This window comes from Canis lupus, chromosome 3 (assembly GCF_011100685.1).
Source record: "Canis lupus familiaris isolate Mischka breed German Shepherd chromosome 3, alternate assembly UU_Cfam_GSD_1.0, whole genome shotgun sequence".
Lineage (NCBI taxonomy): Eukaryota > Metazoa > Chordata > Mammalia > Carnivora > Canidae > Canis > Canis lupus.
This window is the reverse complement of record NC_049224.1, coordinates 79,744,109-79,816,197: the sequence shown is the minus strand read 5'-3', so window position 1 is coordinate 79,816,197 and position 72,089 is coordinate 79,744,109.

The following is a 72,089-nucleotide window of genomic DNA, read 5'->3' as shown; positions in this document are numbered from 1 at the left end:
TTTTGTTTCTTCTAGTTTCAGATTAAGTTCATTTACATTTTGTGTTCCACTAATGTGCATTCATTTCAGTCCTTTGCGTAGTTCAGTAGCAATGAATAGAAGCAATACAGTAATATATACACTAACTTGTAAAATATTTTTTTTTATTTTTGCAAGGCATCATGTGATCACTAAATGAGTACTTACTAGTTAGATTTCATTAGACAATATTTATTCTTTTGTCTGCTTGAATATGCTCTTTTTCTGAGATAAATACTCTATGCATAAAATCCCTTCCTCTAACTATTCAATTGGTCCCCTGAAACCTGAGGGGAGAGAAAAAAAATAACTGTTCTAGGCTGTAAATAGGCTGTAAATGTCACCCAGTTCCAAAGGTTTGGTTTTTTTTATTTTATTTTTAAAAGATTTTATTAATTTATTTTGAAGGATATAGAGGGAATGGAGGAGGGGGCAAAGGCAGAGAGAGAGAGAGAGAGAATCTCAAGCCGACTCCACATTGAGTATGGAGTCTAACAGCCTGCTTGATCACAGGACCCCAAGATCATGACCTGAGCTAAAATCAAGAGTCTGGTGTTTAACCAACTGAGCCACCCAGGCACTCCCCACCACCACCACCGAAGGTTTTCAAATAAAAACCTACATGTATTATAACTCTGTTTAAAATATGTTTTAAGCACATTAGAGAAGAAGTTGTGGGTTTTTTTTCCCCTTAAGTTCTTAATAATAGAAAAAGGAATTTTAGATGAAAAAATAGGTATGGATTGAAGTTTTGAAGCAACATCTTTAGTTAATCAGAATGTCAGAAATGATTTATGAATCTATGACTTTATATGTGCCTTTATTTTTTTATCTTTAAGACTGAGGTATAATTAAGCAGCCATGAGACTAGGTGTTGACCATTTGTACAGAAGAACGAAATGTACTATGAAAATTCACACATACTATGAAAATATTGAGAGTGAATCCATTGTTTAAGGGCCAGAAATAAAATGAATAAATCCTGAACAGCTTTTTTTTTTAATATTTTATTTATTTATTCATGAGAGGTACAGAGAGAGGCAGAGACATAGGCAGAGGGAGAGGCAGGCTCCCTGTAGGGAGCCTGATGTGGGTCTTGATCTCAGGACTCCAGGATCACGACCTGAGCCAAAGGAGTGGCTTTTTTTTTTTTTTTAATTCATGGTGTCTTATTATGAATAGCAGATTGTTCTACAATTATAACTAATGTAATATATCTCTGTACTTTAATTAGGAAACAGAGCATCCTTAAACACAAATACACATACACACACCTTTGAATGAAGAATTAAAAAACACAATTCTAATCCTGTTTCTGTCATTTACCTGGTTTGAGAACTTTGTTAAACAAACAAACAAAAATCAACAAAAACTAAAAACTAAGGAGCAAACCAATTTAGGCCTTAATTATCTCATTTTTAAAATAATGAAGTATTAAGCTCTTATATTAAAAATTCCTTTCAAATTCAAAATTTGTTACTGCCAAGAAGGAACTTCCAGAGTAGACAGGATATGAAAATAAAAAGCCTGAATTTTTTTTCTCCTTCCACCTTCCAATCTCCTACCAGAGTCTTCTATTGGTTGAAACTTCTTAGGGTGGGAAAATTTTTGTATACCTTTTAAGTCTCTCCCAGATGGACTAAAAATTAAATGGACATGAGACAAATTAATAGGAGAAAATAAAATTTTATTATATAGGTAGTTTTTTTCTCCTCCAAAGATACAAGAGGCTTCCCAACAGTTAGGCAGCGGAGGCTTATATGCCATCCTGAGCTAAGCATGATAGAGTGGGTTTCTGGAACTTTACCAGATGGAAGACAATTTGAAGGAAGATGGGAAGAATAAATATTTAGTAAAAAATGTGAGTTTTTTTTTTTTTTTTTTTTTTTTTAATTTTGTCATGCCACACAATAGGACCAGGAGAGGAATTTCAACAAACAGACTTTGCTTAAGTCCTTCCTGTCTACCACCCTTAGTTCATATTATAGTATAGTTGTCTGTGATGATAACTATCTTCCTGGAGCAAGTCCTCTATCTAAGTTCTTTTGAAAGGTCAAAGTTCATCCTGAGTCTTTTGGTCATTCATTATTTTCAGTTCAAAATAATCTCTATGCCAGAGTGGCACATTTTGGGGTAGCCTGCCCTTGGTTCTCACAGCACCAACTTGCAGTGAGCTACAGAGTAGCTGGTAATGCTATATAGAGGGGTCAAACTCTCTGGATGCAAAGTAAGTATTTAAAATATAATTGATAAATCTGGGGTGGGGGAGAAAAAGTGAACCAAATGATGAAACACCTGTATAATTGGCAAAACCACAGTCTTAGTAAATCCCACTCTCTACCTATTCCTCACTTGCTTTATGCACCTGAATTTGGCTGTAGGCAAACCTTAAAAAATCACAATAAATAGAAGCATTTAGGGATCCCTGGGTGGCGCAGCGGTTTGGCGCCTGCCTTTGGCCCAGGGCGCGATCCTGGAGACCCGGGATCGAATCCCACATCGGGCTCCCGGTGCATGGAGCCTGCTTCTCCCTCTGCCTGTGTCTCTGCCTCTCTCTCTCTCTCTCTATGTGACTATCATAAATAAATAAAATTTAAAAAAAAAAAAAGAAGCATTTAAGTGTATAAGGGCTATCTTCATATGAACCCTTATTGTGGAAGAAAATCATGCTATACTCTTTTTAATCCATCACTTCACCTATATGCCTAAAAGTCTTTTCCAGACTTTCTTTCTCACATTTTCAATACCTCCTCTCCCATCTTCCTTCTTATCTGATGACTTTGCTTCATGATTCTGTGAAAAAGATGGCAGTGTTTAGAAAATAATTTCTATAGTTATCTACCACTTTATTAATCTTTCAGTACCTGCTGCCACCTACTACGCCTTATCCCTTAACTGCCTTAACTTGGTGACCCATCATATCACTATCTATAGCCAATCTTCATGCTTATGGGTTAGATCTCATCTGATCATGTATACTCAAAACCTTTGCTCCAGAAATTCTCCCTTTTCTCCTTATACATTAGCAAACATTTACTCCCCAGTGAATCATTATAAAAACATTATTTTTTCATTTAATAGTTATGTGAGCTTTCAGCAGGATTTGATATAGCCACTCATTCTATGTGTAGCAAAGAATTTGGCTTTGCCCAAAGAGAAGTCTGGCCTTTGTCCCTTGCTCCTGGGAGATAATCTTTAAACCCTTAGAGTTTCCTGAGTGATAAGAATGTCTTTATTTTTCTCGATGGGCCTCTGGGACTACACCTGATAATTTATGCTAATAAGGTGATTAGTGGGGGGTCCCATAATATCAGCTGAATCTCCAGGGAATGGGAGACTGGAGACTGAGTTCAACCATGTGGAAAAACAAACAATCAATCATTCTTACAAAGATTCACCAATAAAAAGTCTTGGACACTGAAGCTCTGTGAGCTTCCCTGGTTGGAAATACTCTTTGTATATTGTTACACATCAGTGTCAGGAAAGCAAGGTGTCCTGAAGACAATGGGAATTTCACATCTGGAAACCTCCTAGACACTGCCAAGTGCACATCTTTCCTTGACCGATTTTAGTGTATACCTTCTCTGTAATAAAGCATGACTGTATGTAATAGCTTTCAGTAAGTTCTATGAATCCCTGTAATGAATTATCATAACCGAGGATGTTTTGGGGATGCCCTGATTTAAAATTAGTGTTAGAAGTGAGGACAGTGTTTATGGACTGTTCCTTTAGACTTTGCATTTTGGCTAATTCTGGGCACACTTCTTTGACAATACTTTCTTCGCTTTACATCCAGGACACCAGGTTTTGATCATTTTCCTCCCATTGCATTGGTCACTCCATTCCAGTCTCCTTTTCAGTTTTTTCCTCCTCTTCTTTACAGTCTCATATTGTAGTGCTCTCAGGCTAATTATTTTTCTTCCTCTCCCCCTTTTCATGTATAATATCTCCTTTATAATGTGATCCAGTCTCAAGAGCTTAAATATCGTCTATTTGCCAATGTACTAATTATTTATCTTCAGTCTGTCCTCTCTTCTTAAACCTAGACTGATATATGTCATGGCTTAATTAGCACATCTACCTAGATATCTGACAGAGCTTGAACTTTAACACATCCATATGAATATCAGAGATCTTCTTCCCTAGCTATACTTCAGCACCCAAACTGCTTATGCTATGATCTTCTTCAATGAAGTGGATAATAAGCCAATATTTGAGTTACTCTAGTAAAAAATATGGAGCATGAAATTATATTGAACTCTTCTTATTCTTTCATGTGAAAATTGTCAGAAGAGACTTCATCCTCAAAAACATTCAGGATCTGATAGTTTTGTTGTGTTTTGTTTTGTTTTTTTCTACATTCAGTGCTACCAATTTGCCATCTCTTTTCTTGGTTACTCTGAAAATAGAGACTTTTCAATGGGTACTTTCCTTACTGCACCAGAGTAATTTTTTGAAAGAAAAATCTTTTGCCTGTTTTCAGTTTTTTGTCAAACGTCAACTTTTCCTAACTCATCTTTTTAATCTACTTAAAAATGTCACTGTTTCCCAGGGCTGTGAATGTTCCTCATCCTTGATGACATTACATCATTGATTACACTGATTATATCTTCTAAAGCACTTATCTTGTAAAATATTATGTGATTTATTTGTAGCTTATTGTCTGTATCTCCCATTAGAATTCCAGCTCTGCGTTGTAAAGGTCCTTGCCTAGTTAGCTTTTGATAAATTCCATGTATAAATATAATCAAAGTCAACGTTCTCTTGTCATGGTCACAAGCCTGAAAATTCAAGTTTATTATTTACTGTCCTCTACCTTAGAATATCTGCTTCCACTAGCTCAATGTGACTTTGAGTGAAGACAATCCCTCTTAACTGCTCATTTTTGACCTCAGGTTTTTATCTTTTTTAAATTTCTGTTTTCTTTTCCTTTTCATTCTCTTTTTTTTAAACAGCACTGTCAAGTTCCAAATTATGGGAATAAATCTGCACTGTAAGATTCAAGAATACCTTCTTTAGAAAAATCTAAATTTGTCCCTTCTATTTCTGCACACGGATATATCTCAGCCTAATTTTATCTCTCTCTTTCTCTCTCTCTGTCTCAGGAATTTGCTTTTAAAAGCAAAAAGAAAATAGTAAATTCCAACATTCTGAATTTTCCTAACATTTGCCTCGGTGTTCTAGCTTTATTTGCATTTGGTCTGCCCTCTTGGGCTAGCAGATATGTGAGAATTTACTAGTGTGTATTAATATGTGTGGTTTCTTCTCCTCCGGTTTATATTCAAAAATTGCACATCCCACCCACAGAAATTAAACATTGTCATGTGATTTTCTGTTTTTCATGAAAATTAAGTGAATTTGACTTAAGTCACATCTACGGGTAGAAGAGCTATTGAATAATACCCATTTCTCCTTTTCTGTATCAAGATGGAATTACTCTCAAATCTATCTGGCATAGAATGTGGAAAACAGTTGCTTAGAACAGCATATGAACTCTGCTCTAGTAATAAATATTTATTGTATTGAAGCACTGAAATTTTGGTGTTTCTGTTTTGTAACATAACTTAGTCAATCTCTATTGAAACAGTTGGGAACAATTTAACTAAATATTTTGCCAAGACATTAAGGGTTTCTAGCTTTCGAAACTGTAACTTTTATCCTCACTCACCCCCTTCTATAGGAAAGACAATAAAAACATTTTAGATTCTGTCTTCGTAGCGCAAACTAGTTATTTATATCTATATTTATATTTGTTTTGGATTAATTTTTTAAAAATACCTCCTTTCACTCTCTAATATTTCGAATGGGACAACAAATTATACAATCACCTATAATAGAAGATAAAACTCCTGTTGTCAGGAGTTTTTAATTGTATCAGAAAAGAATATGTCCCCAATCTCTTAAGGGTATTTCCCACAAGATAAAAAATCTTTGATGATATCCTGTTGGCAAAATCTTAACTAAATTACCCCCACCAAGATGCAATGAGCTGAGAATCACACTTTTTTTTTTTCTAACTGAGCACATATCCAGGTGTTCTATTGATAGATAAGGATAGGAGAACAGATGTTGACAGGAATGTATACTTCTCAACTTCAAAAATCGATAGACCTAATTTGATGACAATTGTTTTTATCCGACTTGTAGATGTATTATTTATATATGTCTAAAATCACTTATGGGTCTTGTCTTTCAATGTAAAATTCAAAAGCCTTCTTTGATTAGACTAAATGTTCCTTGACATTATGAAATACATTCTTTGCTCCAGCATGTTTGTATATGTCCAAGAACAAGTTCATATAGATTTACTTATTAAGATAAAAAGTAGGCATGTAGGCATTTTACCAAGACATTATTAGAAAATTTAAATTTAGTGCAACCAATATTTTTGAGAATCTCATAAATGTGCAAAACATCTTCATACAGACTGTGGAAAATATAAAACAAAAAGCTTGTGCCTTGCTTATTGCTTCCTATTTTCTTCTTTACAGAGAAGCCTCTAAATTCCTGGAAATGTAAATGTCTGGGAAAGGCAAAACTTTTGGAGTGGGAAAATGCTGTTAGAAGTTAAGGTCAACATTTTCCCTCAATGTGCACATCATATTTTATAGATTAGTTTTACATTTTAATGAAAAATGCATAATAATTGCTTAGCTCTCGATAAATATCTATTATATTTCTAGGATGATCTTTACTTTTGTTTAACCAAAGTTCAGAAATCTATTAGCAAAATAAGTAGATTTTATTTTGTTGTAAGAGACGCCTCTAATTCAACAATCTTCTAGTTGCATTCTTTATTTGCAACGAATCCACTAAAAATACAATAATTTGTATAAGCAGGAGAGTAAATTGTTAGAAATTCTTGCTTCAAAGTACATTTAAAGATAGCCTATTGTGCACATTTTCAAATCTTTGGACTAAGAAAACAGCTAGTGTCGTATTTGAGTAGGGGGCAGATATTACCTTAAATGACTTAAGTGCTGAAGGAGCCAATTGTGGATTTATATAGACTACATGGTTTCATTTCTAAACCCTGTCCTTTGTGAACTTGTCCACAGACTGACTGACTTTACTCTGTACCACCTGTATAAAACTTAGCTTTTCGTCTTGATTGAGAAAGGGTTATTGATTGAGTAATAAAATTATAAAAATGCGAAGGTGCATAAAAAATCCAGCATGAAGTAAGACTTTAATAAATACTTGCTATTATTATTATATCAATAACCTAGAAAAAGATCATTATAATTAATGCAAATTCTATTAGGAAACATGCATAAACTCTTGAACATTATCTGCAAACTCACTGAAATAGCTTTGTCCTACTAAGCAGACATATGAGGGCACTCACTTATGCAAGCAATGGTAATTAACCAAGCATTCCAATTCTATTATAGAGCCTTACATCCTTCATCAGAAATACTGGAGGAGGATATGCTCTCTTGATTTCTGAAAAAAGGCATTCATCCCATGCTTACTTCAGAAGATTGATTGGGTGTGGATGCTTCATTTCCTTTAGAAGAGATCAAATTAGCAATTAACTCATTCACAGGTAGAAACAGCCTAAGCTTAGTGAAGCTTTATAAGGTCTTACCTGGTGAAAAATTAGTAATTGCCACAATAATAGATGAGGCTAAATAAAGGAATTGCCCTGAAGCAGGAAAAGCATGATTATAAATATGTACTTTTAACAAAAATTAGGATGGTGTTGTTGTTTTGTAAGTTTTAAAATTATGTTTGAAAGTACATTTGCTTCTAAGGTTTAATTCTAACATATAATTAAACACATATAGGAAGGAAATTGTCATTTCAGTCTATTAATGTTGAAAGAATTAGCAGCTTTTATTGTCATGTGATAAGAAAATTGCACTGTAAATTTCACTATTAGTCAAAACTGTCAAATATTAAAAAAAAAAAAAAGAAAGAGAAGAAAAAAGAAAATAAGAAAAGAAAGCTTCTGAAGTTGACACAAACTAAATAGGAGTGAATTGCTCCGTGGTAAAAATTTGAGGCAAGTATGTATTTATAAGATGAAATAATTATTTCAATTTAAAATACTCAAGCTATCTTTTGTGATAATTTAACTAATTTTTATTTCTCATTGGCATCTTATGTTTATTGTTCCTTGTTATGGATTGAATGTTTGTGTCTTTCCAAAATTCATTGAGTTGAATTCCTACCCCTAGTGTGATACTAGGAGGTGGAGCATTTTGGAAGTAATTGGGATTAAATGAGGTCAGAAAGCTGGAGCTCTCAGGAATGGGATTAAGTGTCCCTTATAAGAGTCACAAAAGAATTTGCTTCCTGTCTCTGCTCTCCACCCTGGAAGATTACAAGAAGTTGACTATCTGCAGCTCCAAAGAGGGGCCTCCCCAGAAACCATCATGCTGACACCCTGGTCTGAGATCCCAGCCTCCAGAACCACAAGAAATAAATTTCTGTTGTCTGTAAACCACATATTCTGTGGTTGTTGTTATAGGAGTGACACTGAATAAAACTAAGACTTCTCCTTTATATGCTTAGCTTCTTTTCCCCTAATCCCCATGGAGTGAAGTCAGTCCAGTCAATTAAGTTCCTAACCACATTTCTTGACCACGAGATTCCTTCATTGTCTCCTATACTTGGCATATTTTTTTTCTTTTTGTGTTATAAATCCTCTGATTTCCTTTATCTCTTCTTAGTATTTCTATTGTAGGATTAATTACACTATTCTAATGAAGCTTTCCTAATTTTTTAAGCCTTCAAAGTCTGTTACATGATATAAAGCTGTAAAATCAAATAACTTCCTGCTGGCCTCTGCTATCCATTTCTCTAGGTTGAATAATGTTCTCAGTGGGATAAAAAGGTAAGCATTCAAGTAGGTCAGGGATTTCCTTACAAATAGCATTGCCACTCTATTGCTCCACTATAGAAAATAACAAGAGCATGTTTTTATCTGATTGTGAAGCCTTTGGCATCTTCTGTACACTTTCAAGGCTGCAGGCCACAGTGGAATAGGTTGAATTAATCTCTTTAGGTTTAAGCTTATTTATCAAAAAGGAAGAAGGCTGTATGCTAAAGTCTTAGGTCAAGCCCTCTGCTTGCACTACTCCTTCCACCTTCATAGAACTGAAATGTGACTTAATAACGTCTTTACACATTGAATACTGCTTCGCAGCTGCCTTATGATGGCAAAGCACAGTAAGACATTGTGTAAATGTTGAGAGATATAATATTATTAATCCAGATATGAATCCAGGAGCAAGAGTAGAAAGATTTAACAGTCTTTTGGGAATTCAGTGAATAACGAAGTGTAAATTTTGTTCAGTCTTTTAAAAAACATATGTACACATATCATACATATATGCTCACTACATATAAATTCAGATTTCAGGTAGTATCATAATCCAAAATTCTTAGAGTAGATATAAGATATTCTAACCAAAATATTCCTTGAAAAAATATGAAATGATGTCAAATGATATGCTGTCTTTGAAGTCCCTGAGTTCCCATCTATTTTCTTAGGTAGTTAATTTTCTTTTTTTTTTTTAAGATTTTATTTATTTATATGGGCGGGGGAGAACAGGAGCAAGTGGAGGGGGTTGGGGCAGAGGGAGAGGGAGAAGGCGGCTTCTCACTGAGCAGAGAGCCTGCCTCAGAACTCCATCCCAGGGCTCTGAGATCATGACCTGAACCAAAGCAGCCACTCAACAGACTGAGCCATCCAGGCACCTAATTTTTTTTTTTTTAATTTTCTAAGTGTACGCAGTAGAAATGAATGGCACGCTTGTCAGAACCCTGATAAATTAGTTGGATGTGGCTTTAGACAAATTTACCACGTGTGCAAAATTAATCCTTCTCGAGCTACTATCTTTTAAGAATCTCTCAAGTCTCAAGTCACGACATCCCTCTCTCATCCCTAAAGCCAAGTCCAAATCATCTCTTTCTCTATTTCTACCATTTACTTTCTCTTCATCTATGTCTTTCTGCAAACATTTACTGAAAACCCACTGGGGTTAGTCTCTAAATACAAAAATGATAAATATAACTCCTGCCTTCCTAAAAAATAAAAAAAAAAAACTGGGTAATAAGATATATATTAACATGAAAGATTTTTTTCAACATGTAAATGTCATCATTTCTTAAGTACTAAATGCCTTTGGATGATAGGGAAATGAACAACAAAATTTACCAAAATGGTATGTGAACGTAAGAAATTATTCACAGAAAGAAGAGCAATTTTAAGTATCATTTGGAATGAACTATGAAGCTTGTTAAAATTCAAATTTTCTAAACCCAGCTCCAGAGATTTTTGAAAATGTAGATAGATTTCAATAATCTGCATGTTTAACATATAATAGAGATCAATAATAGTAATAATAATAATAATGGCTAACTCACAATTGAATGCTTATTAATAATGAATGGCACTCTGACTAATCTATGGACCATAAACTGAGGGACCGATTTAAGCTTTGTTATCATTTTAGGGTGAGTATGATAGTTATTGTGGAAAAGAACTCTCCAGTAGAAACACTAGCGAAGAACATGTAGAAAAGTATTGTATGAGCAGACTGTTTTCAAAATGGTAAGTAACTGTCACCCTTATTCTCAGTCAATAGCAAGGACTGATTCTCCTAGATTGTATTAGTGTTATCTGGTCAGTTCTGCTTTGGGTTGCAGTGACTGGAGCTCCACAGTCTTTATTTTAAAAACCCATTTAAGAGGCAGCAGCTACGTAAGGGAAGCTCTAAACTCTTACAATAATTCTCTGAAGCTCAAGGGATAAGCACAATTACATCTTTGTAATTAGTGAGCTACCATCATACTGGCCAAGACAAGTTAAACTGTGAAGGCCAATATTAGTTGGGTGCTATATGTGTCAAGGTCAGTCAGGAGTGAGAATCTACACTGGTTATTCAATGACAATTTAATAAAGACTTGATGAAATATAAAAATGTTAACTAGATAACAAAAAGATATTATGCCTACACAAAGAGAATAAAAAGAGGAGTTTCAAATAGCTAAAATCTATAAACATAAATGAGAGTCCCTGTTATGGACTAAACTGTGTTCCTCAAAATTAATTGGTTGAAGCCTATCCCCAGTTAGACTATATTTGGAGATAGGGCCTTTAAGAAGGGAGTTAAGGTTAGATGAATTTGTGAGAGGCCCTAATTCAATATAACTGGTGTCATTAAAGTAGAGGAAGAGACACTAGGGGTGTTCATGCACCGAGTAAAGGCTATGTAAGAACATAGCAAGGAGGTGGCCATCTGCAAGCCAAGGAGAGAGGAGTTAGGAGAAATCCATCATTTCAGCACCTTGACCTTGGATTTCTAGCCTTTAGAACTGTGAGCAGCAAATATGTATCTGTTGCTTAAACCCAATGGAGGGATCCCTGGGTGGCGCAGCGGTTTGGCGCCTGCCTTTGGCCCAGGGCGCGATCCTGGAGACCCGGGATCGAATCCCACGTCAGGCTCCCGGTGCATGGAGCCTGCTTCTCCCTCTGCCTATGTCTCTGCTTCTCTCTCTCTCTCTGTGCGACTATCATAAATAAAATAAAAAAAATTAAAAAAAAAAATAAATAAACCCAATGGAGCTGAAATTCAGATTTCTGGGGAGGTCCTGTTCATCTGAATTCCAAGGAACAGTTTCTTGAGCATGTGATACATTATTTCTGAGGCTAGGTAAAATTTTGATAATATAAGAAACATTTCACATTGGGGGGGCACCTGGGTGGCTCAGTCAGTTAAGCGTCTGCCTTTGGCTTAGGTCATGATCTTAGGGTTCTGGGATTGAGCCCCGTGTCAGGCTTCCTTTTCAGTGGGGAGACTGCTTCTCTGTCTGCCTCTTCCTGCTACTCATGCTCTCTTTCTCTCATTCTCATCCCTTTCTCTCTCTTTCAAATAAATAAATAAATAAATAAATAAATAAATAAATAAATAAATAGATATAATCTTTAACAAAAGAAACATTTCACATTCTATAAAGTCAAATAACATCAAAATTATTCCACGATTTTTTTTGAAGTTGTACAAGTGTTAGCTCCCTTCAATGCATGGATTTATTTTATCTTTTTAAAATATTTTATTTATTTATTCATGAGGGACACAGAGAGAGGCAGAGACACAGGCAGAGGGAGAAGCAGGCTCCATACCGGGAGCCAGATGGGGAACTTGATCCTGGGACTCCAGGATCGCGCCCTGGGCCCAAGCCAGGTGCTAAACTGCTGAGCCACCCAGGGATCCCAGAATGCATGGATTTATTTGAAAATTACACTCAGTAACTATTTAATTTTAGAAACAGATTTGTGGTCTTATTTTGCCCAAAGAAACTAAGTTGATTGATATAAAATAAATAAATAAATAAATAAAATAAAGTAGGGAAAAATAAGAGTATTAGTATGATTCATTGTTTTATGTAGGAACAACTAATACTTCAAATATTATTAATTAAAACAATAATTGGACATATCTTCCTTCTTAATATAATAAGACAATATTATAATAAATTTACAGAAATGCAAATTAAGTAAAATGGAAATGGAATGCTAAATGTTTTTAAAATTTAGGCAAAGAATTTTACTGATGATAAATACATCCAGCCTAAAGTAATAATAGGACCCAGTGGGAAAATTTGAAGGAAGCCACTAGAGCACTCGCTGCTCTCTAATTGTGAAATCCTACCAATAAATTGGAAAGCTACAAAAATAACAATAGTTTACATCTAAGAAGTCTGAAAAAGAAGTCATACAAATAGTGTCCAAATATAATGTGAACAGTTGTAAATGTTTGAACATTTGTAAAAACACAGTTTAAAAATTTTATTACTGTAGAAACTTTACAATCACCATTACCTATGACATATTACAGTACATGGTTAAGTGTCTGAGGAAAGCTTTATTCTATATGTTCAAAAGAACACAGCAAATGACTCCAAGGGCTGTAAATCATGAGGTTAACTGGAGTGGATTATAAAGAGTTTAAATATGTTGCACTAAATCATTTACAAAAGTAAGCTGAGATTAAACATTAGGCAACTGCTTTTAAAAGTCCTTTGCCAACCAAAGATTTATTCTTAGGTTAATTTTTATCTCCAACCCACTGACACTTCACTAGCTAGTGTCCTGATTCCCTAACTCCCTTTTTGTTACTCTCTTCTCTCCTCACTGTCCCAGAAAGAAACACAAATTTACCTGTTTTTTGTTCTACAAAGCTTTTGTAAGCTCTCTGTTGTTTTCCTGCCCACATCCAAATTCTGCATGAAGTAAGTTATCATAATATATTTTACAACAAACCTAATTCCCTTGCTTAAAGAAATGATGGTGCCAAACAGTGGTATGCTGGAATCAGATCATACAGATTACATGGATGTCTTCCCAACTCCACAGTCAGTGATGCCACTCTGGCAGCTTTATATCAATATCAGTATACATTGAAGTGTGAGGGGGCCAGAGGAGGAGTAGATAATGGAAATAAAAAAAACAGGACTTTCTATTTCTTCTGGAGGATCAGTTGTTCAATATATATTAGCATTGCACTAGAGCTATTTGTTGTTACTAAATGATATTACCAATGATGATAGGATACTTAACATTTAAAGATTTATTATGGAGCAAAAGTCTAAATATTTTATAAGTCTTAAATCAATTAATACCCAGAATAATCATCTGGAGTATGTACTAGAATTATCCTTATTACAAAATGATGATACTGAGGTCAGAGATGTTGGATTTCATTCAAGGTAATTCTTCTGAAGAAGCATTATGAAACTTTGCCTTACCCAAAGTCTGCACATGAGCTTGGATATTGGAAAGGTAAAGTCTGGAAGTCATAAGACCTGAGTATAAGCTCCTCTATTCCATCCTTGCCCTTTGACCTTGGGTAGTTTGTTTTCAGTCTAAGTTTCTCCAATTAAAACCATAGAGTAATAAGACTTATCTTGTAGGATTGTTTGGGCAATCGTTTTGTAAAATTATAAAGTGCTTCATTATGTAATGCATCTGAAGATTTTAGTGAAAATTTAAGTAAACTAAAATTTAAGGTAAAAAACTTTGCTAAAATCGGAGCACCTGGGTGGCGCAGTCCTTTAAGCATCCAACTCTTAGTTTTGGCTCAGGTCGTGATCTTCAGAGTTGTGAGATGGAGCCCTCATTGGGTTCTGTGCTTAGGGCAGAGTCTGCTTGAGATTCTCTCCCTCTCCCTCTACCCTTCCTGCTTGTACTCTCTCTCTTTCTAAAATAAATAAATAAATCTTTAAAAACTTTTTTGCCAAAAAAAATATTTTTGCTAAAATTTAAGGGAATTCATATATAAATACACACACACACACACACACACACACACACATATATGCTTTTGGTTCTGTTTCAGTGGAGAACAGTAATACATTCCCTGAATAATGACCCATTATAATTATGAATTATAACCCATGAACTACTTACAACCAGGCTACTTAACAACCAGTTATCAGAAAAAGCAAATTCCATACATCCCCATACTCCCTCACTTTGTCCTATAACTATGTCCCCTCATCACCATCTCATGGCAGACAATCTCTTCTTTATTTGTCCTGTCCATGTTCCTTTGCAGTGTTTTCAATAAATTTCTTTTTTGTTCTACTTTGGATGAATTCTTTCACCACTCACACCACTGGCCCCCACCCAATCGAGATACCCCAGAAATTAGTTGGTAAGATAACTCAATACTCCACCTCAATTGTTGGTCTGGTCTGGTTTGAGACTCTGTGGACATAGCCACAGAGACACTGAAAAGCGCTCTTAATCCTCTTGATAATTACCACAAATTTGTTGTTTTCTTTTTTCTCTTCTGTTTCTGAGCATGTCAGTGAAACCTCAGTTTAAGAGTGATATAAATAGACTAATTAAAAGAACTCTGGTAACTAGAAGAATTTCAAAGGAAGTAAGAAGATGCAATAAATTCTGAAGCTAATTAGAGGAAAGATTTCTGAAAAAAGTATATCAGAAAGATGTATAAATCAAGTTTGTTGACACATGGTCTAGAATGAAATATTTTGATCTCATAATAATGTAAACAAGGACTTAATGCATTTTTTTGGCCTTTTTTTACTGGCAATAGAGAGAAATTTAAAAAAGAATTTAGGTAAAAAGTGACGTAGTGAAGAGATTTTTATTAAGCTTTTCCAAAAGCCCACGAAATGACAAAAACATTGGATAACATTGGGACAAATTTATTTATTATAAAAGTAGGTATAGGGATCCCTGGGTGGCGCAGCGGTTTGGCGCCTGCCTTTGGCCCAGGGCGCGATCCTGGAGACCCGGGATCGAATCCCACGTCGGGCTCCCGGTGCATGGAGCCTGCTTCTCCCTCTGCCTGTGTCTCTGCCTCTCTCTCTCTCTCTGTGACTATCATGAATAAATAAATAAAATCTTTAAAAAAAAAAAAAAAAAAAAAAAAAAAAAAGTAGGTATAAAACAACCACAGTCTCCAGACTGTGAATTGTATATAATGCAGTATACAGAGTTCATGTATAAGGATACTTAGATTCTGTATCTACTTCTTTAGATTTAACACAACACATATATCTCTGCAAAGGTAGATTATAGGTCCTTGACAAAAATCACAAAATAAACTATTAATGGAGGAAAATGAGTTTATGACAGGGATGAATGAGGAAGAATTCCTTAGTATCCCAAATTATTCAATCTGAATGTGCAGGAGAACTATCTATAATTTTTGCTATGTGATTTCCGATAGATTATATATGGCCACCTCTAAAGGACTTTCAGCATGGCCATGAGATTTGCTTTAACTATTGAAATGCTAGTAGGTGGGACATTAGCAGATGCTTTAAATGTGGCTTGGTGATTGCCTTTGTTTTTGTCATAGCATCTCCTCTGCCACACAGGGGACCTTTTAACTCAATTCAGGCTCTGATACATCACCCCAGGACACTCTTTGCACCAAACCCCCTTACTCCATCCCATTTGGGGCAACCTTCTCACTCAGTCAGACTGACAATATTCTACATTGCTCACTCTTCACCCAACTTTCTTTTACCCAACACTTCAGTCGAGCCACCTACCTTCTTCCATCCTGTGCTTCTTTACTCTCTTCAGGTTATATTCCCCACCAGCCAGTCAGTTTTCCCCTTTGTAGATGACTCCCAGTTAGCCTCTACCACCATTGTCAGGTCTACCACAATATCGTTTTCTGCAGTTTGATGAGACACAAAACTGATAAAACTAGTCCCACACATGATTTTTACAGTTCCATTTTCTAGAAGGAAAGAGAAAAGACTAAAAGAGCATGGAAGGGCTGGGGAAAAAAAAAAAAAAAACAACAACTAGGTTTGGAGCAATATTGGGACATTATTATACATTTTAAAATATGGCATTTGCCTTAGAATAAAGAGCTCAAGACCAAAGTGTGTCCGGACACCAGTCAGAAATTGAATAGAAGAGGCATGATGGTCCTTGATAAGGTGAATGTAAAGAAAGTTTGTTGGGGCTGGTCTCTGGATACATTTTCAGGGTTGAGCCAACAGGATTAGCTGATGGGTTTTGAAAGGAAAAAAACAAAGATGACACCAAAAAAATTTTATCACCTTAAGAACCTGGGTGTTTAGAATTACTATTTATTAACATATCAGCCACTGAGGTAAACTACTGTGAGAAATGCCAAGAGCTTAGTCTTGAATATATTGTCTTTCAAGTGTATTAGACATTCAAAGGGAGCCATTGATTTTAGAAAGACATTTGCATGGTTGAAAATTCAGGAAGTATGCCAGAGTTTAAATTATACGTTAAAAGTAAAATTGCCTTTACTTAAATCCCATGTGAAAATATAGATTTGTCCCTGTAATAAAAGAAAATGAATAAATAAGATAAGAAAAAATTAGAATAGTAACTATGAAAAATTGTGAGGAAAAAAAAACATGCAAAGAGCTACCAGAAAAATATTCCAAGCCTGCTGATTTTCTAGGTAAATTTTCTCAAATTTCAATAAAGAAATAATTCCGATACTATTGAAAATATTCCAGAGCATAAAAACATCAGAAAAGATTCCATTTTTTTGATTCAAGCTTTTATATAAATCCAAAACTTGTAAAATGCAGCACAAAGTTAAAAAACTGAACTATAGGTTCAGTTTACTAGTGAATACAACACAAATATTTGGCAACTTGGATTCAATGATTTTATGTATAAAATCCCATAATTCAAAGTTTTTTATTAATTCACCTTAACCATGAATCAAAAACAAACAAAAAAAATCAATGAACTTTAAAATGATAAAACATTCTCTGGTGTTTAATTAGGAATCAATGCTGACTTTCATTTAATGAAACAAGAACAGATGGATTCTTATTTAGCACATGGATATACATAGATATATTATATGGATATAGATATATAAATATTCAAATGTCAGCTGCATTCTAAATGGAGAATTACTAAGCTTTTTCCATCAAAGTGTAGGACGGTACAAGGATATCTATGCTGATCTTTATTATTTAACATTTTAGTGGGAGCACTAGTCAAGATTTAGATATGAAAAGTAAATATAATGTAAATATTACACAGGAAAAAAGCAAAATTATTGTTATTTTCACATGATAAGATTGAATATCTAAAATATATAAAAGAATCAATAAAACACATTTTAAAATATGAAAATTCAGTATTTGAATAAGAACATCTTTGACTTCTCATAATTTTTAAAACTGTATAAAAACTGAGAAAGGAGACAAATCTCAGTATTACTAGAAAAAAATGTAAAATACTCAGGAATAAATTTACTTAAATAAGTGTGGGGCATAAATTTACTAAAATAAGTGTGGGGCATAAAATAAGTGTGGGGCATAAATGGAGATAAATTTACAACTCTACTGGATAGGAAAAAGACTTGAATTCAGAAGTCGTAAAGAACAAGATTAACAAATCTGACTACATAAAATATGATCTTCATAGAAAGCAGATAGCATACTGCAAAAGGTGAATTATAAACTGGTAATATATTTTCAGTTCATATGACAAAGTGCTAATTTCATAAATACACAAAATGCTTTTAAGATTAATACATCAGTAGAAAAAATAAGAAAAGAATATAAGTAAAGAGTTCATAGAATACAATATACAAATACCCATACTCAAGAAAATACAAGGTAACACAACAATAAATTGCTATTTGTACTTAAATTAGTGAAGCTTGATACTAGAACATTTGGGAAACATTTTGATGCCTGGAACTATAAATCTATAAGATTTTTAGAAAATATTTTGGTGACATTTATCAAAATAAACATGAATAAATAAGCAATCCCTTTATATTAATGAATTTTACAGATAATCTCACATAAATTCATAAATATATATGCTCTCTAGATAAATTTCACTGAATATTGCTTGTAATGGCAAAAACAACAGGAAGTAACATGACTATCTACTATAACATTGTTTAATTAAACTATAGTAGACTCATAAAACAATACAAAATGCACCCATTAAGAAGTTATATCAATGTATGGTCTGAATGAAGAAGTTATATCAATGTATAGTCTAGTTATTAGCCCTGTAATAATGGTGATTTTGTGGTTTTAATAATGTACTTGTTCAGATATTGGTTTTGCAAGATGCTATCCTTGGGGAAAGTGTACACTAAAATTCTCTGTGCTATCTTTGAATCATTATAATAATGTACAATAAAAATTTTAAAAATCCAGGTGGTCTGATATGGAAGGATGAGCTATATAATTTAAAGTATAAATACAAATGTTTTATGCAGAAAATAGAGACAAATCCACAAGTGACTGGAGATTCTATGCATATTAACATGTACATGGAATAGAGTACAAGAAAAATGAAACTATACGTAGAGAATCAAATGATTGTTATTGAAATAAAAAATACCTTAGCAGATTAAGAATTTAGTGAATAGGCTTCATGCCAGATTAGTCATAGCTGAAAGATGATTAGTAAACTGAATGATAGATTAGAAAAAAAATGATGATTGAAACATATTGAGAAAATGACGAAAACAAATTCAAAAGTTACCATAAATATATATGACACACAGTTAAAACGTGGGGAATTGGAGAGTTATGTATCATGATCAGTGAAAGGTAACACGTGAGAAAGAGAGGAAGAGAGGGATATGGGGGAGCGAGAGAAAGAGAGAATCAAAGCTATATTTTAAAAGTTAATGGACAAAAGTATTAAAATTGATCACAGAGATCAAATCACAGAATAAAAGAAGTATATAAACCACAAGCATAAAAATACAAAGAAAAATGCACCCAGGAAAATAATAGAAAAATTGCTGATAATCAGAGACAAGGAAAACTTTAAAAGAAACCAAAAGTCAAATTGTATTTTCAACAAATCAGCCATAAGGCTGGCAGCTTTAATGGAAAACAGAATTAATGGAAAAGACACAGTAAATAAAAATTTGCAATTTTGAGAAGAATACCCATTGAATTAGAATTCTGTAACCCCCCAAAAAAAAGTCCACTAAAATTGATATCAAAATAAACATTTATTTATACAAATGTTGAAAGAAATCATCTTTAATAAACATTTAAAATAATAAAGTAAAATTTCAATCAAAATGAGTATAATGATCTTGGATGAAAGTATGGAGCTATAAGAAAGAACAAAGAGCAATACAGAGTAAAAGGGTATGAATAAATCTCAATAAATATTGGTGCAATAATAACAATAACTTACAGAGTTTAAATATACCCATAATTTAAACACATGAGTACTATATTATAAAAGGAAAGAATAGTAAATTGAATTTTAATGTTCCATGTGACTTCATCCTAGAAGTTGTAAAATAATAATTAAAATCACACTTAATTAATTAAGAATCTTCTCAGTTTTAGAGTATCCACAGGCAGAATAACATATTTTATTTATTTGTTTGTTTGTTTATTTATTTATTTATTTATTTATTTATTTATTTATTTTAACTCCATTTTTTTTTTAATTTTTATTTATTTATGATAGTCACACAGAGAGAAAGAGAGAGGCAGAGACAGGCAGAGGGAGAAGCAGGCTCCATGCACCGGGAGCCCGATGTAGGATTCGATCCCAGGTCTCCAGGATTGTGCCCTGGGCCAAAGGCAGGTGCTAAACCTCTGCACCACCCAGGGATCCCTATTTATTTATTTTTGGCTGGGTACAGTATACTTTATTGATGATATATGACAAGGTAGGGCTCCCCAAGCCCCTCCCCTTCCTCGGGGTCTAGGATGTAAATTGGAGGTCAGGAGATTCTCAGTGTGTTGGGGGATTAAGTTGGGGCAGGGACTCCCCAGCAGCTGAGAGCTTCTCTCTTCCTCTTGTTCTTGCTGGGGCTGGTGGTCCAGGAAGCTTTTACCCCTTGGAGGCCATGTGGACCATGAGGTCCACCACCCGGTTGCTGTAGCCAAATTCATTGTCATACCAGGAAATGAGCTTGACGAAGTGGTGACTGAGGGCAACGGCAGCCCCGGCATCGAAGGTCGAAAGGTGGGTGTCACTGTTGAAGTCACAGGAGACAACCTGGTCTTCAGTGTAGCCCAGGATGCCCTTGAGGGGGCTCTCCGATGCCTGCTTCACCACCTTCTTGATGTCGTCATATTTCAGCTTTCTCCAGGCGGCAGTTCAGATCCACAACCAACACGTTGGGGGTGGAGACAGGGAAGGCCATGCCAGTGAGCTTCCTATTCAGCTCAGGGATGACCTTGCCCACAGCCTTGGTGACACCAGTGGAAGCAGGGATGATGTTCTGGGCAGCCCCTCAGCAGTCAGGCCACAGCTTCCCAGAGGGGCCGTCCATGGTCTTCTGGATGGCAGTGATGGCATGGACGGTGGTCATGAGGCCCTCCACGATGCCAAGTGGTCATGGATGACTTTGGCTAGAGGAGCCAAGCAGTTGGTGGTGCAGGAGGCATTGCTGACAACCTTGAGGGAGTTGACCTACTTCTCGTGGTTCACGCCCATCACAAACAAGGGGGCATCAGCAGAAGGATCAGAGATGAGGACCCTTTTGGCCCCGCCCTTCAAGTGAGCCCAGCCCTCTCCATGGTAGTGAAGACCCCAGTGGACTCCACAACATACTCAGCACCAGCATCACCCTATTTGATGTTGGCGGGATCTGCTTCTGGAAGATGGAGATGGACTTCCCATTGATGACAAGTTTCCTGTTCTCAGCCTTGACTGTGCCGTGGAATTTGCCTTGGGTAGAATCATACTAGAACATGTACACCATGTAGTTGAGATCAATGAAGGGGTCATCGATGGCGACAATATCCACTTTGCTAGAGTTAAAAGCAGCCCTGGTGACCAGACGCCCAATACGGCCAAATCCGTTCACTCCGACCTTCACCATCGTGTCTTGGGGACTTCGCTGGCACTGCACCAGAAGATGCGGCTATCTGTCAAATGGGGAGGAGCAGAGAGCCAGAATAGCATATTTTAAAAAGTACATATTTAAAAAATTAATAAAGTAAAATTAATAGAGTAGAAACTGATAGAATGAAAAAAATCGGAATATAAATACTTTAATCCATAAGAATGAGAGAAACAAAGGACTTAAAACAGATTTGAAAAATTTCTAGTATGTAATATAAATGGAATCAGATTCTTCAATTGAATGATGAAATTTTCAGATTGAGAAGTAGAGGAGATAATGCATTGCCAATGAGAGATACAATCATCATATGGTTTCACTTATACGTGGAATATAAGAAATAGTGAAGGGAATTTTAAGGGAAAGGAAGGGAACTGAGTGGGAAAAATTAGAGGGAGACAAACTATAAGAGACTCCTAACTCTAGGAAACAAAGGGTTGTGGAAGGGGAAAGGGTGGGGAATGGAGTAACTGTGTGATGGGCACTAAGGAGGGCACTTGATGGGATGAGTGCTGGGTGTTAAAGTATATGTTGGCTAATTGAATTTAAATAAAAATTAAAAAAATAAAAAATAAAATAAATAAAGGTTACTTCCAAAATAAAAGAGAGAGAGAGAAAGAGAGACTAAAATTAAAATTACAGGAAAGATGAACTATAACCAATAGGAAAACTATATCATATAAACACTAATCAAAAGAAGGCGGGTATAGCTATGTGTATATTCAAAGTAAATTCAAAGTCAAAACGTTAGCCAGAAATAAAGAATGACCTTTCAGAATACTTTTTTTTTAAAGCACTAATCCATCAGGAAGATATAACATTTTGATAGCTATATGAATCTAACATCCATTCAAAATAAAAGCTCCTAGGAAACTATAGATAAAAGAGAATTTAAATAATATGAAAAAAAGTATTTCTAAAATCTACAGTAGCCATTCTACTTAATAGCACATTATTGAAAAGTTTTTCTCAGAATTGTCAATGAATCAAGGATGTACTTTACCACTCTCATTTTCAACTTTTTGCCCAATGGTCTAACATATACTAAGACCATTTTTTTTCTCATTTCCTGTTAAACAGTGAAGAAAAAAATCAATTACTAGCAGTTTATAGATATAGATTTTGAAGGTAAAAAATACATCTTCTGGAAGAGGACATAGGAAAATTTTATTAACTTGGGGGTAGACAAGATTTCCTAAAGCCCATAAAACACTAATCATAAATTAAGAGGTTGATTAATGGGCCCAACAGAATTAGAAAGTTCTGTTTACCAGAATACAAAATTAGGACAATGTAAAGATAAACCCCTCCCCTGAGTAGAAGATATCTGCATTAGTTATAAGCAAAATAAAAACTACAATTCAATTTTTTAAATGGCCAACACAATAAGTATATGTACAAAAGACTTACGGACATTATAAAGAACAATGGCCAGATTAGGAAATATCAAGTATCTGATAAAAGTAAGAGATGTTTTCCTATGTCATAAAGGCTTCTTGTGTCAAAAATATTATATTGCTTGACTCTATTTGTTTCTTGATGATATTCCATATAACCACTACTTAGGTTAAGATAATTTTAGCTTCCTTTAAGGTTGGGGTAGAGATATTGACTTTCCTTTTTCTTTCTTAGCTCTAAAAATTATACCAACAATATTTCATTCACATCTTTTGCATTTTAGGGTGGTCTCAAATATTTTCAATTTGTCCTAATGATGTGATTAACTTTCTCTGATTTAAGGAGTGGTCATATAGAAAGATATACATTCTTGATTCATGAAAGTACAGCCCCAACCATCTTTCCCTGAAAATGAGAATAATTTAGATTTGCCAATGCATTTTTTTCTTTGAAATTCTAAATATTGCCAAAGTGTAGTGGCAGCAAAAATGCCACTGATCCTGCAGTACTGTTTCTATGTATCTATTTTGGTTTTCTCTTGCTCAGACATTTAGTTGCACCTGTTTTATGTATGATGAATCTAAATCCCGAGTGAGCCTTCATGGTCACACAAGATGGTCAAGATAATTGGCAGTAGTACATTTTGTGTGGGTTTTGGTGAGGATAAATGGATATCTATTCAAAAAATTACATTTTTAAAAGTTTGTATAGGCTGGCTGACCTCATAGCATAATCTAATTTTATTTTAATTTTGTTAACAAATGAAAATTAGTTGATTATAAGGATGTTCATGTATTAATATTAAACTATCTTATTAAATGAACTTATAGTAGATTAATTTTAAATAAATGTGTTTTATATTTTCAATATTCAATGGTTAAAATGTAAAATTAGACAAAGAAATAGTCAATGAGCCATAAGTAGTATCACCTATATTAAATGCATAGATACATATTTTCTTTTCTTTTCTTTTCTTTTTTAAATATTTTATTTATTTATTCATGATAGATGTGGAGAGAGAGAGAGAGAAGCAGAGACACAAGCAGAGGGAAGAGCAGGTTCCATGCAGGGAGCCTGACGTGGGACTTAATCCTGGGACTCCAGGATCCTGCCCTGGGTGGAAGGCAGGTGCTTAAAGTGCTGAGCCACCCAGGCTGCCCTAGATACATATTTTTGATATAACTGAATTATATCCGGCTAATGCTTACAAAAGGAAAAGCAATCAGCAAATTAACTATTATATTGCTGTTGGGCCTCTCTAAGGCTAACAAATTTTTCCAGCTATGCAGAGAATGTCCTTGAATTTTACAAGTCTGAATTTATTACCAGGGAACTCAGTTAAGCAAACACATTTTTATCTGTTGACATTTAATCAAGCCAGAAGTTTTTATTTATACAAAGCATTACATATATTTGAAATGGTTTCCTTCTCTCAAAGAAATTAACTACACTTGTGCTCTTTAGGCATAATATAATTAGACATACAGACATTTCAGATATGTGAAATGAAGGAGAAAGAAGAAAGAGGATACATCCCAGTATGAATCAAATGTTTAATATGTGACCACGACTGTGTTAAGTATGCATCTTTTAACTCAATATTTAAAGACAAGACTTGAAACTGTAAAATTCCCAGAAGAAAATGTAGGCAGAATGCTCCTTGGCATTAGTCTTGGCAACATTTTGTTTTTTTTAACATGACACAACACAAGCAACAAAAGCAAAAATCAAGAGAAACTACATCAAACTAAAAAAACCTCTGCATGCACAGCAAAAAAATAATCAACAAAATAAAAAGTCAACCAATGAAATGGGAGAAAATATTTGAAAACTATGTATTTGATAAGGGGTCAATATCCAAAGCCTATAGAGAATACACATACCTCAATTACAAAAAATCTCAAACAATCTGATTTAAAAAATAGGAAGATCTGAATAGACTTTGTTTTTCCAAAGAAGACAGACCAAGACCAACAGTATGTGAAAAGATACCAAACAACACTAATCATCAGGGAAATGGAAATCAAAAGCACAATTAGATATGATCTCACACCTCTTAAAATGAATATCAAGAAGATAAGAGGTAACAAGCATTAGTGAGGATGTGGAGAAAAGAAAATGTTCATAAACTATTAGTGGAAATGTAAATTGGTTTGGCCATTACAGAAAACATAATGGAGATTCCTCAAAAAATGAAAAATAGAACTACTGCATGATCCAGCAATAGTTCCAATACTTTTTTTTTTAAGATTTTATTTATTTATTCATGAGAGACACAGAGAGAGAAGCAGAGACATAGGAAGAGGGAGAAGCAGGCTCCCTTCAAGGAGCCCAATGTGGGACTTATTGTGGGGATCCCAAGATCATGTCCCGAGCCAAAGGCAGATCCTCAGCCACTGAGCCACCCAGGGCCCAGATCCAGTAATCCTATGTCTGAGTATATATGTAAAGAAAATTAAAATGCAATATTAAAAACGAAAACAAAAAAAAAATTCAGTGTCACGTCCATTGCAACATTTTTCACAAGAACCAAAATGTAGAAATAACCTAAGTTTCTGTCAACAGATGAATGGATAAAACTGGATAGACAAATTATATATTAGTATATATAGAATATATATGTAATGAAATACTATTCAGCCGTGAAAAAAAAGAAAATCCTACCATTTATAACAACATGAATGGACCTAATGGAAGTCATTACACTAAGTGATGTAAGTTGGAGAAAGACAAATACCATATTATATCAATCATAAGTAAAATGTAATAAAGCTAAACTCTTAGAAACAGAAAGCAGAATGGCAGTTACCAAGAGTTTGGGGATGATGTTGGGCAAAGGGTCTATTCTTGCAAGAAGAAGATGAATAAGTTATGGAGATCTAACACATAACATTGTGATTATAATTGATAATACTGAATTATATATAGCTATTCCTCCGAAATATTATGGGTTTGATTCCAGACCACCAAAACAAAGTGAACTTCATAATAAGGGAGTCAAATGACATTTTTTTGTTTCCCACTACATATGAAAGTTATGTTTACACTATACTGTAGTCTAGGAAGTATGTCTAAAAAATGTATATGCCTTATGAAATAGATTATTGCTAAAAACTGCTATCATTTGAACTTTCAGCAAATTTTAATACTTTTGCTGGTAGATGGTCTTGCCTCGATGTTAATAGCTTCTGACTCACCAGAGTGGTGGTTGCCAAAGGTTGGGGTGGCTATGGCTATTTCTTAATGCAAAGTAACAAAACAATGAAGTCTACCATATTGAATGACTCTTCCTTTCACAAATGATTTCTCTGTAGCACAGGCTGCTGTTTGGTAACATTTTACCCATGGTTGAACTTCTTTCATAATTGGAATCAATCATCTCAAACTCTGCTGCTATGTGATCAGTAGTGTTTATGTAATATTCTAAATCCTTTGTTGTTATTTCAACAATCTTCACCACATCTTCATCAGGAGTAGCTTTCCTCTTAGTAAACCACTCTCTTTGCTCATTTATAAGAAGCAGCTCCTCACCCGTTCCAATTTTATCACAAGTTGGCGGTAATTCAGTCTCATCTTCAGGCTCTCCATCTCATTCTAGAGTGTGTGTTTCCATCACATCTGCAGCTACGTCCTCCACTAAAGTCTTGAACTCCTCAAAGTCATTTTGAGGGTTGTAGCCAACTTCCTCCAAATTCCTATTAATGTTGACCTCTTCCCATGAATCATGGATGTTCTTAATGACCTCTAGAATCTGGAATTATTTCCAGAAGTCTTTCAATTGAGTTTGCCCAGATGCATTAGAGGAGTCACTATGGCAGTTGTAGCCCTACAAAATGTATTTTTTAAATGATAAGATTTGAAAGTGGAAATGACTCCTTGATCCATGGGCTGCAGAATGGATGATGTGAAGAAGGCATGAAAAAACCCTCAATATCATTGTACATCACCATCAGAGCTCTTGAGTGACCAGGTACATTGCCAAAGGGCAGTAAAATTTTGAAAGAATTTTTTTTTTCCTGAGCATTAGGTCTCAATAGTGAGTTTAAATATTCAGTAAACCATGATGTAAACAGATGTGCTGTCATCCAGGCTTTGTTGTTCCATTTACCGAGCACAGGCAGGGTAGATTCAGCAACCTTCTAAGGGGCCTAGAATGTTCAGCATAGTAAATGAGCATTGGCTTCAACTTAAAGTCACCAGCCACATTTGCCTGTAACAAATTTTGAAGCCTGGCACTGACTCTGAAGTTTTGCAGCTAGGCATTGACTTTTCCAAGCTATGAAAGTCCTAGATGGCATCTTCTTCCAATGGAAGCCCATTTCATTTACATTAAAAATAGGTTGTTTAGTGAAGTCACATTCATGAATATTCTCAGCTAGATCTTCTGGATAACTTGCTGCAGCTTCTACATTAGCACTTGCTGCTTCACCTTGCCCTTCAAGGTAGTGAAGATGGCTTTTTTTCCTTAAACTTCATGAGCTAAGCTCTGCGAGGTTCAGACTTTTCTTCTGGAGCTTCCTCACCTTTCTTAGCTTTTGCAGAATTGAAGGGAGTTAGGACTTTGCTCCAAATTGGGCTTTGGTTTGAGGGAAGGATGTGGTTTGTTTCATCTTCTGCCCAAACCACTCAAACTTTCTCCCTATCAGTAGCAAGCCTGTTTCACATTCTTATTATTCATGTGTTCACCAAAGTAATACTTTTAATTTCCTTCAAGAACTTTCGTTTTGCATTCACAGCTTCACTGTTTGGTACCAGAGGCCTAACTTTCAGCTCATGTGTAGCCTTTTGACATGACTCTTACTTAAGCTTAATCATTTCTAGCTTTTGATTAAAGCAAAAGACCTACAATGCTTTCGTCCACTTCAACACTTAGAGACCATTATAGGATTATTAATGGGCCTAATTTTAATATTTTTGAGTCTTAGGGACTAGAAAGGTCTAAGGAAATAGACAAAAGTCTTTAGTAACTTGCTAAAAATTATAAAACTTTCATGTAGGATAGCTGCATTTTAGTGTCAAAGCTTATACTTTTTTTTTCTTTTTTGCATGTTCTAAACTATCCTCTGTTCAACTGTATATTGACAAATAAAACATGGATACACATTACCTTATTATAGAATATCTTGTGTAATCATTTCCATTTGTAACATTTACATTGAAAGCTATTAATCTTTATTTGTTATTTCAAAAATATTTCCATTTGATTAATATCTTTAGTTTCAATAAAGCTATAAAGAATTTATATTAAATCATTGTCAACAAATAGAAATTGAGTTTGTTTACTCATATTTATTAGTGATTTCTAAATTAAATCCATTCCAAAAAACATCCAGTTTTTATATAAAAGATTGTTTTACATAAGGGGTTGTCATATAAAGAGATACTTTAAAAATCTAAGAGGAAAGACTGGGTGGTTAAGTGGTTGAGCATCTGCCCTCAGCTCAGAGCATGATCCTGGATCGGGGGATAGAGTCCCCCTCGGGATCCCTACATGGAGCCTGCTTCTCCTTCTGCCTATGTATCTGCCTCTCTCTCTCTGTGTTCTCATGCATAAATAAATAAAATCTTTGAAAAAAAAAGTCTATGAGAACATTCCTGTTCTAAGTTCTATATTTCTTACATAGGATGGCATATAAATGAAGAGGTAAGCATTTGCACATATTGACAACATCAATTTGATGATAAATTGATGCACCTACTGTGTGCAGAATATTTTATAAGGTGATTTATGTCTCCAAAAACAAAGTAATTAACTTTGTCCTCAACAATGATTATGAGAAAAGACATATAAACATATACATGCTAGATGACATAAAATGGAAATATTTGTGTTAAAAATGAGCATATCAAGCACGATGATATGTCAGGAGAGAAAAGTACAGTATTATTGAAATGTTGATGTTTAGTTGGTGCAAGCATGGGTAGAATTTCATCACAAAAACCTAGAGCAGAGGGCAAGGATGAGAAAATCATATTAGTTAAAGAATAAGCATTCAGTCTCTGTATAAATATTCGTAATAAGTCAGCAAGGCTACAAAGATGAAAAGTGGAAAATAAGATGGAGAAAAAAAAACAAATCAAAGTAGACTGATACATAAAAATCTCTCTCAATCACTTTAGCTGAATATAGAAGTACAATTCTCATATGATTTGGCAGAAAAATCTATTTGAATCTCTTGTTATAACCTTCTAAAATTAGTTTTCTTTCATTCTCTGAAGAAACAGTTATGGAAACATTTTTAACAGAGCAAGAAAATAGAATTCTTTAGTGAGATCTTTTAGAGTATTTTATAATCAACACTTAACTTATCCAGTGACCTCTATAATCAATCAACTCACCTATGGTTTATTCATATAAAAATGTGATTATGATACCCTGGGCTTCATTTTAACCTGCAGTTGGGTAACATCCATGCTGTAGATTTTTTTTAACAGAAACATTTGTAAGTGAATATTATTGTACTATGTGGATGTCCAAATTTGCTGATAGCATGGATAAAGAACCTGCTGGAAACCATAGCAAAGTGCAAGCATGAGTTCCAGTCAGCTCTACAATGTGTTTATTCTAAGTATACATGCTGGGTAATTTGCAGAATATATGTTAAACTCACCATTTGTAACAATGGTTTTTATTTGCATTTGTTGAATAAAAACTCCTTAAAGAAGTTATTTCAAGGGGATCCCTGGGTGGCGCAGCGGTTTGGCGCCTGCCTTTGGCCTAGGGCACGATCCTGGAGACCCGGGATCGAATCCCACGTCGGGCTCCCTGTGCAGGGAGCCTGCTTCTCCCTCTGCCTGTGTCTCTGCCTTTCTCTCTCTCTCTCTCTCTCTCTCTGTGTGACTATCAAAAATAAATAAATTTTTTTTAATTTAAAAAAAAGAAGTTATTTCAAGTATTACTATTCCCCGTAACCCACTTAAGAAAAAAAATAATCACTAAATATAATCAATTCAGATTAATTAATCTGGATTTTATCAAATAACCAGGATAATATTTTATATATTTTTTGCAAAGATTTATTTTATTTATTTGAGAGAGAGAGAGATAGAGAGAACAAGTGGGAGGGGCAGAGGAAGAGGGAATCTCTGTCAGACTCCATGCCAAGACCAGAGCCTGACCAGGGGCTCAATCTCATGACCCTGAGCAGAAACCAAGAGTCTGGTGCTCAGATGACTATGCCACCATGTGTCCCTATATTTATTTTAAAAACAAGACAGTGGGGCACCTGATTGGCTCAGTGATTAAGCATCTGCCTTTGGCTCAGGTCGTGATCTTGGGGTCCTGGAATCGAGTTCCACATCAGGCTCCCTTCGGAGCCTGCTTCTCCCTCTACCTCTGTCTCTGCCTCTCTGTCTCTTATGAATAAATAAATAAAAACTTAAAAAAAAGACAGTATTTGGGTTTTTTTTTAAGATTTTAAAAATTTATTCATGACACACACACACACACACACACACACATACACAGAGGCAGAGACACAAGCAGAGAGAGAAGCAGGCTCCATGAAAGGAGCCCAATGTGGGATTCGATCCTGGATCTCCAGGATCACACCCTGGGCTGAAGGCGGCGCTAAACCGCTGAGCCACCTGGGCTGCCCCAGTATTGGGTTTTATAATGTTAATTTATTTGGAAAATATCTGATCTAAGAACAGATGAAGGTCAGTAAGTTCCCATCATCAGAACTTTATTGGCATTAAAAATGAGAGAGAGAGAGAGAAAGAGAGAGGGAGAGAGAGAGAAAGAGAGAGAGAGAGAGAGAGAGAGAGAAAAAAAAAAAACACTCCAAAATGTTTAAGGAAATTCATGCAAGGGGAATACTGAAACATTTTTCACAGAAATAAAATAGTAGAATCACTTTAGCAAACTTTAGTTGAAATTAACTGTCCAGGTTAAGAAAATAATATACTGAAGATGCCACCTTTATTCTTGATAGCAGCTACTTTTATTCTTCTCCACATCATACCAGAATATAAAGGGCACTTTAGGTAAACAACAGGATAGGAAGCATAATTATATAAAACTAAAATGTACTTGCTTTTTCCAGTGACTTTTAGAAATGATTGAAAACTGGAAATTACTTTCTATGTAGTACTAATTAAATAGCTCTTCTGTCCAGTGTGGATATAATCAGTCCCTTCCTCATTCTTCTCGGAGGAAGTGTAAGAAGGGCATGAGAGACTTCTAGGCTGTCCAGAATCACGCCAGAATATTATGGTGTTTATCTATTTCCCTTGCTTGTTTCTGCTAATGAATTTTTGTTTGTCTTGGTATCTTGCTTGTTTACATTTTTTCCTCTTATTGTGTTATATCTCATATAGCCTCTGTGACTTTTTTTTTTTTTTTTTTTTTTTTTTTTTTTGCCTCTGGGTACTAGAATTCCCTCTCTCTTTCTCTTATTCCTTCCTACTTATTTTTGAGGTCCCAACTCTCATAAATTCTATGATCTTTTGATATCCAGTAATGGCCAATATTTTTTAAGGATGGTTTTATTTTTTTTATTTTTGCCACTCTTTTATTTCATGAGACATTCATAAATCTTTATTTTTTACTTATGTACAATTGACATATGACATTGCTTTAGTTTTAAGTGTACAACCTACTGATTGGATACAGGTATAGTTTGCAAAATAATTTCCACCATGTGTTTAAATACAGTTACAATTTTTTTTTCTTGTGCTGAGAACTTTTAAGATATACTCTCAGCCATTTTCAAATATACAATACCATATCGCTAACTACAGTTGCTATGTGGTACATTACATCCCCCAACTTATTTATTTTATAACTGCAAGTTTGTACTTTTTTATCACCATCAAAGTTAGTAATGACTTTTACATAAATATTGTATAAACTTTCTATATGCACATATGTATATCTTTCTCTTATTTTTATATTTATAATTTATATTCAAATGTGGAATCAATACGGCAGTGCAAAGTTGTATCAGAGAAAGTTTGGGTCTAAATTGCTTGTCTGTTTAATGGGAGGGATTCTGGCCCCAACCTCCAATCTTTCACTTTATCTGATATTTATGTCTTGTTTAAATAAAGATTTTTGGAATTTTAAAACTTCTTGTGTATATTATGTTTTTTGACCCACAAATATTTAAGGCAGCAGATGATTAGCTATAAACTTTTTAAAGACCTGGGTCAGGTCTGATATTTCTTCCATTGTTTATTGGCCATACTGTAAGTGTAGGATATTGGAAACAGAAAGAACATAACCAACATTCTACATAGTAACAATGAAATTTAGGTATCTAATAGGAAATTTAGGTTCAGGAAGAGTGAGATTCAAAAGCTAACTTCACACTTCCTAGTTTCGTGAATTAAAGGTGAATGTTAAAGTACCTAAGCCTCAGTTTTCTGAAAAGGTAAAATTATGAAATTAATCCTACCTCAGATTATTGCAAAGACTAAATGTTGTAAGTGCAATGTAAATGCCAAAATCTATTAAGAAGCAACGTAGCCTTTTCAGCCTCTGCACTGGCATTTCTTTCATCTTTGGACTTAAGAAAACATGTCAGAAAATGTAAAATGAGAGAAAGAAAAACAATGGGAATAAATGACTGGTATCTTGTAGATACTCTTAATAAACAGCCAAGACAAACAAAGTAATTTATTTTTAAGGAATTCCTGTTCCAGGAAGGGTTGTTAAACAAAGTAGTGTAAGTTTCAAGTGAGAATTGTCCCTGAGTTAAGAACAAGAACAACAAAAGATTGGATAAGAATTTGGATTCAATTAAGTTTAGCCTAAATAATGAGGGTAATGAACTACAAATCTTCCTCGACTTACGATGAAGTTATATCCCAGTAAATCCACTCTACATTGAAAATATAGTTAAGTCAAAAATGCATGCAATACACTTAGCCTGGCCAACTTTTTTTAATTTAAATTCAATTTGCCAACATATAATATAACACCCAGTGCTCATCCCACCAAGTGTAGCCTAGCCAATCTTATGTGTGTTCAGAACATTATGTTAGCCTACACTTGGGCAAACCATCTAACACAAAAGCTATTTTACAATAAAATATTGATTAGCTGGTGTAATTTATTGAGTACTGTACTGTTAGGAAAAACAGAATGGTTGTAATGGATACAAAACAGTTATTTGTCCTTGTGATCTCCTGGCTGATGGGAAGCTGTGGTTGCCACTGTCAAGCAAAGAAGGGAGTATCTAACCTACAGAATATTGCTAGCCCAGGAAAAGATCAAAATTCAAAATATGGTCTCTACTGAGTGTGTTACTTTCACACCAACATAAAGTTGAAAAGTAGTAAGCCAAACCATTGTAAGGTGGAAACTGTCTATATTCTGGATAGTGATCTCTGAATAAAATTTAACAGGCAGAAGGGGGGGAAAATGAGTTAAAGTGTCAGCCAGTTTGGCTAAGAACAAAGAGTGCTACTCAGAGAATTACACAAGTGATGATAGAAAATTATGATAAGATAATGAAATAAGCAGATTATTTCTAGTATGAGGAAATGTTTTACATCCTCTGAGTGCCATGTTGGTGTATGTTAATCAATGGAAAGTTTGTGTAAGTGTGAATTTTATGGTACATGGAAGTATTATTCTTCTATTATAGGACTATTTAATTTTTTATTTGCTTATATATTTATTTATGTTTTTATTAATAAGCTATTTTTTAGAACATCTTAAGTTTACCAAAAAATTGATCAGAAGGTACAGAAAATTTCCATATACTTCCCCTCCTCAATCACAGTAAATTTTTCCTATTAACTTCTTGCTTTGGTGTGGTACATTGGTTATAACTGAACTAATATTTATACATTATTGAGAACTAAAGTCCGTAGTTTACATTAAGTTCATTTCTGATTGTGTAGTTCTATGAGTTTTGCCAAATGCATAAAGTCATGTATTCACTATTATGATATTATATAGAATAGTGTTGTTGCTCTAAAAATCCTCCGTGCTGTACCAATTCATCCTTCTCCCTTCTCTGCCAAAATCTTGGCAAATATTCATTTTTCCCTGCCTTTATATTTTTTGCCTTTTCAAGAATATCATATAGTTGGGATCATACTGAATGTAGCCTTTCAACTTGCTTCTTTTACTAAATAATATGCATTAAATTTACCTTCATATCTTTTTGTGGCTTGATAGTTTATTTATTTTTATTGTTGAATAATATTCCATATACGTGTGGCCACAATTCGTTTATTTATTAAACAACCAAAGGAAATCTTTGTCACTTCAAATTTTTGACAATCATGATTAAAATCTACCAAAAAAACACTCATATGTGTGGTCTTCTCCTCCATCTCCGCCTCCAACTTCCCCACCCTGCTCTTCTCTTCCTCCTCCTCTTCTTCTTCCACCCAGGTGCCCTTCTTTTCTTTATTCTTTATACATTCTGACAATCACTGCCTTTTAACTGATTTAGTAAATTAACATTTATTTTAATTAGATATATATTCAAATATACTTCTATGATCTTCCTTTGTTTTCTTTTGTATCTTCTTTGTATCCAGTCACTATTTTTTTAACTAATTTTGAATCACCCTATTTCCATTCTGTTAGTGTAATTTATCTAATATTTGTAAGATTCTCATTACTGGAAGTCTTTTTGAAAATACTCACCATGGTAACATTATAAAGCAAAAGTCCAAAATATCCTGCAGCACCTCCTCATTGAGGGTCCCATTATTTTGCCTTGAATTTGTGGGTTTATTCCTGTATGATATTAATTTGACTACAGAAGGAAGGTAAGAAAGGCCTTTGAATGATATGCTTTCCCAAAAGATATATTTTTTAAAATGCTTATTCTAATTTCCACTTTTAAAATGTTACATATCTATATCCTCTTTAGCATCATCTAGGTAAGAAGTTATTCAGTACCATTAAATAATTATCATTTATTTTATTATAGTATATTAAATATCATCCAAATAGACATAGATTTATGCATTATAAACTAATACAGAGAAATACTGTGGAACATTGTGATATGTTGATTCTTTATTTTATTTTCTGAGACAGTAAAGTTCATCCTTCTATGTCCACAGACAAAACATTGTTTTTATTGATTTAATTTTGTTCTAGTTCTCTACTGTTCAGTTATGTGATAGACTTTAAAACAATGGATATCATGACATGATTCTCAATCATCACAGACAAAAATAGTGTCAAGTACAATTCTTTATCCTCAGAAGTCTAACCTTGCTTGACAATACAAGTAACCACTTGAGAGTCAATTTCCTCATGTGAATGTAAAGTAAGTGTAAAAAGATTTATTAGAGTTTTTTTTCACTGTGTTTTTTTGTCAAGTCACTTAGGTTTATTTCTATAAGCTTGGATATATAGTCTTTAGAACAGTTTGTTGCATTAAAAATGTATAGATAAATAAGAATCAGTTACAGATGTAGTTAAGTCTGCAGGTGTTTTAGTCATGTGCTGTATACTGCAAAAATATACATATGATGAACTTAAAGAGGTTTTATTTTTTTTACCTTCTTAGACCTTTTAAAAATAAAATTAAAGTTCTTTGTTAAAAATCACTATGTCCCCTGATATAAGGTCAATTCAAATATCAAATAAATTATTCTATTTTGAGTTTAAATATACTTTTTAGCATTATTATCAGTATTAACTGGAATATTTCTCCCCCTTCACTCTGAATATGGATCCTGCAGATCAGTGGTTTGTCTATGGCTTTGTAGAATATAGGTCAGTTTTTTAACTAAATTCTTATCGTATTATAGAACTGTATTTTCAGAGATATTTTTCATAACAAAATGAGTTATCTAATTAAAATAGAGATATGATTTAATAAATAATGTATATTTACCTATATACAGATATAGAGAAATTTGTACAATACTCAACGAATATAGAAAATATATCTCTATAAAAATCACCACTAATTTTGGCGTCCTTACTCAAGTTAGTTCCTTTCCATTGTTTGTATTTTTATAATCACTTTTAGAACAGAACTGGTTACTATACTGAAAAAAAGTCTGTATTTAGTATTCAAACTAAAAATATGCATGACTTAATATGTGCTGTAAAATACATTGTTTTTAGAGATCATACTGACATGGGAAAAAGGTTACCAATACTATCAGGTACTTAAATAGAATATTACTTTTTCTTTTAATTGTTCTGTATTTTTCAGTTGTCTAATTGTATTAACTACTATGACTTTGTCACTCCATTTTCTCTGCTGTTGTTAAAAAAAATCACAATGTGGTCATATTAATGGGTTTTATTGTCTCACTGATGTGTCATTAGAAGAGTTTTATTTTACTCATATGTTTCCATTTACTTCAAAGCCTAACCTTTATCGTATTGTTTTTGTTCACATTTACAGATCAACATTTGTAAATAAGGGTGACTTTGTTTTCAGTCATATGAAATAAATTCTAAAGAGAATGTGATTATAAGCTCCAACTCTATTCTAATGCACTTCTAAAAAGTCAGGAGTTTATTAAATGTGTCACTTCCATTTGCATCCAAACAGAAATGAATTAAAAGAGTAAAAATGTCTATTTGTTGTGAATGCATTATACATATATTCAGTTTCCAACAATCTTTATGGTGTAACTACTTAACACAAAGGAAAATGTTGTGAATTTAATATTCAAATATTTAAAGAAAAATACTAATTTTTAATGTCAATAATCCCTGAAAAAATCTGATGTATTTATTAAGTGCACTATTTATCATAATCCTAATACTACAATAGTCCTATTGGTGATGAAAACCTTTGGTTTCTACTAATGGATGCAAAACAAACAAACTCATTTTTATCATCAATTAAAACATCATCTATTATAATTCTAATAATGCTGAAAAAACTAAATGAGGGGGAAAATACTAAAATACTATCTAATGTGTTTATAGGGAGTAGTAAGAATCGTTTCAATCAGTGGAACATTTATTAGGCAACTATATGTCCATAAACAACTATATTGCTAATCCATTGAGATTATGATAAAATGGGAAGATTGTTGCTTTATTTAATTCATTAATTAAATAAAATTTTATTGAATATTTAATATGGCACATATTCTTGTAGACACTGATGACATATTAATGAAATGAAATATGTTGCCTCTCTTTGTCTGCATTATAAAATGAGGCATGAATATAAAAAGAGGAGTGTATGTAAAGTAAGCCCAATCTCTCAACAACAAAGTAGCAGTGCTGATTTACAGGTGTATAAAATGGAAGACTTAAAAGGGTATTTCAAATTAGATATTAAAGAATTAAAGTAAAAAACAATGATCATGGGACTATAGTATGTTATATGAACAATGAAAATAAAGTCAGTCTAAGATGTTAGTAAGATTCCTCCAATAGCAATGAAAAAATTTTTTATATAACTCATAACAGTAATTTAAAGATGAAAAAATGTCATTTTTATTAGTCATAATTTGATGCAGGTGGATGTATAATGTATAATGTGTTGAGTAAAAACAAGTAATTTTATCTGACTGGCCCTGAGATCTATCACGCAGGAAGTGGATGCTCGGAAGGATTTGATAAAGTTGTTAAAAGATTCTTAATGGAAGACACTGGAAACAACTGGAAGAAAAAAATAAAAGTCACAAAACATTCTTCACTGTGCTTTTTAGTTCAAGTTTTTGCCTATTTTAAGAGATAAGTCTGATTTCCTACTAAAATATTGGTAAATGTAAGTGAATTTCCATATATGAATTTAAAATCAAATTGCAGTATATTTTGTATCACTGATTAGGACTCCCCATTTATGTTACCTTTTTACAATAGCCAACCAACTTCTATTAGTCCTGAGATATTGACAAGAAGAGTTTTCTTAAACACCCAAAAACATTTTAGTAATTGTGCAATTTTAATTTTCAGAAAATGTTACTACACATATTTGGTTTTATTTTCTGCCTTCTCCATGGATCTTAATGGGAATTTGATTATTTCAATGCAGATATTTGACATAACATGAATTAACAGATTTTCTAAAGAATGAAAGTTTAAACTGTCATGATCCTCAGAAAATGATTAAAATAAAAGTATTTGGGATCCCTGGGTGGCACAGCAGTTTAGCGCCTGCCTTTGGCCCAGGACGCGATCCTGGAGGCCCCGGGATCGAATCCCACGTCGGGCTCCCGGTGCATGGAGCTTGCTTCTCCCTCTGCCTGTGTCTCTGCCCCTCTCTCTCTCTCTCTCTCTCTGACTATCATAAATAAATAAAAATAAAATAAAAAAGTATTTGATGATCACTAAATTATGCTCATTTAAATATCTACTCTAAAGATTATTTTTGAACCCTTCTTTGTGGTTATGATTATCTAGCTTTATGTTTAGTTTAACTTTTTTGCATATGGAATGAAAAAGACAAATTCAATATGTAAAGACATATAAATGAATAATAAATGCATATAAAATGATATAAATGAACAGTTTGTGGTACTCACATCTATTGATTAAAATTTGTACATAGATAAGAGCTAGCGTAATAGTCATTGTGGATTTTTTTTAAATGATACATTTTAAAATAGATCAAGCATTTTTTTAACTCATCTGATAGTTATAACCATGGCCATAATAAAAAGATCATACCACTTCAATATGCATGCAAAATAATAAATGTAATTTTATAACATCAATTTTAAATGCCATTTTATTTGGAATCATAAACATTTTCAAAATTAGTCAGCAGATTATAGACATTCACTCTAAGAATATGAAACTATGTGATGGGTTGGGAAAATAAGGTATTACTTTTTCTCCTATAAATAAATCTCTTTATTCTTCCAGATGATCAATCAATAGCTGCTAACAACATCAGCTATCGTTAATTTTGGTTGACAAATAAAGTATTCTTTTTATTTTAAAATTCTACCATTACTATACACAATGATAAATTTTAAAAAAAGATTTAAAAAAAGATTAAATTTTGTGAAATATATATATAATTATATATTATATTTCCAACAATGTGGCAATAAGAAAGTACTATTACATCTCTTTTTTTAAGATTTTATTTACTAAAAATAAAAGCTTTTATTTATTTATTCATGAGAGACAGAGAGAGAGAGGCAGAGACACAGGCAGAGGCAGAAGCAGGCTCTCTACAGGAGCCTGATACACATCTCATTTTTAAAAGTGTATTTTAAATTTAAGTAAAATATCCATGAGTTAAATTAGCATTGACCATTCTTATTCTTATTCATTCTTATTCATTCTTATTCTTATTCTTATTCTTATTCTTATTCTTATTCTTATTCTTAATTTCCTTTTGGAAATGAGTGAATAACTTGCTAACACATCACAAACTTTGTCAAATAAATAAATAAATAATTTTATTATCCACTCATTATTAAATCATCTGCTTTTAATCTTAAACGTGAAGCTCTTTTGAGCTCACTACTAATTATTAGTTGAGCAGTTGCAAAGGCTAATACTCTTCACAACTTTTGTCAATATTCATTGTACTTGCAGTGCACTAAATTGTTCCGTGAACTACTATGTGTGTTGTTGTTATGTTATCTCTTTATATTTTTGATGACTACACTTTTAAAAGATTAAAATCTTGCTCAAATCTTTCTCTAGTCATTCAGTTGATGGAAGTGTCCATTGGCAAATTTAGCATTTTTATCAACACTTCATGTAATACCAAGGTCTTGATGAAGTATTTCATTATTTATTCATTTCTGTAATCTGACATTCCTTTTTGCTTGTTATTTCAACGTTCCATTTCATATCCTTTCAGTAAATAATGATATTTTAATTACAGAGCCACTTATACTTTGCAACAGTTTCTTTTTTTTTAATTTGAGTATATAAAAATGAAAAATGTTTCATCATTATCTTATTAATTCTGAGCATTCTAAATCAAAGCTTTTTACCTATGCTCACTGACACTCTCCTTTGAATTCTATTACCAAAATGTAAGGAGAAAATTTAAAATTTTGGTCCAAATATAGGGTTGTAAGAAATTAACAAAGTTTAATTAAACAAAATTGGAAGCCAAACGCTTTGCATACACTCTTAATAAATATATTGGACTATTTTCCTCAATTAAGCCTTTTACTATATTTTATAACTGTATATAATACAGCAGAGGAATAATTAATAGCTATGTTTCAGAAATCCAACATTAATCAGACATATGGAATCATATCACACTTTCTATCAAAGTAGGGTAAAAACTCAATTCTAGTTTGGTATTATTTTTAAAATACATGTTCTGGCAGAGAATAAACTTGAAATTTGCATGAATATCAATGATATTCCATTTCTTAGGTTTCAATACAGTTATTTTTGCATAGGACACCAGGATCAACTACATGTTTAAATAATAGCAATTGGGAAACCCTGGGTGGCTCAGCAGTTTAGCGCAGCCTTCAGCCCAGGGCCTGATCCTGGAGTCCCAGGATCGAATCCCACATCAGGCTCCCTGAGTGGATCCTGCTTCTCCCTCTGCCTGTGTCTCTGCCTCTCTCTCTCTCTCTTTCTCTCTCTCTGTATCTTTCATGAATAAAAAAAAATAAATAAATAAACCCTTAAAAAAATAATAATAAAATAAATAACAGCAACTTTCCTAAGGAACTAATCATATTTATCAGTATCCCCAAGTTTTTTATTTTGTTTTATTTATTTTGTCCATAATTTATTTAGAACTCCTTATCTCCTCTCTTTTGGTAAACATTAAAAATTAACATCGGGGTTAAAAGAAAAAGTTACTACACAGTATATTTAGGGTAATTTGTGACTGTGTGATTAGCACATACCTGCCTTAGTAAGAAAAATACAAATCATTTCATATTCCTAGGCATATATTTCTTGACATATATGTATTTAAATCATTGGTTCAAAATTGTATTGTAGTACTATATTTTATCTGCTTTGAACATCAATATTATTATTATTATTATTATTATTATTAGACTACTCTGCATATTTCCATGCTCTTTTTAGTAACTCAAGTCTGACCACTGATAATTATTAATTATTATTATTATTATTATTATTATTATATTCTGGATAACACCTTTGCTTCAGAGATAGACGTCTGCTTCAACAAGCATTGGGAACATACAGTAAGATTTTTGCTGGGTTTGTTGAAATAGAGTCAATCATTTTCTGTTGAGTCTGAATATGGAGCTACCATCTGAAGCCCAAACAAAGGGCAGAAGACTTAAGAGGAGGAAATAAAACAATATTTTAAAATACTGAATCCACCTGTACTAACATAAGCCTATGTGAGTCAATAAATATATTTTCACTTAGTAAGTTTGAGGAGACTTATAAGTGAGAGTCACTGAATTGATACTTGTGGGGCTTGTTGTCAAAAGAGAATGAGAAACCAACAGGAGAAATAATCTCTTTTATATTGTGAATTCAACATAAAAAAATTAACTAGACAATTTGAGAATTATCGGGAATAGAGAAACAGAGTGCTAATTGTAAAAGAATTATAATAAGTCCATTAGCTCATGTGAACAACAAAAGGGGAAAAAAAAACATATAAACTACTTCAAATACGTTGAGGTGCCAGTAATCTCAAAATGTTTAATGGCACGGGAACATTTTGAAAGTTATTTTTGGCAGGAAGTAGCACTAATGTTTCATAATATTTTAACAAATATATTTAAATGATCTAAGAGTAATCGGTGTGGACAAATGGTTACTAGTTCAACCTGTTTAAAAGGCATCTGAGAACAAGTCTCTTTCTCTAGAACTTTCCAATTTGTTTGTTTGAGTCAGTATCCCCTGAAAATTCCACCTTCAGATGCCTTGCATCCTTTCCAATCCTAAATTTGAAGTTAAACAGATAAAATATTATATTTATATTTTCTCATTATTTTAAGTCCTGTCACATCACTTATGGTATATTACTTAATGATAAATAGTGCCATAAATGAAATTGCATGCTATAAAATATCATAATAGAATAAATAAAACAGAGAACTCGGTGGGCTCATTTTATTTTCCTTGAACCATTAACCAAGCATTGCTATTATCTTCAGTGACAGAAAGTGGAGATGACAAAAGGCTTGCATTTTCTGCTGCTGAGCTGAAAACACAGATTAGGAAACAGGCAGAATTTTTTATAATTTTATTTTGAGGTGTATAGATATCATTCTGCTTTTTCCAGGTGTGATTAGAGTCATTTTGATATCTAGCAAGGCAAAAAATACATAATTTACTTTTCAAGGCAAAAGCTAAATGAAGCTTCAGAAAATCATTTAATCTTGTGCTCTTTCTCTAACCAGGGGTAAGCCTAAAAACAGCGAAGAGAGATGAATCAAGGTCTGAGATGAAATTCAAGTTAGTCTTTTTCGGTAATCAGTCATTCACTCATTCACTGACTTATACACTCAACAAATACTAATTGAATGTTTTCCAAGTGCTAGGTACCAGAGATGCAGGGTCATTATTCTAAATTTTTGCCATGGAGAAATCTGCAGGGGATGAAGAAAAGCTTTGAAATGGAAAAAAAAAAAAAAAAAAAGAAATAGTAAACAGAGTCCTGAATGATGGAGAGTTTTTGACCAGGAAAGGACTGTGAAAAAATACTAAAAACCACTGAAACAAGTATTTGTCATCCCAGCAGTATTTGAGATGGCTCAGTGCCAGGTAGTTGGTGGTGAGAGTCTGAAGAGGCAGGGGAAAGAACTTTATCTTGAGGTCACCATCCAGCTTTTGAAAGGCTTTAAGCTTGGGAGCAATAGATAAAATTATGCATTTTAGGAATTTTATTATAATAGCAATATGGGAAATGCTTAGGTGAACTGAGGCCAACAGAGCACTTTTAACCTCCTATTGGTTACATACCATGCCTGCATTATGAGTTGGGGACAGTACATATGGAATGCCCCAGACTTAGTCAATATATTTCCAAAAAGCACTTTATTGTAATGTGTCTTCTTTCATTTCTCTTTCAGAGACTTAACCCATGCATATCCTATGGTTATAATATCAGGTGATAGAGAAATTAATGTTTTAGCTTTCTTAGAGGCTATTTAATAACTGGTTATGTCCAACATTTATCAAATACACTTCATCTTTTTTAATTTATATTAGAGCTGTCAGTCTTTCTGTTACTCTACTTTCTAACAATTTCACAAAAATCTCTTAAGCATTGGGAAAAAATTAGGTTAAGTCTAAAAGTTATCTTTAGTACCAAGCATAGGGCTTTGTGCCTCAAACTTTTTAGTAAATATTAAATTTAGGTACATAATAATTATTTAATGAATATTATCAAATGGGTACAGTGACTTTCCCATCAAGACTTGGTAATAAGAAGGGTTAAATGGGGGGAGGGGGTACCTGGGTGGCTCAGTGGTTGACTGTCTGCTTTCAGATCAGGTCATGACCCCCAGGTCCTGGGATGGAGTCCTGCATTGGGCTCCCTGCAGGAAGCCTGGTTCTCCCTCTGCCTTGTCTCTCTGCCTCTCTGTGTTTCAGGAATAAAGAAATTAAAATCTTGGGAAAGAAAAAAAGAAGGGTTAGGTGGCTTCTGAGGTTAAGATCAAACAAGAAACATGCAAAATCACATTACAGGGAAAGAAAGATATCCTGGTAATTAAGACTTCATTGTATCCTGAGCAAACTCATTTATAGTTCAGCAATACCTATTTCCTAGATACTGTCCTAGGCACAGGATATAAAGTAGATGTGAACTTAGATTAAATATTAGATTAATAAATTTAATTAAGGACACTTTAGTTGCATGTAACAAAGAGACCATTTCAAATAAGCCAAAAGAAAGAAGAAAGGGAATTGAAGCAAGGGAGGGAGGAGATGATGCAATGAAGTAGTTTTTCTTGACCCTTAAAACGGAAAATCCATACAATAGACTTCAGGGTTGGCTGGGCCCAGTGACTCCAACAACGCCTTTGTCTCTTTCCATTCTTTGAACAGACTTAGTTTCTGTATGTAGTAGTCATGAGAGTCTCCCAATATTCACATCTCACCCGGGACTAGCACTTTCTTTCTCAGAAACTTGTTAAGAAAAGTCCTGGGTAGATACTGATTTAGTCATCTTGTTCTATGTCCATGTTTAAATCCATCACAATGACCAGACAGCTAGAAAGGTCGGGAAACGGTTCATTAGAAGATAGTGTGTGAGCCGCAGGTACCCAGAAATTAGAAATTTGGCAATGTCTATCCAGTTGAAAGGCTGATTGTTGTCATCCTTCTTGTAAGAATGGAGGCACCTAATTATAATCAAGGACTTAAATGCTCCTATGATATTACTAATGATAGAGTTCATAGACTCTTCTCGTAGAAACTTCCAAATTTGAGCCTCCTCTCTGCTAGTAACTTCCACAGTAAATTTGAAATTCTTTTTCACTCTCTTTTCATGAGAACTTAGAAATATGCATCCCTTTACTTAATATTATTTATTTATGTACACACTATTAGCTATGGAGGAGACGCAGAGACCATTTTAGCCTAAACTATTATTATGTGTTTTTAAGGTAATGGGCTGGAGGCAGAGAAACAGAACATTGTGTAGCCAAACAATCCTTTTTGTTTTTTCAAGATAACGTTCTCCAGAAAACATGGCTTACATTTTCCTAGGATTGTTCCAACTTTTTTCTCAGGAAAACTGGCAAAAGCCAATTTGTTCCTGTTGACCTTTCCCAAGCACATCAGAAATATTTTCCAGTTTCCAGGCCTTTGCATTTGTTATGTCTGCTGCTAGAAATCTGTGTTCTAGATTTCTTTTTGTCTCATTCCCTCACTTCCTTCAGATTTTGACTCAAATATCACCAATTTAGCATCTTCTGATCATTCCATCCAAAACTGCCCTTGTTGTCTGCTTCCATACAGGGCACTATTACATTTAAAATAATCTGAGTTAATCATTATTTATTACCAACACTATATTAAGTATTCGTAAAAGAGCCCTAGGGAAATGAAACAACCTATGATGCAGCCACACAAATGATGAGAAAGAATGTTGCTATAAAAAACTTGATAGATGCCTATATATTATTATAAAATAATTTCTAAGATATATTGCCATTTATTTTGGCATGCTCCCATGAAGATATATGTTATTTCCAAAAGGATATGTGATTGCTTTGGGAAAGGGAAACTTTTCATAAAGATGCATACATTACTACTCTGATAAAAGACTAAAAAATAAATGAGAGCAATTTATCCACCCATTGCACAATATTTATTGAATATTACATGCCATAGACTATGAAGATTGAGCTATCAGGGTCCACAGTGTTGGTTGTAAGTTGATGACTCTCAGGTGACACTCAGGTGTTGACTCTCTAGTAATATCTAGTGTATTGTATTATTGGGACATACACATTGGACTCTCTATCCTTGTCTAGGAGGTATTATCTTAGAAGGAGATTTAAGAAGTAAGTCAAGTGAGTGAATATATGATACCTTAGGAATTTGTACCTAGCTAATGATCAAAAAAACTAAGAAAAGGGAAATAGGAAATCTAAAGAGGTAGTTAATTTAAGTAGAATGGCTAGAAAAAGTGAAATTTGAATCAGGACTTGAAGAAAGTGAGAGACAAACAGGAGACAGACGGGAGAGAACAGCAGGTGCAAAGGTCTTCAAACACAACCATACCTATGCCTTTCAGAAGTGCAAAAGAAATGATATATCTGTTGAAAGTTCCCCTGAGAAAAATGTTAGAATGTTATCAGGAAATTGTACAGCCCTGACCTGGGAGAAAAACCTGCTGTGATACTGGGCTAATTAGACAATAGCCAAAAGAATCTTTCACGTGATCCATTCTAATTTAATAGGATTCTGTGACGTGATCAGAGAAGTAACTCCACCTCATAATAAATATAGTTTGTTTTGTCTCATTGTATTAATTTACATATAATTCCCTTGGCTGAAAGCACAAGAAAGGGTTATTTATTGAGAACTATGAAGTTAGAGTTCCCTAGGTCCCTGGAATAAGTTTATCCTAATTGCAATGCTAAATTTTCCATTAGATAGCTCAAAGAATATACAACTGCAATTTTAATATTTTTGTTCAGTTATATAAAAATTTTTATTGAGATAATATTGACTATTTCTCTAGCGGCTGAAGGAGCATTAATTACGAGATTAGTGTAGGTTACTGAATAATACTCAGTTCATAACATCTTGAACACTTTTAGCATATTATAAAAGAACTATACTTGCTTTTTAGATTCTGAAAGTTTCATTGTGAACTGAGCTAAAATGGAAATTTATTTTGTGTTCAAAACTTTGAGTCCATTGTTAAAATCTTTATTTCCACATGGCTATAAATGAAAAAAAAATATTTGGATTAGAGAGTTCTGCATGTTTGGGAGTTCTGTTTTCCAACTACTTCTAGCCATGCCCTGATAACAAAGAAAAGTTATTGATAATCCTGAACATTTTTCTTAGACCTTGGCAACTAATATAGAAACATGGAAAGATTTTCAGCCAAGATGTCTTTATGAGAAAAAATAAGTAGTTGGACTTTTTAGTGCCCATAAATGGACAAACTATAATCTTAGAAATGTGCTAAAATTGTTGTCTCTCAAACCAAAACGTTGTATTAAAGACATTCATTAAATTTGAATGCTGTTGAAAAAGTTTAATAAGGATAGGAAAATACACTTGATTCTACTTTGAGAATATGCATTATTTAAAATACAATAGAAAGACGACACTTTAAATGTGAACTAGTCCAGCATCTCAAACTTTATCAACAAAGATGATAGATTTCCTATAAGATCTTTAAAAATGTGTGGGAAGGGGTATCATGTATATATACTTCTATATTGGAAGATGACATGGTTGCCATAGGTGAGAAACATCAACCCCAGAACATAAAGAGAAGCTGATTACCATGATTCTGCAAGGACAAAGCGGATGTAGAGCGGACAGCGGATTCTGTACACTGGAAGAAAGGCACCTACAAGGAATAATGTATCTAAAAACCAAAGGAAACAAAAACCACACATAATGCATTATCAGGCACAATGTAATTAGATAGATGTAAGCACAGAATTAGATTATTTTTAGGTGAAAATTTGGCTGAATGTTCTCACAATAGATACAGGTTTAAAAATTGGCACAATAGACCTTACACTTGTCAACAATATTTGATTTTTTTTCTCCCTTTGGGGAGGTGAAGAAAGAGGATATCGCATTATGGGAAATGAGGGAGTAGCTTCAGTGAAGATTTCCCAAAGAATATGGAAATGAGAAAAATGTCCTTAAAACTGACATTTTCATATCAATACATAATGAATCATAAGAGAACTATGCAAATTATCTCACACATATTGAATGAATTTGTTGTATCCAAGAGTGCCTCCTTAGAGGCTCTATTTCTCATTATAAATGAATCAATTTTCTTTTTAATTTTCTTCCTAGTCTGATGAATTTTATTAATGGTAGTCTACCCTTGACAAATAGATTTGTCTTGTCCTAAAATCCTGATGGTCACATCCTGGACTATGGTAGAGTCCCTCAGGCTCTGGGGATAGAGACAGTTTTCCTTTCTCAAGAGATATACACACTCAAATATTGACTCTGACCACCAGAAAGATTTTCATCAATTTCATTTATTGCATATTTAAGACTAAATTACCTGATCAATCTTTTAAAAATTAATAATAAGCAAATGGTCTTTTTAAAGCATCAGTTTTTTAAGAATATACATAAAGCAAAAATGAATGATCTCTTCTCTTTTAACTTTTAGATTAGTGTACACTCGTTCTGTTATTTGAAATAGTAGGATATTTTAAACCTTTCATTTTTCTAAAATGTTGGAACTGACCAATTATGTTGTGTACAAAGACTACTTAATTTGGTGAATATTTGTATATATCTGATGAGCTGAATCAATTCTACTAGTAATCATTATTTCTAGTTTTAAAAGTTCTCTTGGGATCCATGGGTGGCGCAGCTGTTTGGTGCCTGCCTTTGGCCCGGGGCGCGATCATGGAGACCCTGGATCGAATCCCACGGAGCCTGCTTCTCCCTCTGCCTATGTCTCTGCCTCTCTCTCTCTCTCTCTCTCTCTCTCTCTGTGTGTGACTATCATAAATAAATTTAAAAAATTTAAAAAAAGGAAATTTATAAAAAAATAAAAATAAAAAAATAAAAGTTCTCTGAGTCTTTTATGCTTGGAAAACTTCTAGACACAGGAATTTTGCACAAAAGCATAATATCTAAAAAAATAAATTTATGATTTTAAGTATTCTGGTGATTTATTTTGTGAATTTATCTTCCTGTAATTTTAGAAATACCAACCTTAAGACTTTGGAAAGTAGAATGAGATTTTATGCATAAAAGGAAAAAAAAAAGGCTATTTATCACATTGCTCACCAAAAACGTAGCGTACTCTGAAAACAATGATATTAAATCTTGTCTTCCTTTTTATATTTAAGACTAGATTGATAAAAAACAGTTGATAATAAAACAAGTTTAAATACACAACATTCAATATCATTTGACTAAAGATATTGAATGATCATTAAAAATGCCCAAAATTAGTTTTTCCCTTTGTTAGTATTTTGTGTATATTAGCCCTCTCAGTATTCACAGAAACTTATTATCCCTATTTTACAATGTAGAAAGAAAATACAGAACAGTTCTGCCCCTAAGTTAGTAAAATTATAGAAATGAGTGCATTGGCACACATACACATCTTATGTATATGTGTATAATGGAGACAAATCAATCAAATATAAACAAAATTTACAATGAAAGGTCTACAATTAAAATTTAAAATTAAAAGCCTACAATTTGGTAGACAATAAGAACATAGTGTGTGCCCAGTATGTATTAGCATATTTCTAGTTTCTGAGGAATCACAGAATAATTTATGAGTTCTTGTCCTCAATAGGCAATGTTATTTATTTTAAATTACTTTCCAAATTTGAAGGGAAGTGATTTTATACTAAATAAATGCATGCTTTCTTTTTATTAAGAAATAAATAATTTACATCTGTATTATTATTTTTTTAGAACAGTTTATTCATTTATTCATGAGAGACACAGAGAGAGAGAGAGAGAGAGAGAGAGAGAGAGAGAGGCAGAGACACAGGCAGAGGGAGGAGCAGGCTCCATGCAGGGAGCCCGATGTGGGACTGGATCCCAGGTCTCCAGGATCACACCCCGGGCTGAAGGCGGTGCTAAACCACTGAGCCACTGGGCTGCCCTACATCTGTGTTATTAGTTGCCATTTTAAGTCTAAAGAAATTAAAGTTCAATAAACATATATCCATCCCACAGATATACAACAGTTTTTCAGTGTTTGAGGCGTGTGTAGAATCCACAAGGATCATGGAAATAGGACATGTTTGTAGTAATAAGTGAGGATGACCTACTTTAATAGAATTCTGAAGAGAACTAAGCCTAAGTTGATAGGAGATAATCAAGATTTAAGTAAAAATCAAGCCTTAACATTGCCTTTTAGCTTATTTTAAATACTTTAGTTTCACATAAAACATATACATATGTATTTATTCACCAATCTTTGGATGGGAACTAAGCTTCCCCTCCTCCCTATTTTAATCTCCTGGTAAAAATTTTGTATTAAGAGTTTTACTGGGGCAGCCCGGGGGGCTTAGTGGTTTAGTGCTTCTTTCACCCAGGGCCTGATCCTGGAGACACGGGATCGAATCCCACATTGGGCTCCCTGAATGGATTCTGTTTCTCCCTCTGCCTGTGTCTCTGCCTCTCTTTCTCTCTGTGTGTGTGTCTCATGAATAAATAAATTAAATTAATTTTTTTTTAAATTATTTTGCTAAAAATTCAGCCCCCATTGCATCTTTACCATTTCAATAGGACTGGACATTATATAAATGATCTGAAAGGAACTTCCAAATTGGTATATAGTCTAGCCTTTCACCATTGTCCTATAAAAAAATTCACTGGCAACCTTTAATTACTCCAAAAACATTACTTCATGAAAACAAAAATCATCTTCAGTTCAGATTTCATATGTTTGCATAATCTTAATTATTTTTTCATCACAATAATAAATGTAATTGGCATTACAGGTTTGGAAACAAAAATTTGATTCTGCAAGCAAAGGACTGGCTCTCTTGTGAGGAGTGGTGTTCTGTAGGCACAGGATTTATGGGGGAATGGAGACCAGGACTGTGATTCAGGTAAGTAAGTGTTAGTTAACACCCCTTGTCTCTCTGTCCCTATCTCTCTCCCTTTCTTGTTTCAATTTATACTTGAAAAAGTAGAAGTGTAAATTTGATCTGGTTGATCCAAATAAGTGTGATGTAACTTTATGAGAAAAATAAATACTCTCTGTGCAAAGACCTCATAAAGACCAAAGTTTTTCCCACTTACTGTTAGTCTTAAAGAAGTTACTACAGAACGTCAAATATTAAACATGGTTGTATTGTATCTATCAACTGAGTGTACTATATTCAACTGCTGTGGGAAGAAGGAACACTGTAATATGTGTATGAAGCTAAGTCTACAGATTCAATTATTTTCATTTCTATCCTTACTTACCAACAAAGAGTTAGACTTTGGAAAATAGCAATGCAAAGGGAAACTCTTGATGTTTTCTAAAGGATTGCAAAAAAGACACTTGCAAATATCTTCTGTATTGGTAGTAGTCCAATTATAAAGAAGTGTAGCCTAACATTACTTAACAATTTGAGAAACACCAAAAAAAAAAAAAAAAAAAAAAAACAGAAGGAAAGGTGATTTTTCTCTTATCCTTTTCTTTTCTAATAATAATTACTCAAAATATGGAGGACTGTGAAATTCTAAAAACATATACAGTGCATTTAATGCTATTCACGTACAAAAAAGAATGAAATCTTGCTACTTGCAACGATGTGGATGGAGCAAGAGTGTATGATTTTAAGTGAACTAAGTCAGAGAAAAACACATACCACATGATTTCACTCAAATGTGGAATTTAAGAAATAAAACAACTGAACATGAGGGGAAAGAGAGGCAAACCAAGAAACAGACTCTTCACTAGAGAGAACAAACTGAGGGTTACTGGAGGGGAGGTGGATGTGGAGATGGGCCAAATAGGTGATGGGGATAAAGGAGGACACCTGTGATGAGCACTGGGTGTTAAATGTAGTGATGGATCACTAAATTCTACACTTGAAACTGCATATACTTATATTATGTATGTATAATATACATATAAGTCTATAACTAATTTAATATACATATTTTCATACTTGGTTTTGAGAAACATAGAGTTAAAATGGCATCACATTCCATTCCATGCACTGATTCTATAGTTGTCCCTTTATCTTTTGAGATATCAAAATTATTTGTAAATTCTGGTTATTTCTCTGTTATCACTTTCAGTTAAAATTGCCCCAATTTTTGGAACTCTGAAAAACCAATGTCCTTAATTTATAAAAAGGAGAAGACATACATACATACATATATACGAGAGAGAGATAGAGAGATTCCCTCAAATACATTAGTATGACTATCAGGACATTTAAATATCATTTCTCTGTATTGCCGCTGTGATGATGGAAACTTGTTGGGAAATGTATATGGCATTAATCTTTCTGTCAGGAGTGCCCTGAATCAGTCACCCTGACACCTAAATGGGTTATTTACTACCCTTATAGGATAGAATCCACAACTTTGTTTTTTGCTCTTCTGATATTAGTACAAGCATATTACAAAAAATTGTTGGTATCTTATTTTTTCTATTTCCATACAGCTATAGGCAAGAAATGACAGCTGATGAACTAAAGTTGCAGGGGGGGGGGAATGCCAATTTTTGAGGAAAAAAAAATCGCTTCAGGAATTTCTCACCTAGTTTTGCTCAACCCAAGAGCAAGGGCACTGTATCTGAATTGAGCATGACTTTACATGCACAGGGAGGGAGGGGGTGGGCTGTAGGCTGCCTACTCAGACTGTGGGTGGGGGTGCTTCTCAGCAAATGATGCACAGGATAAAATAAATCTATTCCAGCTCCGGTTTTGTCCTACCTCTCTCCCTGACTTTGAAAAAGTCACTTCCTCTTCAAGTCTCTGCTTTTCCATTTGTAAAGTGAGAGTGACAATTAATGTTTATCTCTAGCACCAGTGTTTCCTTTGAGGTTGAAACAATATATGTGAATTCATTTTGTAAACTCTAATGTGCTATGCAAAAAAAAAAAAAAAAAGAAAAAAAAGGATTTCAAATTTATAAAGACGTTTCTTTGTTGTTCCTTCTCAAATGTGCCAATATTAACATTTAGTGGCTTTAAAAAGCATAAATAATCGATTGCCATTCTATTTTTCAGTGAAGAGGCAATCTAGTTTGCAAAATGATGTTTTTTTCTTTCCTCTGAATACTCTCCAGGAATGCAGGGCTATTCGTAGAGTATCACTGTATGGTAAAAAAGAGTCCCATAAGCCATAGTCTATTTTCAGGTGGCCTGGACTCTTCTGCTCCCTATGTAGGTGAGTCTCAGTATGTTCTCTAAGGGATACAAAAGGCAGGTATTTCAATTTACATAAGATACACTTGAAGTACCTGGTAATACACTTTTTAAGCACCTTAAACGTCCGAGAAAGTCCATTATATTGTTTAAAGAATAAAGACAACCATAATTAAACTTTTAAAATGTCCTAAATCCATTCAGCCATTATCCCCCAGAAAATTCATGATAGACATTTTGATCGTGTGTCTAAAATCTAAGAAGCTTATACTCAGATGGAAAAGTAAAGGAAGGCATAGAAATATGATTCTCAAGGCTTTCCTTCCTCCACTGTATGCAAATCCCTTAGTGGTATATAAATGATTTCACAGCCAGGGTTCTCACAGTAAATAATTTACTTTCCCACCATATTCTTTATGGGTACTATATACACTCTTTATGAGACAGCAATAAAATTCAGTGGGTTTCTCTATTTGACCTCTTTTGTTCATTCATGAAAGCAACACATATACCCTTAACTGCTTCTATAGTAATTCTCTATTTTATTACACAGCTGGAGAATGAAGTTTTCTTTTTAATCTAATCTTAGGGTTAATGAACTTATATGGATGATAAATGAACCAGTAATACCCTAAACTTATAATAAAATAAAATCATGAGAAAACTATAGTGAGAGTTATTTCACTGCCATGATAACCAAGAAGACATTTTTATGGTCTCACAATATATTAGGGCCATCATCGTGTCTATCAGTTTTCATTTTACTGAAAGATGTAAAGAAATGATCATTAATAGAGGGTTCTGGCTGAAGCACTGGTGAGTAAACCAGCTTTTTAGAACCTGTATAATCATGGAAATACAATTTCCATTCAAATGCATTATCCGCACTATGTCTTAAAATATCCCTCATTTCGTTATTTCCCTGCCTGTCTGTTTGCTGACTTGAGGGACCAGGAATTATGTGGCCCAAGAGAAAACACTACCAGCCAACTTCACTCTGATGAGAAAAAAAATTCCAAATCTGTTAACTTCAATTTGTATGTGTATGACTGCATATCCCCCTCCATTTTCTATCATTTAAAAGTCTCTAAATAAATCGGTTTGCTTTTGAATGAGTAAATTATAAAAGTACTACTTTGCATAATAGAGCAATGAGAAAGATCCCATAATCTGTATCCATGCCTGATAACCCCCACCCCATCTCTATCCCTCACTAAAAAGGGAACACACCCCAACCCCCACACTTACATATGAGAATTTTAGAAAGTAAAGTACATTGAAAAAAGCACAGACATTGGTGTTAGAAAACCTGCCTTCACATCTCAGTTTTTCCACTAAATCACTCTGTGGCTTTAGGCAATTACTTAATTTCTCTGATAGTTATAGTGGGGGGTTAAACGAGGTAACACATATAACAAGTTTTGCATAGTTTCTTTACACAAAATGTGATAACTGTGCTCAAGTGCTGTTTAGAAATCTTTTGTGCTCTACATGATTCTTGATCCACATATTCCTCTAGGCATTGCTTTAGTAACCAACTTTTGAACTGCACTCTATGTGTCTTGTTTTCTCTTGTTTTCCCATAGAAATTCCTTAACTACACTGGGGTTTACATGTGGGGAAACCCACTTATTGATGCCAGAATGACCTGGGAATGTGAGGGCATTATATACTATGGGGCAGCCCTTGACCAAAGGGAGTGTGATGGTGGAAAAAACTCCCTCCTTTTCCATGCTTTGATACTTCAGAGACTAATGGCATGTGTTCTTGGAAGGTCTTGATTGGATCAAACCTCAGTTCCCCCAGTGGATCAATTAAGGAATTTACCATTGTATTGACTTCATCTTTTTATTTTATTTTATTTTATTTTATTTTACTTTATTTTATTTTATTATTTTATTTTATTTATTTATTTATTTATTTATTTATTTATTTATTTATTTATTTAATGTTTTTCTCTCCAGTCCTTCTCCTGCTCTTAGGCATGACTTTTCAAATTAAATTACTACAAGTAAGCCCTAGTTTTATTCTTTCCTTTGCTAGGTGGGAGTGTACTCCCCACCAAGACAAAATTAACAATATTCTTAGATCGTTTCTAGAAATAATAGATTGGTGTTAACAAGAATTGGAGAATTTATTGACAACAAAATTAGTAATCAATTTTCCCCATCTCCATATTCAGATCCCTTTGCAATATGACCTTGCAGGACTTTACATTAAGATGCAGAATCTATGAGACTTACTTGAAGAACAGACAATAACAAATGTAATGCCAGAGCAGATTGGAAAAGAATCCGGAAAGAGTAAGGCATCCTATCTCTTGCTAATCCTGGGAAAACTTTGACTATACCAAGTTGTGAGTCTAGGCTAACTCTCTACATGATAAGAGACACCTGGGCAAGCCCTCCTTGTCACTCCACATAACATTAGCCCACAACCAGACTTGAGTGAGGCTATTCTACACCATCAAGGTGTAAAATAACAAATGTTTCAGACACTTATTTTGGGGGTAGTTTGTTATGCAGTGAAATATCACAGGGAAGGTACATATTAATTAATAGTGCTTGTTTCTCACATCAAGTAAGACACTGGGTCTCAACTTAGTCTTCTGAAAATAAGACTATTAGAATTTATTTTAAAGATTTATTTATTTTGCCAGAGAAAGGGAGAGAGAGCTCCAGCTGGGGAAGGGGAGGTGGAAGAGGAGGAGAATTTCAAGCTTGATCTCATGACCCTGAGATCAGGACCTGAGCTGAAAGCAAAAGTCGGATGCTTAACTGACTGAGCCACCCAGGTACCCCAAAACTATTAGAATGTTATTGTACTTGACAGACTTACTATGTTTTCTTTGTCTTTTCTTGTACTTTTCATCATTACTGTTTAATCTTAACAATTAAAGAACTCCAATAAAAATATATTAAAAATAAAATAAAATAAGAATAAAGATTTTCAGATGCCAGATTTAAATTTTTTTTGATCTCCATGCAATGATTTCCAGTATTAGCAGGCAATTGCAGGGATCTGGTTATAGCTTTTTGAGACGAAGGCCCACCATCAAAATGCTTTGGTACTAATTCTTGCTAACCATACGCATGCACGTGCACACATGCAGACTACACTGTAAATCCTTCAACACGCATTCGCTAAATCAGGATCTCTATTTTTTTTCATTTAATTCATTTTCTGTTTACAGGTTCTCTATATTTTGGCTTACTTCCAATGTTGATGCATCCTCTGCACCCATTATTTCTGGAAAATTTCCCTGCTTTAGGGATTTACTAATCTTTACAACGTGGAAATCTGATGTATCCGATCCAGCCTCAATCTTCACTTACTCCAGCCTTTGGCGTTGAAAGTTGTTGCCCACTAATTTCCAACCATCCCCTTTTTCATACTCCATTCTTGGATTTATCCTAGCAGTTTATATCATGCAATTTATTGATGAGTAAGATGTTTCTAGGAAAGTATTACTTCCTTGAATATTGAACTTTTCTTATATATTTATATTTTCAAAAGTTCTCTCATGGAAACAATTCTACAATCCAGAGCAGTTATTTTCCATAGAAGCAAAACCAGGATCTCTCTTTGAGGGAAAACAAAGAATGGCAGGAAATATTTTGCAACAGCCAGCTACTTCACATCCCCCAAAGAATATGGCCCATACCGTCTCAGAGTGAGAAGATGTGCTGAATAAGTGAGACACTTTGAATCAGGTTGCCCAGTTCCTGTAAGAGTCTGTCAGCAAACTGATAAAGCCATTATTTCAGGAATTCCACCTCATGAAATTAAAAAAAAAAAATTAAATGTCTCCTATTAATGTAAATGCCAAAGTTTGGTGACATTTTTGCACCAAATTCTGAATGATGTAGAAATGCATGATCTGTGCTGAATGCGCTGCTAAGCTGTTTGCGGCATTCCACAGACTAGCAGGCTGATATATTCAACTCACACAGAGAGAGCTCACAAAAATATCTACGACACCTTAAAATATCAAATGGAAAGCTTAAAATGTAAACTTTTGAATACTTTTCCATTTATGTCTACCTTTGCCTTGTCTTCCTCTCATCCCAAGAATGTACCCCAGGCAGATTAAATCTCGAAGATAAAGAATTCATTTCTAGAATACATTTCCTTGGTACATTAAAAACGGCTTTTAAAATTCTATTTTCTGGTTACATGTTATTTTCCCCTTATCATCCAACAACTGTAATATTAAGGAAATTTATTGTGTAGCCCAGGGCTTTGGGAAGATAGGCCCCAAATGCTATATGACTGTAGATTTTGGGATGCTGTTTGAGGCTAGCCAAATTATGTTCATTGAGGTACAGTTTACTACTTCAACAAATTAAATGTGCATGTTTGACTGACAATACAGGGGGACATCCACACCTGAACAAGTAAAGAAATTATGTTTATGCCTAAATGGTATTTTTAAAACTCCATTTTTTTTTCAGCTTCTCTTGGCTACTTACAGGCAGAGTTAGTGTCTCAACTGTATTTTGAGAATTCTTTACACAAATCTCCTTGAGAATATTTATTCTATTATAGTGAATATAAGGGATAGTTAGCTTTTTTCACGGCCTGCCCCTACACAGTGACCATCTTGAAGGCAAAGTTAGTGTCTTTGTTTTTTCTTGTCCAAAATACGTATCGCTGCCCAGGAGTACATTAGACTCCAAAATATTTGCAAAAGGTTAACTGCTACTTATAAGGAAATATTTGTAAGACTATAAAATAAAGTGTCTAAACATTGGCTTTGTTCATGACTGGTTAACTATTTCTGCTCATTTGTAATGTCCCAATGGCAGATACTGGAGGAAGATCAGTTAATGAATGGATAGGATGAGAATCTATGAGGAGGATTGTGACAGGAGGGTTGGGGTCTGAGGTCTAGGTAAAGGATTGGAGCACAAGAGATGCTTTGTAGCAGGATGTCTAGACATAATCGTAGAGCCTGGCGATTGATACTCATATGCATGGCTTTTGACAGTGGCAGTGTAAGATTCAGGATACAGACTATGAAGCACACACTGTTCTCCCTGAACCCTTTCACATTTGTTTTTTGCTCATGTTGTGACCTTGACTTTGCAGCATTCCCAGAGTGATGGCAGTTCCCATATTTCTTTTTACAAAAATATATTCTTAAAAAAAAAAAAAAAAAAACATTTTCTACCTAAGTCAACAATAGTTGGTTATGCTGCTTGTGGCTCAGAGCCTTACTTGGGGTAGGCACGATGACAGGTTTTTAGGCACAACCACTCTATTTCAATTACTAAACCTAAGGTTTGATGCAGAGATTTTTTTTTTAACAAGAAATGAGATATAAAATGTGTTGATTCATTGTTGTTTAATATATAATACCTAGCAAAATGCGTTGCAATGAACTTGTTGATAAAGAAGAGTTTGTTGTATAATTAAATGTGTGAGTGAAGGAATGAATAAATAAATCAACTGCCAGAGGGAAAAGTTGAAGAGTGTTCTGTGCCATTCAGCTAACTCAAATTACAGTTAAATCGTCCTCAAATTCTAATATAACTCCACAGAGTATATAAAGCAATGAAGAAATATTCAGGGACATTTTAGACAGGGAAGATTTAGTTTACTAATTAACTGAATCCAGTGCACTTACATGCTCGGGGCAACAAGAGACAGCACCATACTTGCCAGACGGCATGAAACGTAATTTTATTTTATTTTTTTTCAGATTGAAACTAAAGTTCAGGTCTGTGAAATACAGAAACTTATTAACATTTAGAATAAAAAGTTCTTTCATGTCAGGAAGTGACCTCAATTTGTACAAAATACTCTTTTTCTTAGCCTTACTTGGGCAATCTCTACCCCTCCCCATCCACAGTGGACAAGATGGTCAGGAACTGAGAAGGGTCTGAGATTTTATTTTGCTTCCAGGCTCACAAGTGAGTCTGCCAGTTTCACATCCATCAAATGCTTGATTTCAACACATCTTCTAATCTCAAAGCCCCCACATCCTATTGGATATTTTCCCCTTTGAGATATTTTCAGACTAGATCAAATTAAACATAATTCAAATCAGCCTGATTCTCCCAGCTGTAAAACAACTTCTTTTCCTGACTTACTTGTTTCTCTGTGTATGTCATACTTCTCATGATGATTCAGGCTCAAAACACTGGAAATGTATTGGATATATTCCTTTGCTTTGTCCTTCTTATCTGATCACCAGATTCTTCCAGTGTCTGTGTCTCTCACCAGGATTCATGGTAATGATCCCACTCCAGCAAGTCTACCATAAAATCTTCCCTAAATTTTTATTTCACCCTCATTTTTCTGGTTTAACTCACTCTGTATCCCCAAGATAAAGTCCGATTTCTCTAATGCACTTAATAACACCCTTATTTTACTTTCATCTTCCCCAGCTCTTATAATTTACCATAAAAAAAAATCTCTGCTTTATGTAACTGGACTGAAGTAGTGGTCTTTTGTTTGGGTATTTTAAATATTTAAATACTTGCACTTCTCCTTTTGTGGAAACCCATCTCAATGACCAACCTTACAGTCTTACATATATTTTGTGGGAGACAATTCTCCAGGATGTCTCTGAATATTTTGGATCAGCTCCTGTTCTGGATTATCTTGTAATAGATGTTTGTATAGCAACTTGCCTTGCAAGAAGGAGATGGTGTTTCTCTTCAGAGCAGAGGGAACATTTGTTTCCCAACCAGTGTAAGAAACACAATGTCCCCTTTCAAGGAAAGGTTGATTTGACTTGCTAACAGGCCCTTTTTAAGAAATCGAGACTTTCTAAGTTTGGAGTTACTTTTTGTGACACAAATCTACTGTAAATGCAGCATTGATCTGGGCCAGTTTGCATCACCCTCACTGGACTTGGAAAGCAAAGAGAATTAATATGAAGATACACCTCATGCTGTGTGTTGTGCTCTGAACTGTAGTTTGTTTATTTATTTATTTATTTATTTATTTATTTATTTATTTATTTATTATTTATCGGAGAAAGAGAGAGAGACCATAATCAAGGGGACTGGCCAGCAGAGGGAGAGGGAGAAGCAGGCTCCCAGCTGAATGGGGACTTGGGACTCCATCCCAGGACTCCCTGGAATCATGACCTGAGCCAAAGGCAGATGCTTAACCTACTGAGCCACCCAGGCACTCCATGAACAGTAATGTTCTTTGTCTCTGACAGAGGAATCTTAAGTCTTCAACCAACATCTATGAAATCACAGCAAACTTACTTGTTTGCAAATGGGTAAAACTCATTGGTTTGAAAATAAGGTAAAACTCCAGATCCTTTACAGTTCTTGATTCTATCCACAATGAATATTGCTTATGCCATTAATAAGAACATAGGATTATGCTTGTAATTCTATGGGTATTTTTATTTATCACATTTAAAAATTTACTCAAAAGCAGAAAATGTAACATATCTCAATTTAAATTATTTTACTATTTTATTTATTTCCCTCCCTTGAGTGTAACATATGTGAAAATAGGGACTTACCTTGTTTATCTCTTCAAGGCTAGTACTAAAAAAGTGCATGGAAAATAGTATGTGCTTTAAGTATGTGTAATTAATGAATAATCAGAAATTCCAAATTTCTGAACTTGTCTTTGGAAGACTAACTTTTCTTTAAAAAAAAAAAAGAAAATATTTTATTTATTTATTTGAGAGCTAGAGATAGCATTAGAGAGAGAGCATGAGTGGGGTGGGGAGGCAGAGGAAACACTATGCAGGGCTTGATTCCAAAACTCCAGTATCATGACCTGAGCTAAAGGCAGATGCTTAACTAGCTGAGCCACCCAGGCGCCCCAAGACTAACTTTTCTATATTAAGTTAAAAAATTATGTAGTATCACCAGTAGCAAAGATTTTGAAGGCAGCTTGATTTGAGGATTAACCTGTTTTGTATGGAACATTGTCTCTAAAACTAAGGACTGCCTTTCCCAGAATCCCTTGCCAAGTACTTATCATTTGTTACTGAGTTGAGGCCATGAAATAAAGGTAAAATTGCCTGTGTAAACTCCAAGAAATTTCCTGAAAAACATGCTTTTCATTGTTCCCTTCCTCTTTCGTGTTTACTGGAATGGAGATGTGGTGGCTTTAGCTGTACCAAGTGTCAGAATTGTGTCATCTTGGAAATGTATGTATTATCTCCATGCCTTGGTTACTTCATGGATAATGTTCTGATTGTCATGGGTATTAAATGAGATACAAGTCAAACTCTTTGCTATGTTCCCATTGCTTAGGAAGAACTAAAAGCATAGTCACAATTGCTATTATTGGAATTACATTTTTAAGGTGGTAGAGTAAGCTGTGACCTTAGCCTTAGATTTTCTTCTACAGCGCTTAATTTCTATGAATGAGAGAAAAAAAAATACTTCAATTTTTAAAAAGTATTATTACTAGCCACTCGTAGTTTATTTTTTTCTTAGTGATTCTCAATTTAACAAAACCTTATGTGATACACTTGATAAATCTAAACTTAAAGAGTGGTCAGTATATTCCCAACAAATAAGATTGAAGAAAACAAGAACAATGATTCAGAATTTGCAACTCACTTCATAATAATATTTACACATTATTTAGCATTTTCTACATGGAGACATTACTTTAAATCACTAGGGTATGCCAATTGTATTGGGAAAATCCTTTTTCTTTTTTCTTTTGTTTTTCTTTTTTTTTTCAGTTAGAGATGTGAAAATTGAGACTTAGAAAAATAAGATAGCTAGCCCAAGGAAGCAAGCTAATCAGGGGAATCCAACCCAGGCATATCTAACATCACAGTAAGACCTTGGCTTCTCATTGACACATGTTCTAGCATCTTTCTGATAGTTAGGGCGCAATCAAAAAGTCTTTGCAAATGTAGCCTTAAGGATGCATCTTGCAAAAACACCAACATAGCTGGCTATTTCTCTCTAGAGTTGATTGCCTGGAGCGGCTGTCAGTCCTATGGTGTGGGATCCTTGGTGAGATGTATGATCACATTGCTGGTTATTGTTGTATGGAGAATCTGAACTGCTGAAGTTTCTTTGTAGATGGTTATGCTTGTGTACTCTGGCAACACACTGGAGGAAATCGTTCCCATGGCTCCTTTCTCATTTACACAAATGAGGCCCAGGATTTTTTCCCATAGTGAAGTCACTTTCAGACATCAGGAGCTGAACAGTGAGAGGATTTTGTAGCTGCATTTTTGTTTTTTTTAAGATCTTCAGTTTAAAAATATATGCACACGTGTACTGTTTTGCTTGCATTCATTTTAAAATTAAAAAGAAAACACATCCACCAATTCCTCAAGAGTTTGATGTATAGTGTGTAAGTTAAACAATTGGAAGTTAGCACTATTTCAGCTTAATCTTCAGAGTATAAGAGAAGACCAAAAAAGGTGAAGAACTTAGAAAAATTCTTTGAAACACAGTCAGTGAATGGAGGTAAAAAACATGTTCTCATGCAGTGAAACGAGATAACAGGATGTGAGTAGTTTTCTTTTGGATCACTTTGCCTGCATGCAGCTAGAAAGGACCTGAAGGGTCCACTGGCACTCAGGGCTGCTCTGTGGGAAGTGTTGAGAGTCTCATAGCCCTCGACCCTTCAAATGAACGTGAGAGGCAGACTCCTCTGTTCCCATAGAGAAGTATTTGGAAAATAAATTATTAATCTTCAACAATTCAAGATTCCTTTTACTGCTGATGCCCTTTTGGAGGTGAGACGCAGAAAAAGCAGAAGTAGCTCAGTTCTAAGAAGAAGCTATGAACAGTGATATCAAGGAGCCTAGAGTACAGAGACTTCAGGACAAGACATGAGTCATCTCTACACCAATCAATGGGTGAGAGCAGAAACCAAGAAAGGATGGATATTATTAAATCCTAGCTGATAATATTTAAATGAAACAGACCACTCTTGTATCGTCAAGAGAGAGAATACTAACAGAAAAAAATCTCAACTCTGTTTATTGATGGATCAAATTTCCATTTGCATCCAATGTCTAGTGTCCTTGTGTGTATGATTTATGAAATATGCTGTTTGTGGTTCTGAAATAGTAGATTTTAATTACCAATATGAACTTACAGGCTGTTTCACAATTGAAAGTATGTCCGAACAGGACAGTAATTGGAATAATTTCCACCTCTGATGCCCTCAAAACTTCACAGTCTTTCCTACCAAATACTTTTGCCTTTGAGTGAGATAGAAAGAGAGAAAAGTAGTTGTAGAAAGATACCCAGGAAAGGCAGCATAGAACGTTTAAATGGTGCTCCAGCATACATTTTCTGAAGTGAGAGTGGAATGCTCAATCTTTGACCCCCTGCCCCCATCTTTGGAATTAAACACCAATTTAAACATTTAAAAGAGAATAAATAAGACGTATTCTTTCACACAGTTCCCTGATTTCTTCCTATATTAAAAACATTTGTCCAATAATTAGTAAGGTTATATTACTGGGGCCTTTTTAGGGAAAGAGAAAAAGAGAGGGATGACTTGTCTGATTTTGTTAAAGCTTTTGCTGTCATTAACATTTTAGACTTTTCTGAACTTCTATTTTCTTCTCTTCCTTTCTCACTTTCTCTTATCTTTTTCCTCTCTTGCTTAACTATCAACACACCAACAGTTTCAAATAAGAGAAACAATAATTTAAAGATTTATCTTCTGGTGCTGATTGCCAGGTTATCTGAAATGAAAGGAGTCTGAAGGTAGGTTATTAACTAAGAACAAGATAATGCAAGTAAATTGAACATAAATTGGCTTTGCTGCCCACAACCTGTGTGACAGCAGGGAATCTACATTTATGAGCTACAATTTTCTCATCTGCAGGACAGAGATCATAATTTTTAACTTGCATAGATTTTGGTAGGTTTAAGCAACTCAACATTAATAGTGCCAAGTTTAGCAGAGAACCCCTGAGTAGTCATCAGGAACATGCTAAGATTCATTGAATCCTTGCTATGTGGCTGACCTTCTGCTATATACTGTCTATAAACAGATCTTTGTTTCTCACAAGAATTCTAAGATACTGGAGCTGATATTATGTCCATTATTGTACATGAAGAAAATGAAGTCTGAAGAGTTTTCATCGCTTGCCCGAGGTCATCAAAAATGCACAAAGTCTGATCTAGGGATCATTAGAAAAACCTATACTATACTATTCCATAAAACAATATAATAAAATTCTACTCAATCATGCTGTTTATCATGTAATCTAAAGAGTAATTACTGATGTGAGAGCAATTTAAGCCCCATCTTTATGGAAATTTGCTCTTTAAAACTCCTTTACACAAACATAAAAATGAAATCAAAGAACTAATATAAAACAACACAGATTTGCATAAAGTAAGGGCTATGAAGGCATATGTTCTATTCTGAGTATGGAGCAGAATGTGAAACAGTGTTGGCTTAGTCATCAACAGTTCATTTTTGGCTGGATTTCATAATGCCTCGAGGGTAACAACATGGTGTTTTATAGCCATACATTATCAGCACTTGTTATGAGAAACTTGCCTTAAATTTCTGTAAACAAGGTTCTCTTAGCCTACCCTTTGAGGAATAGTAAGATTTAGCTCAGACTACACATGCACACGCACATGTACATACACACATCTAATTATTTGTTTCTCGACAGACTTATCTTCACCATTTGCTCAATTGACAAACATTTTTAAACCTTTTAAGTGACATTTTGTGTCAGTTACTGCAATACGCAGAGAGGATGGTGAGGTGAGAGACACAGAAGATCTTTACAACTTTGGGACTTAGAATTGTGTGTGGTAGACAAACAGTGTACTATTGAATAAATCAATAAATAAGACAGTTACAGATTGTGAAAATTGAAGTGAAGGAAATGAATAGCTAGATTAAGGTAACTTAGAAATAAGGAAGGGATGGTTTTAGACAGAATGGCTATGGAAGATGCAACTCTTCCTGGAGAAGATATGGAGATAACTGAAAGAGGAGAAGGACCCCGGTAGGTGAACAGTGCAGAACTTCGAAGGAAGAAAAGATTAGTATGTTCTAGGAACAGAGGGAGAGTTCAATGAGCCTGAACCACAGTGAGCAATTTGGAGAGCGACTGGGATGATGCTGGAGAAATTTACAGAACCATAATTGTTCAGGAATCTCATACTATGTTATAGAAATGGTATGAAACTCACAAAAGAAGTATTATTCACCAAGAATTCCAATTAATTTAATTAATTCATTCCTGTTGATATGTCAACAGAATATATACATAGTAGGCCTACACATTTTCATTAAGTGAATAATATATACATTTATTATTATTATTATTATTATTATTATTATTATTATTTTAGTTTGTGTAGTCAATCCTATCTATTGTGTTATCCCCATCTTGTAGGACAGTAAAGGATTGTAGGCATACATGATTGGTGATGGGGAATTAGAAGTGAATTTCTTTCAAATCAATGTCTTTTTGAAAAATATTAAGTGTGGCAGATGAGCAAATTCTCACTTTTTTCTTCTTCCATGTAATAGAGTTTTGGTAGGGACATGGAAACTGGGGTTGGCACAAGATTTCATAGCCTCCTTGCAATAGGAGTTTCCCAATGAGGTGTGCATAAACTGATATGTACCACTTTCTGAATCACTTTCTTTTTTTTAAGATTTTTTTTTATTCAATTGAGAGAGAGAAAAAGAGTGAGTGAGAATATTAGCAGATGGGGGGAGGGTCAGAGGGAGAGAGTCAGACCTCCAACTGAGCAGGAAGCCTGATGCTGGGGTAGATCCCAGGACCCTGGGATTATGACCTGAGCCAAGGGCAGATGCTTAACCAACTGAGCCATTCAGGTGCCCCATTAATTACTTTCTTTAAAGAAATTGTTTGACCTCAAAATCTTCATTTCCCCTTCTTTCAAGCTAAAAAGCTCAAATATATAAATGATGGAAACACCTTAGTGCTTGAGGGAAGGAACAAGATAGATGCACAGGGCTCCTGAATAACTTTACAGAACAAATTTTCCTAATTAGTTGAGGTACCTCACTTCTGTAGCATTACAGGAACACAAGCAGATCAGCAAGACTTAGGAATACATAGGAGATTTCATGTCTCCTATGGACATGAAAGGACAAATGAGCTTTCAGGTTTGCAGGCATGGGGAGATGGGTCAATCTTCTGCCATAGAGAGTGAAAGTGGCTGTGTATATTTTCTAACTCTTCTGTCTAGGAGATACTTTCAACCTAACTGATCACTGACTACTCTACTTTAGTTCCCTTCTGAAATATGGAGGCATAGTTCTTAGGTAAAGCAAAGTAGATATGCTGGCTCAGTCAATCCTTAACTCTACAGTACGGCACTCTTCTGCATTACACCTTCATTCTCTAATGGTCCCTCACTTCAGCTGTCCAAGGTCCTGGTAAGCCTGTTGGCACTTGCCCAAGTCAGCCCCCTAGATATATGAGCACCTTCTGTGTCTGCCACAAAACATTTGCGATTTCCAGACTTTAACTATACAATGTGAGAGCTGAAGGAGGATGGTGAGCAATAGTTGTGTCTCTTTCTATGCCTAATCACTTCATGCTTATTTTAGTAAGGGATGGTCTGTGGCAACAGACTTCTTCAAAAATACCAAAGTGGAATTGGGTCTACATAAATTTGGGTCTACATAAATTTCTTCACTTCCATTTCTTTTATAACCTCCCACTCTTCTCTCTGTGTGTGTATGTGTTTGTGTATACAGGGAACCAGAATACTCATGTTGTCTACCTGATTCTTTTACCTCCTCTTTATGGAACACATAAGAGCTCCAAGAAGGCAGGACTTTCCTTGCATTATTTCCTCCTTCTTCACAGAGTAATTCTAGCCCTTCACCCTTTACTGTAGCTACAACATTTGAATGGCAGATGAAGGGATCTGATTTATCTTCTGTAGGAGTGGAAAAATATCATCTTAATAGTTTATGATATTATCTTCATTATATATGCATTTATACATGCACATATAATATGTACGAAGTTAATTTGCTTTGCCAACTTTTGTCAGAAAATCTTAACAAGAAAAGCAGTAGGTACAGATATTTTTTTCAATCAATTTTTAAGATTGTCATCCTCATTCTTTATTCTTGTCTTTTGCCAGAGTTAATGTAAAACTTTATTTACCAACCTAGAGATAACTGTGTGCTCTATGGCTATAAGATTTAAAATGTTGGTAAAATCTTTCATGCTTAAATAATTCTAATTTTTACACAGAGTGATTATTCAGTTTAGAGATTCCTAATTATGTAATCTTGCCAATAAAACTTCGAATGTTTTGTATTTCACAAACTGGAGTACTCATATGAAGTTTCTTGTTAGTTCTGTACATTTTGTGTTTAAGCAGTAATTAGGCTTATTTTTATAAGTGAGCAAATTTAACCTCTGAAAAACTGTTTAGTGATTTCACTTCCTTTCCTTCAAACTCTCAGAGGAAAAATGGAAATGCTTCATGCAAAACATAAGATGAGTCTTCAAAAGAACATTTGGTACATCAAAAATTCATTACAGGTGCCAGGATAAATTTGGTACTACACAACTTCCCTGAACCAATAAAGTTTTAAAGATATTTCTGATACATTATCTACAACACATTCGAAAACACAGTTGGAAAACCATAGAAATCATCATTCACTTTATAAGAAAAACAATTGTTTTCTTTCTCATCCTAAGTTGAATAAACAGAAAAGGATAGCTAGAGGTAGAAGAGGCCTAGGAAAGATTTGAGTTTATAAATATCCATTGCTTTACAAAATCAAGCATTTTCTTAACTGCCCAACAATCTAGGGTCTCTTTTCCATAAAATATTTATAAATCAAATTATTATAAAATAGTAAGTACGAAAAAGTAGATACATGAACATTGTATTTTGTTAACTATCTACTATAATATCTTTACTGAAAAAGTACTTATTATAAAAATTATACTAAACTATTATTTTTAAAATTCTTCTATCCTCAGGAAAGCTAACAATATTTTAGCAGGATGGAAAGAAAACATGATAATTAGCTGTTTTTTCATATTTGTTTTCTAGGAATATGTCTCATAATACAGGAAATCTTTTTTTCTGAAAGGAAAAGTATATTTTTGGAACTCATGTTTTTGACTTGAGAAATTAAAATCAAGTTCATAACAGAAAAATAAAAATAAAGCTTTATCACAAATAAATAATTCTAAGATATTATAATCATGAAGAATTGTAAAAAAATGTCATAGAATATAGATAAAGATGAATGCATATATTATAATATGCAGCTGTTGCTTGGAACGCTCTATATATCCTGCACGATATTTTTATACATAAGGCTATTTTCAAAACGTTTGACTTAAAACTATATACTTTCTATAAAAAACTAATTTAATTCAACAAATTTCTGAAGTTTATAATTTATATTGCCCTATCTTTACATCCTACACATTCTACACACAGTAGAGAGGACGAAGATTAGTAAATTCCAATTCCTATTTTTAAAGAACTTAAATGCCCAAGGGCAGCCCTAAAATATTTTCAGAAAATTGTTATCTATGGACAAAGTAATCAACAATCTGATTTTCTGGGGCACCAAGAGCAGCACTTTGGAGATGATGGATATTGAAACGGATAGTGAAGAGTGGACACTCTTTTCAGTAGTAACTCCAAGTTTGATCATGGTGCTCTCAGGGAGGAGACTACCTGGAGAGGAAGCATAGAAGCCAGGAAATGAAGCATGTGTGTATTCACTAGGGCATAGCAAATTTTGGGCTATAAATTACCTGGGAAGAGAGGCTAAATGAAAAAATGAGAAATAATTATTTTAGGACCTAGTATCCAACAATTTTTATCATTCATGAGCGGGCCTATTTCTAAAGATAATACACAGAAACTTACTGAACTTCTTAACTTAAAACTTATTCCTCCTTTGATAACAACAAGGAGTCCTAGATCTTTACAAATGTATGTTTTTAATCCAAAGATAGTTTGATTTCTTTATAAGAATTTGGAAGGGCATTTTGTGGTCCACCATGTCATCGGTTAAGGTAAAAGCCTAAAGGGGTGCATGTTTTCTATCAATAATTTCCCTGTAGAAAGAAGCTGTTCAAAATCATCCCATTGTTCTTCAATTACTCTTTTCAAAATCAGTCTTTAAATGAAAAAAAGGTAAGAAGTACTTATTAAATGCAAACTACAAGAGAAGAAAGGTGATAAGCACCGTGGACCTTAATATCTTGCACTTCCTTTTACCTCTCTTGACATTTTTGCTTAACAGAAAGACTTCAGCAAACTTTTTTTTTAAATAATAAACTTATTTTTTATTGGTGTTCAATTTGCCAACATACAGAATGACACCCAGTGCTCATCCCGTCAAGTGCCCTCCTCAGTGCCCGGCACCCAGTCACCCCCACCGCCCGCCCTCCTCCCCTTCCACCACCCCTAGTTCATTTCCCAGAGTTAGGAGTCTTCCGTGTTCTGTCTCCCTTTCTGATATTTCCTACCCATTTCAGCAAACTTTTTAAAGGGTATTCTCCCCAAATATTCCCCAGCTAGACAATAAATTGGGAATTTTATTTTTATGGAAAACTTGACAGTTACAGAAAGGGAAGCCACACATAGGTGAGAGGACCAAAGTCCCTAGCCCTAGACTGAGGTTTAGGACAGGGCATTACCAAATGGGCAAATAACGATTATACAATGTGTCCATTCTAATTCATTGTATCAAGATAGAGAGGCAAATGTGCCCTGGAACTCAGGGGTGATACAGACTCCTTGATGGCACCTTGCTTGGAAAAAAAAAAAAAAAAAAAGGATATTTCTTAGGGAAACATAAGCATATTACAACTGCCAAGACTTTAAATCCCAATGGCTTAGGTAACTGTGCAAGTTTTTGTTCAAACTAGAGTACTCTTGAGTGAAAAGGATTTCAGAATAAAATTCATAGCATATTTTGATCTACAACATGCTGAAATAGGCAAACGAAGATGTATGGTGACTCTACCAATAGGGCTTGATCACAAGTCTCAATGGTTAGAGGTGCTAAAGCATCTCCTGCATTTGGATGTGTGATTTAAAAATCCAAAGTAGCAAATCGAGCTGCTGGGAATTTAAGGGAAAAATACAAAGGACGTGAAGCTGGAACTAACGTCTCTGAAAAGCTTCATAGTTTCCTGGGACCAGGAGAACCGCAGGTAAAAACTCTATCCCAGTATCCACAGACTTTTCAGTGTTGACCCTGGATTCCAAGACTGTTCATGCAGACCTGTGTCACCTTCTGCTGTGCCTACGGCGGGAGTGGAGTAGGGGGGCACTGGTTCAGTTACCCTCCCATAGTCCCAGACCAAGTCACTCATATTAGTAATAAATATTACTGTTTTACTACTAACAGTGGTATAGGTTATGACCATCATCTTCTTCTCACTTTTCAAACTCTAAATCCCTTCATGTTTAAACCAATTAGGTATGGATGACCAATAGAATCCATTTTTACACAGGACAGAATTGTTTTCAATGTGAGTGTGTTCTTTATGTCACTAGTTTTCAGAAAAAATATCTCTTAAAGTAAAAGCTTGCTATGGCTATTTCTTAATAACTAATTATTCTATAGCCTTTGTCAAATTTTGGTATAACAAAGGAAATCAGTAAATATAGTTGAGTAGGGATTACTAAAATATTGCCTAAATCACTGAAATCTAACAACTTTCTGAGAAATTTGCCTTTTTTAGTTATCCTACAGTTTCTAAGTAGTCTAAGGGATTGAATGATGAAAAAATCCAGGAAATCTGTTAAAATAGCTCAAAGCCATGAACAGTGTTTTTTTTTTGTTTGTTTGTTTTGTTTTTTTTAATTCTATATGTGGGCCCTAAAGCAATTTTTAACCACTAATGCCTTTATGACACTTTTCTTCTTTTTGAAATCAGGGACAAACTAGTACTTAGCCCTTGATAAATGTTAAGATATTCTCCTGTATTATACTGCTTTTTTTATTTTTTTTTAAGATTTTATTTATTTATTCATAGACACAGAGAGAAAGAGGCAGAGACACAGGCAGAGGGAGAAGCAGGCTCCATGCAGGGAGCCCGACGTGGGACTCGATCCTGGGTCCCCAGGATCACACCCCAGGCTTCAGGCAGCGCCAAACCTCTGCGCCACCGGGTCTGCCCTATACTGTTTTTTTTAAAGACACAATCACTAATATGTCACTTATGGATGCTGAGTTAAAAAGAAAAGAAATAAAGCCTGGTTCATGTCAATGGTTACATATGTGGAACATCCAGAAAACAGCATTAATGCTTTGGGGAAGATGTCCCTGTGTTCCTATTTTAAGAGTCCCATTTATTTGAACAAAACCATCATCTGAGAGGGAAACTGTAAGATGCACATGCACTTTCCTAGTTTGCAGCTCCATTGCTGATGTTGTCGTCTGGGTATGATGGATTTCAATAAATAGAAATGATTAGATAAAAAAGAGAGGGATAAGAATAACAAGCACTTGCATGTCTTTATTGTGTGTTTCACACTATTTTAAGATCTTTATGTACAGTCAGGCTTTATTTAATCCTTAGGCTAACTATAGAGATGAATGCTATCATCATCATCATCATCCCTTGCAGGCAAGTGGACTAAAGCCCAGGGGCCGCTAATAAGGCGAGAGGGGAAGTTCCAGAACAGGCTATCTGGCTGGATAATCAGCAGCTCAGATGAGGGCTGCTACACAGCATGATATATAATACATACACATTGGGCAGAGCCAGTGCGAGGCATGCTGATACAGGAGTAGGCAAAGGCGTTTGGAAATTAAGATTTCTTGATCTATATTTATTCGTATATTGCTGATCCAGTGTTGTTTGGATGATCCACAAGTCATCATTGTCAGTGATTGCTTCAGTGAGCAACCTTGGCATTCCCTTCAGTCAGTTTTCTGAAACACACTCAGTGCTTTCATTTCACTTTTGACTGTTCTGTAGCATCTTATTTTTTCTGTCTACTGTGTATGCACCTGTGTGTGTGTGTGTGTGTGTGTGTGTCTGTGTATGTGTGTGTATAAGAGAGAGAGGGTGGGAGCGAAGAGAGGGAGGGAGGGAGTTGCAACTCTCTTTCAGGTGTGATTCCCTTTGGAAAGTTTGAAAAATGATGGTTTAATGCAATCCTTTTTCCCCAGTGCTAGGTCTGGGGTATATCTGGGGATTTTAGGGTTTAGACTGCCGCCAAGAAGGCTGCTACTGTTATCATACTGAACAGATGCTTCCAGCTCTTAAGCTCCAGATATTTCCGTAGAAGCTCTTCTAACTCTTCTAAGAGTTTGTTCAGAGAAGCAAAAGGTACGCTCAGGCTACTGTAAAGCTGCCTGTGGCGTTTTATCCTACAAGGTGACAGGTTTCCTTAAGATGAAACTTTCCAAGTCATAAGCCAGTTCAGGAAGAGTTTCTAATTGTTTCTTTCTAAACTTTGTTTACACCGACTTCTAATTCATTTTGCTTAAATGGAATTGTATTGAGGCTGTCAGGAGCAGACTGCATGCTGGGAGTTGTATGAAACCAAAAACATTATTCCAGACTAAGTAACAGCTGGAAAGAAACTGTGGGACCTCCCATATGTCCCCCACTGAGATCTAGACGATGGGTGAGTTATTTGACAGAGTAACAGCAACAGATGCCAAGTAGGTCATTTTTTGTTCTTTGTTTTTTGGGTTTTTTTGTTGTTGTTGTTGGTGGTGGTGATGGTGGTGGTGGTGGTGGTTTTTTTTGTTTTTTGTTTTTTTTTTTTTGAAACTCAACTTTGATATGTTCCGAATTGAAATGAGCAGACTTTGGGAAGCATATTGGGGGTAAAAAAAAAATCTTAAGAATATTCCTTTGTCGGGGATCCCTGGGTGGCGCAGCGGTTTAGCGCCTGCCTTCGGCCCAGGGCGTGATCCTGGAGACCCGGGATCGAATCCCACATCAGGCTCCCGGTGCATGGAGCCTGCTTCTCTCTCTGCCTGTGTCTCTGCCTCTCTGCCTCTCTCTCTCTCTCTCTCTCTCTGTGTGACTATCATAAAT